The sequence below is a fragment of the Odontesthes bonariensis genome, chromosome 6, assembly GCF_027942865.1.
Source record: "Odontesthes bonariensis isolate fOdoBon6 chromosome 6, fOdoBon6.hap1, whole genome shotgun sequence".
Taxonomy (NCBI): domain Eukaryota; kingdom Metazoa; phylum Chordata; class Actinopteri; order Atheriniformes; family Atherinopsidae; genus Odontesthes; species Odontesthes bonariensis.
Window position 1 is genome coordinate 39344920 of NC_134511.1, and position 72089 is coordinate 39417008.

At 39.2% G+C, this 72089-nt stretch overlaps 1 protein-coding gene across 1 annotated transcript; it reads left to right on the forward strand.

The window, feature by feature from the left end:
- Window positions 1-6058: 6058 nt before the first annotated feature.
- LOC142382664 (uncharacterized) lies at window positions 6059-42633 on the forward strand. The gene is made up of 16 exons (XM_075468763.1): window positions 6059-6377; window positions 30416-30471; window positions 30674-30786; window positions 31585-31659; window positions 36829-36972; window positions 37201-37278; window positions 37723-37874; window positions 38041-38095; window positions 38400-38474; window positions 38632-38740; window positions 38870-39394; window positions 39778-40185; window positions 40313-40411; window positions 40519-40652; window positions 41477-41528; window positions 41641-42633. The coding sequence occupies exons 1-16, from the start codon at window positions 6286-6288 to the stop codon at window positions 41775-41777; spliced, it is 2304 nt and encodes a 767-aa protein (XP_075324878.1). The 5' UTR covers window positions 6059-6285; the 3' UTR covers window positions 41778-42633.
- Window positions 42634-72089: the final 29456 nt, after the last annotated feature.

The window sequence follows — 72089 nt, forward strand, 5'->3', positions numbered from 1 at the left end:
AAGGTGTGAATGTAGCAGTTAATCCTCCTGAGCATTTTCTGTTAGCAAGTGTGCATGCTGGTGAAAGTCCCTACGTCTTTTACCACTTATTTGTGTTTCTTTTCATTATTTGAAGATATTGTTAATATGCTCAAATACATGTGATTTTGATATCAATACCACAAACAGTCATTGAGGAATGTTGTCTTCTATTTTTAAAGTGCTGCAAAGAAAACGCAGCTATTTTTTCCAACATGTTTTTTGCATCAGTTCCAGCATCCTCTGTTCTCTACTTAAACACCCCTTCCTCAATTTTTTTACTTGTGAGAGGGCATGTCCAGTTTAATATCTCCTGCCGTGAAGTGTATGTTTCAACATCAACTACAGAAAAAATAAGGACCAAATTCTCTCCACATTCACATAAAAGTACTGATTGTGACATTCCAAATGGTCATGAATGATATTCTAAAGAAAACCTTCCGAAAAGAGGAAAAAAACAACTACATGTTGTATAGCGTGTTAAATAAAACAATCACAAAGCTCACCATAAGATTTTTTTTAAAAAAAGAAAAAGAAATAAAGTGCAAGAGGTGTAGAAACATCTGGATGCTTTGCTGCATGTCAACCCATGCAGCCAATTTTTTTTGTCTTTTCTCCGCTGGCACAATAAAGGCCATTAGTGCCAACAAACCTTAAAAAAACAAAATCTGGCAAAACAAGAAGAGATTGTATCCGTTTGTTTTGTGTCTCAATATCTTGTTCCTCTGTGGGATGAATGTGGAGGTCTATTCATGTCACTGCTGTCTCATAATTTGTCGATATCAATAAGCACTATGGAACACTGTAGAAAGTCTTGGCTTAGAAAAGTCAATATATCATATTCCTTCAGAAAAAAAGTAATCAAAAGTCCCTTGGTTCAACATTTCTTCTGCCTATTGTCTTTCTCGGCACTTCAGCCCTGAAGACTGCACGCAAACTCACACACTGAGTTTGATGAGATTCTGCCACCTAGTGGGAAAGAAACAACTGTGCAACCTCAATGTGTGGTAAAATGAGAACTGCTGTACCTTTGAATGAAATAGATTTGGACCTATTTTCTAGAATAACTAGAAAGTAATAAAGCAGTTGCATGTGTCAGACGTGCTGTTTTCAGTCTGAGTAAAATCTTCTGTGACTTTCTCTGCAGGACAGCCTCAGAAGGCACTGAAAATGACCTGTGTCTGTTGAGTTAAAAAAAAGGGAGAAAAGAATAAGGATGTGGAATCATCATGTATCGTCACATATCACACACACACACACACACACACACACACACACACCGCCTTTAAATGTTTTCTTACTTTTCCATAAGATTTTTGGATGATAGAGAGACTGAGTCAGCAACTGTTCCCAAGTGGATCCCTGAACACAAGCATCATCAGGATCAACATGCTGTGAGCTGAGATGTTTAATAAAGTCTGGTAAATGATCAAAGAAACCCACAGAAACATGGGGGCAGAGGTTGCCATGGAGATGTTTAGTGATGTGGCTGATGATCTTCAACATTAGAGGAATAACAAGGGAAGGTGGCGGTTGCATGGAATGGAATATTTGAGCCCATATGCCATCTTGGTGTGTGTGTGTTACAGTCACACTCCTCTAACTCTTCCAGGAAAACATGCTTGTCAAGTGGCCGACTAACAATCTTTTACCAGACACTGACGTACTGTTCACCAGTTTCCCTTTTATTTGCTTGTAAATGGAGGATTTGCCAGCTTTTTGTAAGCAGCGACCTCATGGCCACCATCATCAGTTTGAACACTGATTACAGACCATATGCATGCTGCATTTCAAGTTTGAGCCGTGGGCTGAGCTCAGATTTCCCACAAACCTTGCCCCTGCTCTCACACCACAGCCTCATGGAACACAGTTTTACAGTCACAGACAAAAGCTGACATCACCACATCTGGCTCTCATTTCTTAGGATTCTCATGGGAGCAGATGAGATGTGTGGAATCGAGAGTAAAAAACACTGCTGTACAGTCGAAAGCAGTGCACTTTGATTGAATTGGAGGGTTACAGGCAATAAACAGCTGAATTGGCTGTGAAGTAATGACTGAGGAGTCAGAGGAAGCTTGAAATACCAGAGAATGATGAGTCTAACTTGACTGTTGGAACAGAATCTTTCATAGGTCATGTTTGCCACCAAAAAGCACCAAGATACAGAGCAAAGATTTCAAGGCTAAGCAGTCACTCACAAATGGCCACTTCATTTTGATATTCCGTTAAAATATAATTAGAAAAATAATGAAATGTACAAAAGAGGTCAGCTGATTGAGTGACAGCACATTCCTATGTGTTTTCAGCCTTTCTTAATGTGCGTATCATTTACACTGTGTTGCTGTGGACCTCCCTGAGGGCAGCTCCATAAACAAAACCCCACACAAATCGAGGCCTCTCACAGCAAAGTTTGTGCACACTTCATCATCCTGATGGCATGCTCTAATTTGAAGGCTATTTGTTTTACAAAGTAGGCGCAGGATCTCTTTATTATTTTACAGACATTAGAGGAAATTTTAGGATTTGTTTGACCTTGACATATTTTAAAGAAAGAAAGCAATCCCAAAACAAGAAGGAAGTCAAAAGTTTATGTCTATAAAATCAAAACAGGAAGAGTTCATTTGAAAATCCTGTTTTATGTGAGTACAGAGGAGAATATATTTCAAACTGCACAGAGAGACTCACATGCATACACTTATGTACACACTGAGGCCCGAGGGAGAGATATCTCAAGGTTGTTGGGAAGCTGCATAGCTGAGTAGTGACCTCACCTGGAAGCCTGATGAGAAGACACCCAGATTCAGAGACCATGTGCAGATGTCTCCTCCTCTCGGTCTCTCTCTAACACTAAGACAGATACAAAGGCATGTTTTACTTTGCAGTCTTTTCTTTTTCTCTTTAACCAGTGTCTTTTGTTTCCAGCTTTGAAGTTTCCTTCCCTAACACGTCTGTCTGGCACCTAAACTGACCCCAATTGTCCTCCAATGGAAGATTTTTATGTAACTTGGCCCCAGCTGCTGATGGATTAGTGGGTTTCCCTGTAAAACTAATGTGTGCACATTGCTGACATTTACTTGCGACCGATGTGACTTCCTCTCTCTCTTCCGCTCATCAGCACCACTCGTGAGTCTTTCCCTCAGTCCACTTCATTATCTGTTTGCACCTCCGTATGAATCCACATAAGCTGAACATGACCGTGGCAAGAAGAGGTGAAACCGATCAAAGCATTTTGGACATATTCTGAAGGAACGACTATGAAAAAAAAGTAATATAACAGTTTCATGACGGGACATTTACAGCAGGTAATACGGCTTGTTACTTCCTGTAAATGGCTGAGCGCTGATGACATAAACTCATATATGCTGTAAATCACTGACATCTGCAGGAATAAAGTTTGCATGCTAAAACTCTCAATTCAAAATCATCCATCCAGAGAACAGAGATAAATGATTATTCAAATACAATATGTCAATATCTTATGATCCACAATCAAACATGATGTGCATTCATATTTATGATCTCTAAATTATTAGAGATGAGTATTGACCCTGACTAGTTCATGTACACGAATATGTCCAAATGTAACTGTGCACACAGAATCTACTTTTGGTTAAATATGAATAAAACTAATTATATGGGAAATCATCTTTTATCTTTTCGTGGTACAAAAATAGGACCATGCACAACGAGGTCTGACTTGTGTGGAAAACAGCTGGTATAAATAGCAACATAATGCAATAATATCTTAGCAAAAATGTTTAGCTTATCAAATGTTATTTTTGACATCTTAAAGAAACATTAGAACCATTTGATCTGTTCATATGCTCATCAATATGACAACATGCCCTTACACATGTGAAAGCAGGCAGGCACTGGCCTCTAAATATATTTGAAAGGAACATTCTCAATGAGGCGCAGTGAAGCAGAAGGGCACAGTTCAAGGTATGACCCATATACTCAAAAAACATCTTACCATTAAGTCATAGTACACATAAACCTGCCATGAATTCATTAATATCCCCCCCTTTGAAAATGAGTATATATCCAATCCAACAAAGCAGTGGTTTGTTTGGTGATCGATGCTTATTTTATCACTTCAGAAGGAGATTAGGCTTTTCGTATTAAACAATGCCACAAATTACAAACATACACAAGTACCATGAGTTAAGAGTCACTGAATTGAAGTGGATCCATGAGTGGACTGAATTTCAGGGTAAACAAAGGAGCCTCGGAGGATGTTATGTGCGACTGGGCCACTCAGCACCCTGTCATCCACACTTAAACTATTAGTTTGGGCTATGCCAGGAAGGGAGGAAACTGAACAAAAAGTGTCTCACAATTGAAAAACCAGATTCAGTAAATGGAGAGAAAATCCCCATTAACCCACACAGACTCACATTCACACAAACACACGTCCAAATCCCCACTGGACCTCCAAAACTCCCACATTTAGACCCCATCTCCAACAACAGCTGCCGCCGCACCCCAGCAGAGGAAATGCCAAAGTCCTCTGAAGTGGAGCATAACAGCACTGCAGTTCACTTCCACAGTTAAGAAAGGCAGGAGAGCCTCTAATAGCAGGAAGTTGTAAGAATAATACTGGTATGGGGATGTCAAGCTCCTTGTCCCTTTGGCATGCAAACTCCAGCCAAAACAGGACAGTATGAGTGTGCTGCATGCATTTGTCTCATAACTTCAAGTAGATATAATACGACAATAAGATAGAGTGAGGTCATATAGTTACTTGTCAGGTACATGCCAATAATTCACCAGTTAGTATATTTAAATTAGGATAATACTCCAAAAACATCTTGTATTATCATTATTTTAATGACTCATGTTTGCTGTTTACTGTTATCATGAATTCCCCCATACATGTGAAGTATCACAAAAACAAACAAACAAATAAAATACAAAAACAAAAAGTTGCAACCCTGACACAGAAAAATGCACCCAGAGAAGAAGCATACAAAGAGGAAAAGATAATTGAGATTCTTTGCCCTAAAAGGAAGTGTGTCCTTGCATAAGTGAGAGCATTGGGTGACTGTATCAGTCCTACAGTAAATTCATCAGAGGATTACCAGGCCATTATGAACTGTTTAGCAAAGGATAACATTCTGGAAATGTTAGGGAAAGTCATATTTGATATGGGCCTTAGCCTCCTACTTCAGAACATAGAAAAGAATCTTTGACTTTTATCCTCAGCATCTATCCTGGATTATCTAAGAATATCAGGTAAGTAAATTAAAGAGCTTAGGAGCATTCACATAATCCAAGATCTTAAACCCTTGTGCTAGTGACCCACTGGCAAAAAAACAGTGAATGACTTCTTACTGCGTGTACTTAAAGAAGTGTACTGCTGCACTTTGCATATCCGGAGGTAGATAGGGTGAACACATTTGGTGTCTGCATCATGTATGTGTAGTGAATGTATAAATGCATGATTTGTATGAACAAGAAAAATAACTCCATCCAATCTTAAAAATCTGAAAAAGTGGCCCTTGCTTTTTTTTTTTATGTTAAAGTGCCTCAGACTCATTTCCCATGAAATTGGCCCTTCTTAAACTTGTTGAGAGATGGCGTGCACAGTTACTGACTTCCCTGGAGTCTGCCATGGGCCAATTCAAAGACAAAGACAAAGTGAGGGAAACTGGCAGATCTGAATCCGCTAAACTGCTTGCAGCCTCTCTAAATGACACCGACCATTTATATTCCTATCAATTGTATTACAATAAAGTAAAAGCAATCTATCATTTTTTATGACTCATTTGTTGCCAGTATTTGATGGTGGGATGCCCTTACTTTACTTTGTCATGTAACCTATTGGCGTTTTGCCTTATGAACAAAAAAACAATGGCTCTAAAATTAATTATTCTTTAGAATAATGACTTCTTTTTTTATGATCTGCAAGTGTTGTCGAGTCTTTGAGTTGCACCTTTCCTTCAACTAACCCTGTTAGTGAAGTCATTATGCTTTCCACTCTCTCAACGGGAGGTGGGGCTTTTCGGTGAAAACTTAATTCTACCCAGTTGCACAAAGACCAGCGTGCAGTCACAGAGTCTCCTCTACGCTGTGAATGCGCAGCGCCTTCACAGATAGCTCCACTTTAGAACTACATTGCATGAACCTGCATAGCTTTCGTGCAGGTTTCTTGGCCGACCTTCAGTGCTGCGCTGTGGCCATTTTCAATCCGATAATCCGACCCTGAAAACTTTTGGGATCTGTGAACACAGAAGCTGCGGGAGTGGTCTGGAAACTTTTGCCATCATGAGCAGACAAACGGTCAACCTTGATACCTACAATCTGTCGCTGCTCACGGCCAAAGAGGACATCATCAACCCTCGGTCCTCCACAAACTGGTAATGCACAGTCTTGTTAAACAATCTTAAATCTGGCTGCATTAGCACAGTCCGGTTTGTATAATGAAAAAGAAACGTTATAACGGTGCATTGTGAAAATGGGACAGCTACGAATGCAAGCAACTTTGTCGAAACTTTCATAGTCTCTATCTTATCTCAGTCGAAGCTGTTCATGTACAACCAGAGTGGTAGTTGCGTAATCGGAGGCTTGATTTAAATTAATCCAGACAGTGAAGTAGAGGTTGCCAGCACAGGGACAGCACGCAACCTAGACTATATTTACAAGTGGATGTAGGTAGGTTTAGTGGCACTGACTTTCAACTGCAGTCCATGACGCACCCCAAGCTGCTGGTGTGGCTGGGAGCGCAGCACCTGGCCGGCGGCTTGGTGACCTCACCCGTGTCTTGCGCTGGTTATTCTCCCCAAGGAGTTGTGTGCTCTCATGGCATCGTGTTTCTGTAGCGCTGCTGATCACTGACAGGAATTGTCTTTCAGGGCGAAACTCCTTAAATTGACAGATAGCATGCACAAGTGCTACCCATGAGACGCACCAATGACGATAATTACAGGCAGAACTGAGATGTATGAGTTGACTTGCGAAAAATATTGAATATCATCTATTTAGGGTGCAAGACAAGCGTTCAAAATACAGCTCTAACGTTTACACACGAGAACTTTTACCTTTTAGTAATCACCAGAACATTCTCAAACATGGAAACTACAAGGAAATGACTTGGATACTTACTATAAAAAATTCCGCTGGTATGTGGAATCATAGCTCATGCTGTAACCTGAGCACCTGACACTCGGTTCATTCTGTTCTTTTGTCATAGGGTTTGTCTGGTCTGTCACTAAGGTGACATATCCATCTTTTCCAAACAATACCAGCCTACCTCTCTAATCTTCTCATATTTTCTTCCTCTCTTATACTCTGTGCATGTAGTCTGTGTGGCATAATCTTCTGAAGATACAAATATGTCATCAGTGGCTACACCTAGCAAGTACAGTAAACATGTTATGTACCATGACCCCTGTCTTGCCAAGCATCCACTCAGTTTAGTTAAAAAAATGTTGTCCAAGGCTCAAGGGCACACACTTGCTCAAGTAGAACTGATTTAATCCATTTCTGTTTCATCTCTGTTTGCCGCTTAACTTTCCCATTCAGGAAATGAGTTTCAGAGCAGTGAGCATTATCCCCCCTTGAGAAGCTGAATTCGGACATCTTCATGAATGCCATGGAAAGAAATTCCCCATGCGGCCCGAACGTGCTCAGTTTCCATTCTCTCGTAGGTGTGGAAAGTGTTCATGTTCAGAATCACTATGGTGATTTTATTCCCATAGCGACTGCTACAAACTGATACGTCACTGATCGCTCCGTTTTTGTTTCCCTAAATCTAACACATGCATATTTGCTTGTGTTTAGCCAAATTTAGAAGGGAAACAAAAGAAACTGAGAGGGACCTCCCTCAGCTTTTAATAAGTGAACTTAAATCGCTCTGCTGTGATGGAATCAAGAGATGGGAGGGGGAGACACTGATATCACACTATTGAGACAGGATCCCCACTCACTGCATGCGTGTGTATGTGTTTTGGCAGGATTTCATGTGTGTTCATGCAAATATTTTTGTTTCTGCCTGTGCATATGTATCCTGCAGCGCGGTTTGTAAAGAGTTGAAGGCATTGAGAAGTTTGCATGGAGCAGGATAGGAGTCCTGTTTTGTTGAACGATCCCACCCCCACTATGTGGCCTTGAGGGCCTTGTGTGTATTATCTAATGACCTTGTCTTCTGAATGGGAAACAGAGCTATTGTGGGTGAGACTGAAGAAAAGAGGAGCAATTTCAATGCATCCTTCATTCAGACCTCTCCACAGCTTTGGAGGTCTCTGTTCAGTCTCTCAGACCACTGAATCCCATGAAGTGTATAACTTTTTGGCTGAAAATGGGCACTGTGTGTATGTGTTTGAAGTGACAGAAAAAAAAGATACACAGTCAAAATAAAAAATAAAAAATCAATCCACACCATTTTCCTTTTAGTTTGCGTTTTGTACCAAACAAAAAGCACAAGTTAAAGGTCTAGCACTTCTGAGGCAACAGAAACAAAGAAGCACAAATAACCAGGGGTGTCTTCCTGCCCAATATCAAAAAGACTGCAGCGACAGCTTAGCCAAACATTTGAGGGTATACAAGTGTGTTACAGTTTTGTTTCAGCCTTGCACAGCACATCAGATAGGGATTTCTATTGAGTTGTGGAGCAATTCATCCGGATGGGTGTGGACTATATGTAATAATCTGTGGGCTCTGACGGAGTTGATTGGAACTTCTTCAAAGACCTCTTTCTTACAGGCCACTTTTGTACTGAGTGCCAAGTTTGTGGAAAGTGTTCTCTGTTGGATATTATTGCAGACAGGCTGTGACACATAATGTAAATATCTGCTTTCATTGTAACAAAGTGACTCAGTAAAAACAGAGTATTCACACACAAATATCTCAAGACAAGGTATGACATTTGATTTTATTAAGATTATGTCATGATGTGGCATAAGCAGCTATTCCTTGCCTGTTGTTTCAGTGTTTGTTGATCCCTCTTTCTTGCCATCTCAAAGCACGTTCGAAGCACACGACCACCTTTCCTGAGTCTGGTTCTGCTAGGAAGTTCTTCCTGTTAAAGGGGAGTTTTTTCTTCACCTCGTGCGTGCACAGGACAGGGGACTGAATCGAAGAGAAGTTTCAATGCAATGTGTTTCTTCAGCTAGACAACTTTTAACCCTAACCTTTTGAATTGACATTGTATGAAGTGGACTAATTTTGATATGAATTTATTTGATTTGATTGGATTAGGCTATGATTGTATTAAAATGAATTGTGTTATTGGCTTGAGTTGGACTGTGTGAAGTGCCTTAAAAGGGACATATGTTGTGATTGGCCGCGATATAAATAAAACTGAATTGAATTGATTTGTCGTATACAGTAATTATTTTAGTAATTATTACTTGTATATGTAAGTGTGCGCAGCAGCGGCATTTTATGAAAATATTCAGCCTATATTGTTATACAATATATCAGTCAACCTCTTGAATTTGTTTATTATATAGAAATAAAACATTTAGTCATTTAGACTTTTAGACTTTTATCCCCTTTGTTTTCCTCGATCAAGTTTACCCATTTTCATTTAAGATGTAATACACTATCCATGTTCTCCAGCTCTTTGATGTCCTGCAGGAACTCTCCAGTTGATGATAAGTGGAGGGCCTTATGTTTCAGCACAAGCCCGGGGTGTGTGTGTTGCTCCCACTTGCCAAACTTTCCACAGGTTCATGCATGATTAACTGATACCTAAAGAGTCCCTGACTCTAAAGTTACTTGCCAGGTAGAATATAACTGGGTTTGGAGAGAGGATAAGAGGGAGGGAGATAAAATGTGGGGCCTCGTGTGTGTGAGTGTGATGTTGCACATGCTTTAGTGATTCTGCTTTTGTATGATATTATAGTAACAGTATTATCACGTCACAAGTTATTGTTGGAACTTACTTGCACAGGCTCTACTTTTTGCTCAATGCTCAGTTCCTTATTTATTCAAAAATCAAACTTGTTTTAAAGGTTAAAAAAAGGCTGTTGCGTCACGTTTCAGGTTGATTAAGGTTTTCATAGTCTTCTTTGTTAAAATAAATCCAGAACTCACAGAAAATCCCACTGTAGGCAAAGTAGAGTTGGTGTTGTCTTGCTGGTTGGGATAAGGCTTCAAAGCTTGCACAAAATGTTGTTATCAGGCAAACAGAACACGTTTGATTGAAAAAAAAAAAAGCTATATATGGGAAGTCAAAGGGCATGAACATTGAACCAATGCCCAGTCTTTTTTCTGACTATCTCTCTCTTTATCTCTGCCTTCTGTGCTATACTCTGAAGTGGCTCTGTTTGGCTTTGATCACCACTGAATTCCAAAAAATCCTCTTACTTACTTTTCCTGTCAAACACTTGAAACACCAGTTTAGGTTTAATTTCTTTGTCAACCAGAGGGTTTGTTGCCTGATGCTCAAGCAGTAATTTAGTCTGATCAAAGAAGTACTTGTATTATTCAAATGCTTCTGTTGTGACAGCAGGGTGAACATTAAGCAAACGAATGTCCCTATTGGGGCGTATATGTCGGGTTTGAGAGGTTCAGATATGCACTGTGTAGGTTTTGACTTCTACTGAGCCCTCAGCTTTGCCCTGCTGCCTGTGTGATAAAGTCAGTGGGTGGCCTGTTAGAAAATGATGATAATGATAGCTATGATGGCTGTTATACTATGTTTCTCTGTTTAGATGAACTTAGAGAATGATCTTTTCAGTTATCGCATAACAACTGCTTGCTAGCCCCTTAAATATTGTTTAGATTCATTTAAGTGTCCATGATGATGTTGCAGGGTAATGGCAGGTTATAGGCATGAAGAGACATGACTACGGATGATTTTTGTGAATATGAGTTGTGTTTGCTAGTCTCTCTCTCTCTATATATATATATGGACAGCTTAGCGTTCCAACTGCTGGGTGAAAGATCACAAATTGTGACGGCCCAATAGAGGATACAAAAGGTTGGCAATTAAGTATTCATGACTTCAGGGAACTCCTGTGTAGTTGTTTTGGTGTCAAATGTCTGTTGGAAACAAAATAAAGAGTTGTTTCCCAAACAAAATATATTGTGTCCAGCAGGTCTGAGAGCTCTGTTTTTATGTGGTAAGAGTTTTATATAAAGATGTTCATGCCAGTCTTCCTTACACTTGACCTTTCTATCAAATCCTCCTTTTGTTTATCGAAGTGCCTCAGCTGATTACGACGCAGATGGCCTTTGCGCATTGTTTCCACTGGAAATCTGTCGTTTTTATGCCTACAATGGTAGACATAACAAATAGTGTATTGTTTCCCAATGCAGTTTAAGATGAAGGCTGAGTCATTCTGCTGGAACACTTTGTGTTTTTGTGGAGCCTTTAAAAAAAAAAAAAAAAAAAAAAAAAAAAAAGATTTAGATGCACTGGAAAATACAACCCCCTTTCCAATGTGTATTTACAACAGAAATCAACTATTTACAAATCTCATGTATCATTTTTATAGTCAAAATTGAGATGTTTAACTTTTTTTATGAAAATATCAGTCAACCTTGAATTTTATGGCAGCAACACATTTTAAAAAAAGTTGGGACTTGGGCAAAAAAGGCTTGAGAAATGAGTGGTACTTAAAAGAAACAGCTGCAGGGACATGTTACATTGAATTAGGTTGATTGGCAACAGATCAGTTACACAATTGGGTATAAAAAGAGCACCTTCTGGGGCAGAGTCCCTCAGAAGTAAAATAAATGAGATATTCAGTAATCTGTGTCTACAAATTTCACATCTGGAAAGACACCATTAATGCTAAAAGGTATAAACAAGTTTTAAAGCAATATATGCTCCCATCCGTCATGACGTCTTTTTCAGTCATTTGCATATTTCACTAATACAATGCTAAATCTCATACTGCATCTATTACAACAACATGGCTTCATAGTAGAGGTGGAAGAGACCGAATGCTCAACTGGCCTTGCTGCAGTCGAGACCTTCCACCAATTGAAAACATTTAGTGCATCATGAAAAGAAAAATACAACAAAGTAGACCCGGAATTGTTGAGCCGCTAGATTCCTTTATCAAACAAGAATGGGACAACATTCCTCTCCCAAAGGTCCAGCAACTGGTCTCCTCAGTTCCAAGATGTTTACTGACTGTTGTTAAAAGAAGAGGGGTTTCTAAACAGTGGTAAACATGGCCCCATTCCAACCATTTTGAGATGTTTTTCTGCTTTCACTTTCAAGATGAGGTAATGTTTTTTTTTTTTTTTTTTTCATGTAAAATGTCTCACTTTCTATCATTTGATAGTTTTCAGTGTTCTATAGTAAATAGAATATTGCTTCATGTGATTTACAAAGCAGTGCATTGTGTTACATTTTGGGCTGCTGTTTCAGTGCTCAGCTTTGCGGTGCCGTGATGCTGGAGAGACTTTATTAGGGTATAATCAGGCAACAACAGCTCAGAACACACAGACTCTAGGTAAAAAAAAAAGAAAATAAACACAAGTTTACACAGTGTCTCAATCTTTATTTTTTTTTTTAAGTAATGAGACCTGAGTGTACCACACAGTAGGGGTATTACTGAGGTTATGTCACAGTGCTGTTTTAATATAGTTGTACTGTATTTTACAGTAGTGTTTTTGCTGAACTGTTTACCAAAGAAATATCTATATAAAAAAAACTTTTTTTTGGCTAACTGTAAGTATATTAAAATTCATATTATATTGTTACAAATATCTGTGTCACATCCTCTTTCTAATTTTACTGACAAATGCTTTATTTTGTCCAGGACACCAGTTAAATTGCACAAGTTGTCCTACGAAGCCATAGAACTAGATCATTTTAAGAAAAACAGCAGAGATAATGTTTGTATGGTCATGTTTAAAAAGTGAAGTGTTCTCCTATGGATATATATTAAGCCCTTTGTTTCTTTCTATTATTTGTATTTCAAGGGTATGAGAATTCAGGGCCTTGACAATAAAGAGCCTAAATGAAGGTTGTGCAAGTAACCCAGTGCATGCTGAAACATTCTGTCTTGGTCTGTGCCAAACACAACACAAACGGCATTTGACAGCCAACAAAGGGAATGATAGTTAATAACATTTTCAATGGGATTTTGCTTTAATTGCACAATTATGAAGTCATCAGATACATGTACCAACCTGCAATATATGCACCCTAGGTCATTTCAGCACAGACACATTCCTTTCTCACTCCCATAGCTGACCTAACATTTTAAAATATCACATGTTGTGCTTTCTCAGTTTCCCTAAAAAATTGCTTCTACTTCACTGTGGTTACAAACAGCTCCCAGGTTACAACCTGACATTCTTACAGTTAACTGGCATCTTGCAAGAAAGTAGTGCTAATTGCAGGGCTTCGACTGGGAACCTCTATAGCCAATCTCCTGTCATATTTGCTCACTGGCTGGTGACGGGATTGAGCTGTGGGTACTTGTAGACAGTTTAGGGGGTCTGTTGTCCTGACAATCCTGGTGGGAAAGCCAGGTTGTTTGCCGAAAGAGACTGAATGAATTGAGGGAGATGAGTGAAAAGGGACGGGGAAGGCTGGGAACAGACAAAAAAATGAACGGACGAGGAGACTTGAAAAGAAAAATAGAGGAGTAAGAACACAAGTTGTGAAAGAGAAAGAATTACAGTCAGTTTAAGACATGTTCAGCAGCTTGGTCTAGACAAAAGAGCAGAATGTGCAAAAGGTAGAACATACAGGAGTGATGGAGTGGAGAGAATAGAGATGAGAGGACAGGTGGAGGGACGAAGAGAGAGGCTGCAGAGGATCAAAGTAAAATTAAGTGGCCATGTGGAGCTGTAGTTTGTTTAATAGATTGACTAAAGGAAATAGTTTAAGATAAAATGCCAATGTTTTTATTTGTCCCGTAATGACTGTGACACAAAGAGGGGAGGCTATCTCTGAGTGTGCGTGCGTGCGTGTGAGAGAGAGAGAGAACATGAACAGGAAATGCCAGACTGATCCCAGTGGACCATGTTTCAGAGGATTTATCATCATTCCCTCCCATACTTCTCCCATCCAATGTCATGTGCACAGCAAGGAATTTTGTTCCCATCTTCTCCCCTACAGCTCTCTGTGTTCTCCCCAGAGTCATAACAATTTACCACATTGGGATGCTCAACTACGCCCCTGTTTTCATCAAAATGCTTGCTCACCACATATTTCCTTTTACTCCTTGGAAACCTCCAATATGTTCTGACTGTGTCCCATTGTGATGCCATTGTTAATAGTTTTTCTCTTAGCCTAACCATTTATAATATACATATCCCCTGGTGCTTGTCATATTTTCCCCCTGTGTGAACTCTTGACAAGCTTTTCTATAACCTAAATATATCCTTTCCTCCCCCATGTAGCCCATCACTCTTTAGCCTTGCACCCTCATGTATACTCCATATATCCATCTAAACGTCAGTTTAAAAAAAAAAAAATCTTAAAAGGTGCTGTGTTTTCGTTACAAGTATGAACTTTTAGCAGGACTGAGGATGTTTTATATGCTAATATTAAAACCTCTGAATATGCTGAACTCTCTAATGCCAGTCCCCAGTTTAATGAAAATAAACAAAAGTTCATATAAGTATGCATATTTGTCTTTCCAGCTACAAGAATTTAATTAAAGAGCTAAAGCTGAATTTTTCTTTTGGGAGTAAAAATACATGCCTTCTGTGTGCAACAATTCCCATGAACAGTATATACAGCAGAGGTATATGTGTGTCAGGTGGATTGTAGGAGTCGTTTTGTTGGTGGGAAGTTTCTACTGAATGGACAGTCACAATTTGGTTTTGAAAAGAAAGATAACTCTCTGTAAATTTCTTTGAAAGCTCTATACTTGCCAAGGTTTCCATGATTTCCTGTTATATCCAAAAAATAATGTTTTCATGTTGTGTCCCAAGACAAAATGCACACAAACTTACAGACACAGTATGTAATTAGAACGTGTGTGGCTGTGCTTACACAATGACTGGCTAATATTATGTTTTATATGTGGATTATCTCATGGCTGAAACACTAGACTAGCTGTTGGTCACACAGTACCTCATCACATGATAACGTGGTCCTTACTGTTGTTCATCTGTGTCCACGGGCCTTTGTGTAAATGACATGTTTTCACGGCTTCTTAGAAGTTTGTTGTCTTAGGACACTTTGAACTGACATCTAGTGCACAGAAGCTTATTTTTTGTCTCTGTTGCCCACTTTGTCCATCCCCCACTCTTTTCCATCTGCCTCAGCACAGGGAGGGCTGTTTTCTCTCACTGGTCCTTGGCAGTGATTTAATTACTTATTTGTTTAGTTTGTCATATTCTAAACTTCTCTGGCTCTGTGTTCTGCTGAGAACAGAGATTTTCTTCCCTCCCCTCCTCTTTTCAGCATTTCATCCAATCCACTATGCCCCTCACTCCCTCACGTCCTGATATTTTGTGCAGTCGTTGTTTACCTTTTATACCCAAGCTTTTCCTACATTTAGTTGGGCTACACTCTCTGCTCTGTATTGTAATTCAGCTCTCCATAACTTCTGTTATTTCTTTTACTGTTTACTATTCTGTCCAGGCCAAATAGCTTCAGTGCTCTGTAATAGTCACCAGGGAAGTCTGATTTGTAATCAGACTTCCCTGGTGATCTGTCAAATATTATACTGAGCACTTAGTGTTACTCAATGGGTGTATCTGAGCAAATGCTCGTTTGGGTCAAACTGTTAACACACAAACTGTTAACACTCACTTTATGAAAACTTCAAATCTGCTTTGTTGTTGCACAAGTAGACTTGAACATGGCTTTTCATCAGTATTTTAGGTATTGCTCCACCAACACTGCAAAGCAACAACAACAACAACAAAAATATTTGATGATAGCAAAATACAGGTTACTTGATGTTGCTTACTGAATTATCATGCAGATGTGATTTTTATTTTTTTTTGTACATGTATGGATGACAAGATTATAGAGGACACAACACTTAATAAAATCATTTTATGACTTTATACTTATACTGTATCTGCAAATGTGTCAGCATGTTTGAGTATCCTGATGTCAGACTGATGGTACTTGCTAAAGTATTTGAAGCATGCAAAGCAAGCTGTGGTTTTTCCATTCCATTTTCTGCCACTTATCTAGGACTGGGTCGTAGGGGCAACAGTCTAAGCAGAGATCCCCAATCCTCCTTCTCCCCAGACACCTCCTCTACGGGAGACATTGAGTCATCCCCAAGTCTCTCCAGCAAGTAGTATAGTCACTGCCCCAAGGCCTTCTCCCAATAGGACTTATCTGAAACACCTCCCCAATTAAAGGGCGTCCTGAACAGATGCCCAAACCACCTTCACTGGAAATGTCATTCTTTCCGTCACCACCCACATCTCATGACCATTGGTGAGGGTTGCAACATAAATCGACTGGTAAATCGAGAGCTTCTCCTTTCGACTCTCTCTTCATCACGACAGACAACTCGGAGAACTCTCAACTTGGAGAGAGCAATCCACCTGTTTCTGAATGATAACCTCAGACTTGGAGGTGCTCAATCTCATCCCGGCTGCTTCACATGCAGCTGCCAATTGCCCCAGTGACTGATGGTGGTCTCAACTCAGTGAAGCCAACAGGATCACATCATCCGGAAAGATGCAATCCTAAGCCAATAAAACAGAAAACCCTGAGGCCTTTGGCTGAATCCGTTTTCCATTACTGTATTCTTAAAGGGGAACTCCGGGGCATTTGAAGCGCAATCCCATTGCTAGAGGTTGTCAAATACTGACAGTAGGACACAGACAGGTGCAAATCGGCGCTCCCTGTGCGGAGATTGCGCTGTTTGCGCAGCCTGTCATGCGAGGCTAATACGTGGTGGCTAAGGGGCAAGTGCTAAACCAAGTATTTAAAACATTACAACAATACATGCCCAGTAATATTGTTGTAATGTTTTAAATACTTGAACGCAGTTTTTCTAGAGAAGATAATTGCTTTGTATTTGGGAGTATCGTCCATTGACTCTTTTGGGCTTTCACATGCGCGAGCATACAAACAACCGGTAAGTGACATGCTGTTTATAAAGTTGTTTTGTAACGTCCCCATGCCAGTAATGTGAGAACCATGCATATGGTTTTGATGGTAAGGCTTGTGACTTTATTGTCGGATGGTTTATCGTTTCTGCAGTGTGCAAGTTGTTGTTTTACGTGGAAGGGTTAGCACTTGCCCCTTAGCCACCACGTATTAGCCTCGCATGACAGGCTGCCCAAACAGCACAATCTTCGCACAGGGAGCGCCGATTTGCACCTGTCTGTGTCCTACTGTCAGTATTTGACAACCTCTAGCAATGGGATTGCGCTTCAAATGCCCCGGAGTTCCCCTTTAAGTCTTGCAAGTGTACTTGTTTGATCATTTTATACCGTTTATGATTGCAGTTTATGACAAATTCATATATCAAAGCTTGTATGTGCCGTGATATTGAAATAACATCTGACATACATCAAATCAATAACTGGGTTTTAGATAGGATAAATGTATTTCATGTTCTCCTGATGATTTTTAGTGGCCTTTATTCAACATTTTGAGAGACATATGATATGGGCATAGAGAGGGGTTTCTAAAGGTTCATTGTTGCTTATGTTGTCAGTATCAAAATTAAGAATGAAATCAAACTCTATCGTGTTTTTTTCAAAAACTGTACAAAATATCTGTTTGGTTAGCTCAAAAGCTGTTGATTTGTACTTGGGCATGGTTCAGTTATTGGTTCAAGCTTTGTGGGTGAGGCAATACCATCACATCATAACCTAAACCTTTGCCAGAGGTTTACACAAGGCCTGCCAGGGCCAGCCTTACTTCTGGTACAGTCATACACATGGAGTTGACTAAACACCACATGCTGAGCTGAAATTTGGCAGTCTGTCTTTTACTGTATTATGAAAGTATGGTTTTCCTTCTTTTCTGTCAGTATTGGAAGAAGAATATATCTACATATATGTATATATCTACATATATATATATTATGTATAATTTATTTGAGACATTTTCCAGAACAAAAATAAATATGTCTCACATATATGGAACACATATTCGTTTAGGAGGATGAAGTTGTGTCAAAGGCAATAATATAAAAACAACCTCCCTTCCCACCCCTTCAAAAAAAGAAAGAACACGACAAAACCTAAATGTATTAATAGTAACAGAAACAGAACAAACAAAGGTTGGCAGAGGCAGTGCTGACACTATGCAGATGGTACGTATCATTGTGTATGTCTACATGCACAAAGAGAAAAGAAAATTAAAATTAATGAGAAAATGTTGTGCTGTGTGCTGCTAATATGGGGAAAGTAGAATGTGGCCAGGCGGTGCAAGCTTAACCATTAGGGACAGTATCTAGCTGTCAGAGAGAGAATCAAACACACCCTTCCAGAACAATCTAAGGGGAGGACAAGACCAGAACACATGACCAAGACTGGCTGGATTGAGGTGGCACTTGGGTCAGTGCCAGGATGGATATTGGCTAACTTGCTTTTTAGACCAGTAGACCCTGTGGACCACTGCATTGTAAAACTCCACATCAGGTGCAAATAGAAGACGAGTGAACCCACTTCTGTGCAAGATCCCAGACCGCAGATTCTATCTCTATGTTAAGATCCCAGAGCGTGTGTTGAGTCTCAGAGGCTGAGGACTGGTATGTGAGTGTTATACAGTAATGAAATGGTAACTTCAAGGTAGGGATTAGTTTAAGGAGGGTGTCAGTAAGAATGGGGGGAAGGATGGCAGGGAAACCAGAGACATGGTTGTGGACAAAATCTCTGATTTTTAAGTATCAGAAGAAATGAGTCAGCTATAAATTGACGCATGGGTCAACTGGTCAAAAAAGCAAATGTACCATTGATGTAAAGATGCCTAATGGGCACAATATCCCTATTCATCCAGGTTAAGAAAGCCTACTCTATCACAGAAGCCTGAAATAGGTATATAGTCTGTATTGTAAAATGCCGTTTGAGTTCAGATCTTGAGGTAGTATTTGATTACAGCACTATTGGAGTCAGGGGGAGGCACAAGAGGGACATCTGAGATGAAGGGCCACATGAGGCCTCTTCGGTCTGTAGCCATAGTGGAGTTTAGGTCTGATGGTCACTATAGGTCTAGGTCTGATGGTCACTCCTAGGGGTGCGCGATCTGACGATATAAAATCGTGACTGGCGAGGAAGAGTGGAGAATCGCAGGCGATCTACCAAATTAGAGAAACCGTATAGATCGCCTTTGCCAATCACCGCAATGATTATTTTTTTTTTAATGCTGGTTCCCGCCGATGCGGCAGACGTAGGGCGTCCTTAACTTAACCGACCAATCATAGCGAACTGTGCATCGTGACACTTTCTTACACGCCTCCATGTTGTGTTTGTAAAAACTTGGACAGCCATGGCTGAAAGCCAAGCCGACGAGCTGGTGAAGAAGAGGAAATCCACCTCTGTAATTTGGAATTGGTTCAGGTTTTCTTCTACCCTAACCCACTGCTGCTGGTCCACATCAGGAATGGGAACAGCAGCAGCGGCACCATCCACAGCACATCCATAGCGGCGCACGGGAGAAACTCACGGCCAGCAGCAGCACTCTCGGGTCGGATGAGGAAACCGCTAGCAGCTAGCTGTAAAAGCTAGCGGCTAGCTCACAAGCCAACTACGGTGCAAGAGAAAAGGGATGCACCGCGACCGTGACAAACATTACACAGTTGAAAAGTATTCCTTTAGGGCGCTCTGGTGATGGCAGTGCGTGACTGTGGCTGCAGTAAATGAACATGCAGCGTTGCTCATCTGTTGCTAAATGGCATCATGAGGTGGAGTCAAGTCGTCATCAGTGGTTCGTTTTTCTATTTCTGGTTGCGTGTCAGATGTCATCAATTAGATCATTATTTTTCATCTTGAATTGGGTTACAGTTGAATTACAGTTGATTGCCAAATTCTTTCTTTTACTCCTTAGCTCTTCTGTGGTTCAGCATGTCGACTTAACTCTACTGTAATTGGTCTTTTTTTTTTCTTTTGGATGGAAGATCGTGATAAAAAATCGAAATCGTGATTTTATGCAAAAAAATCGTGATACAACATTTTTTCCATATCGCCCACCCCTAGTCACTCCTCAGTAATAAGGAAAAACGTTGGGGAGAACTAGCCCACTCAGGCCCTGGTTTTTTTTGGACTGTGTTTCTTTATTCTATGGACTTTGTTTTTTCAAGTGTACATTCATTTGAATGCAATTTATCCTTCCAATGTATCCTTCCAGCAAGCGATAGCTCCTCCAGCTCCTCTCACCCCAAACCCCATTCCAGTTGCTGCAGAGGGTAGCAACACGGGCACTCGGATCAGCATATCTAACTGATCCAAGAGTTTCAATCTCATTGTTCCCACAACGATATCGTGATTGATTGTTAAGAGAAAACTGACACGTTAAAATATAACAAATAGAACCCATTTAGCCAATTGCAATATGCACACACAGTGTTTCAATTAGGCCAACATTGATCACTGGACCTGCATGCTAACATAACTGTTTTTTCTATTCAGTCAGTATAAGCATTCCAGTAGGCAAACTAGCAGTAGCGAAGTCAAGGATTTGGAGAAACAAATGATACCTTAAGGACAACACTGTTAAACAGAAACATAATATGTAAAGGCTGTAATAGGTTGGTAAACTGTTTTGTGTTGTGAGCTATTGTTTAATTAGTTTACGCGCTTACACCTACGTGAAAGTCCTTAATAAACTTTGCAGCCTCCAATGCAGATGGAAGCCAACTATTGTCTCAATTAGGCAGGGTGATGCGTTAGGCAGGATGATGCTTGGCTGATTAGAGGAGAGTTGGCTTGTATCCACGCGTATATAGAGTTCTGCCGTGGAACTTTTATATGTGGCGTGTTGCTTCACCAGGTCAGGGCTGTAGTCATTGTAGAAGCGGATTTTGTGCTCCTTGCAGGTCACCCCTTCTGTGAGCCTTGCGGATGATCAGGTCCTTAGTTTGGAAGTGATGGAACCATATGATGACAGGTCGTGGCCTCTGTCCTGGAATAGGCTTAGCTGTAAGTCTCCGATGGGCCTAGTTCAGAGAGCGAATTGAGGATCTCTGTGCCAAGACATCAACCAGGGGTTGAAAGAAGAAGGCAGATGGTCAAGGGCCTTCGATAGATACAGGTATGCCAATGATTTGGATATTTTGGCACCTGCTGCATCCCTCCAAGTCAGCTACCTTAGTTTGGTGGAGCATGTTTTCTCCAGTTCCTAGAAACGCTGGTCAATATCATTGGTTTTTTTCTTCCAGAGAACCGATTCATTGCCCATAATCGATAACCGTGTAGTGTAAACTGCCAAGTGTGGTTACATTGAATCAAAAAAATTATTTAAAGTCGTTTTCCAGTCTATGTTCTTCCAGAGGTGAGCTAATCTCTGCCATAGCAATGCTATCATGTGGCGAAGAATCGTCTTTTTCGTTTGTCCTTACACTTTGACATAGCTGAGAAAACTGTTTAGTCAGAACCACTATTTACACCTATTGCACACCAAAAAAAAGTACCAAAAAGGCAAGGTTTCAAGGGTAAATAAACAAGTGGTTGTGGGAGCGAGCTGTGAATACATGACTGCTCTGCTTACCTCATTCCAGAGGTTTGAGAAGTACATTCTTAATGTCTGTAAGTATCAAAAATAAATCGAGTGGTAGAGGTACTATCATCAATCTTGGAGATTCAAGATTTTCACTTGACAGGGATGATGTGAAAAATTGTAATCTTGAAGTATCTTATGACTAAAGCTGCCAGGAAAACTTAGTAGACTACATTATAATTTCAACATTACCAAAAATGTGAAGTATACATCTGTATTTAAGTGCAGTATTTGAGTAAATGTACTTAGTTGTATTCCACCACTCTTCTATCTCAGCACAACAGGTACTTACTAAGTGTTATCTTCAGTAGAAAATGGCAGCAGGTTCGTGTTACACTCTGCTTCATAAACCACAGTACTACAGAATGTATTTGACTTGTTTAAAGAAGTATTCACACATTAAAAGAAGAGTCAGAACAAATTTGAAAGAATTCTATGCTTGGTTCCCTTTTGACCTATACATTTTAAGCGCATTGATGTTACATTGCAGTGTGGAATTCATTTCAGTGTAAGCTACATTTCTGTACTGAATCTTGATTAAGAAACTTACAGTAATTTACTTTAATACTATGAGGTTTTGGCACTGTGGTTCAGTCCTGTATACCACTCAGCAACTCAGCAACTCCCATTAAATGGTTCATGTTAGAGTGCCCACCCTACAGGTCACCTGACTGAATCCTCAGCAGCTAGTTGTGATTAGGAGGACCTAAAACCTAAAAAATGATCTTTGATGGTTCCCCCTCTATTTCTTTGTGTTCTTCTTTTCTTACCAGCTTTTCAAGTGACATTAATGCATTTGTCTTCCCCTTTTCCTAATTCTTTAAACACTCTGAGATCTGGGCCAGCTCTTCGGGAGATATTCAGTAAGTAATGAGAAGTTGTAACATAAACACCATTTTGACATCCGTGCATCATCACTTAAAGAGGGGCCAGAGAGGAAAAAACTGAATCTCTACAGTTTTAAGTGCTGGAGATTGTGGAAGATTAGTTTGACAGTTTATAGTTTCATTGCTCAATAGCGTTTGCAGTATAGATCCTAATAAAACCTTCTCGATTGAAAACATGAATGCCTTCTAACAGCAATTTCATCTTCAACACAGAATGTGCTTTTTTAGTAAGCATGGTGCATTTTCATTCAAGATGTTGACTGTGATGCTGCAGAACATGTGAAGTTTCTACAACTTTGACAAATGTTTTCTCCTTCTCTTTTTTTGCTTTTCTGCTCTTCTGTGGCCTTAACACTCTATCAGTTTCTCATTCGTACACTTTTTTCTTACTCAAATGTCTGATCCCCTACTCATAAAACTCCACATGTCTCTGTCGTCCTGACTTTTGGAAGAATGCGTGGACCATTGGGGTTGCTGCATGTATGAGTAACACAAGCCGGAGGGGGGGATTACTTTTTCAGCAGTCAAGTCTTGCTAGACTTATTTTGCCCATGTTTGGAGAGAGGAAATGAGCGTGTTGTGCTATGGGGACGTCTCTGAGCTCCCCACACCAACACAGACAGAGAGGTAGACTAAGAGACTAGCTAAAAATAGATGTTAGAGGCCAGGTCAGCTTTGAGAGGAGAGTAAAGAATTGGGGAGCTCAGAGGGGAAGGGAAAAAACATATGATGTAAAGTTAAGAGAGAAAAAATAATTTAATGGAGATGTATATATAGAAGTATGATAATTCATAGATAATGAGTGAAAATGGTAATCTGAAATAATCTAGAGCATATATAAAACATTCAGAAGACAGGTTTGGTGGAAGCACTGGGGATATGTGTGCAGTATCAGGGAGGGGAAGAGAAAAGAGAAATAACTAATATGCCGAAGGGCTTAGCTTGAGCGGTGAATCCTGGTGATAGCCCCAAACCTCACTTCTACTTTCTCATAGCTTTTTCTTCATACCTTCATTATCATACTGCAACAGAGTGCATAGCAAAAATCTCTTATCTCTCCTGCAAGGAACAATGGAATGAATAAATGACCTATGAGTTCACACAAGCTTTTTGTCAGAGACATGGAAGAGTAGAGTCAAGGGAGAAAAGTTGACAGTGCAATATTGCTGTAGTTTGTGAAAGAGTTATACTGTGGTGAAGAATTTAAAGTGGGAAAATGGAATTACATGTAGTGTGGGGTCAGACTAATGACTTTAGAGTTGCAATCATGGAGACCTGCCAAAGGAATACATGGAGAAAGAAGAGATGGTTGAGTTAACAATGTTACTAGGTCTGGCGCCAATATTTATTCCTGTAAGATTGTTTTGCTCTTTTTATGTTAGATGGTAAAACACAAATGCATTTCCTAGAACATCACAAGAAAACTGCTTGAAGTAGAGTGAAAGAAAATCTCCCAAGGTCTCTTAAGAAATTACAATACAAGAGAAGTATTTCCTGAGCATTACCACACTGAAACAGTACAGAATGTTGCCTGGTGCAGCAGAATGCCTGCATAAGTGACGGCAAGGCCTTCTGCAGCGCAGCCAACGATCTGCTTCTGTTATGTTAATCTCTATATGGTAGAGTGTAACGTGTTTGGTGGTATTAAAAAGGGTTTGGGTAGTTCAAAACAAACTTTCCTTTTGTTACTGACTCAGGAATCCAGTACTCTGTATGTGCATGTGTCTTTGTGTGGGTGCATTTCTGTTTTTATAAACTGCACGGATGCCTTTGAATGCTTTTTTATTCATGACTGCGTCAGTTGGGCTGATTGTGGGAATGACGCAGAGATCCTATCTGTCACGTGTTTTACTTTAAAAAGATGATGTTTCAGATTATGATATAGTTGCCTTTTCTTTTTCACACCCCTCAGTACCCTAATAGTGGCCTCTTTCTTTTCTTCTATTCTCTTCTCTTCTCTTCGCTCTGAAGTCATAGCTGGCAGGGTTTGGAGGTGGGCTGGAGCAGAGACATAAGAGTCTGTTTTTCCCATCTGTTGCAGTCTGTGTAGGGAGGTCTATCTACTCTTTTAGTTAGGGGAAACTTTTACAACTTCTGAAGCTGCTTATGCAACTACAGCATGTATAGTAACAAAAGAAAGTTGTGCATTCAACAAAGTTGACTTTGGTTTATTGCACACTATAGGTCAACTAATAGGGCCAAAACTGCTGTGGTCTCAGACAGTTTTACAGGATAGGAGCAGTGTGAAACTGCAAATATCAGCCGTGGTAGAATAAATTAAAAGGAAAGAAAAGACAAAAAAAAGATCAAGGATCTTGATGGATCAAAAGTGATGCAGCTCTACATGTTGTACCAACAGCCTCTAAAGATAACAATGACTAACACACGACAATATGTGCCTGAAACTTTACTTTTTGTTTTGCAAACTGTATTTCTATTATCCCTGCATCACACTGCTGCGCATGCTACATATCCAGATAATCATTCAGTAGTTTACCACAGGTTAGGACATAAGCTTTAAAATGGCAGCTTCAGAAAAATGCAATACACACAAATGTGAGTAATTGTTTGCCTTTTTTGCAGATAATAATAATAAGACAAGGAAATTTACGATCCAAGTATTTACAACCCCATGTCACTGACCCAAGATAGAATGAACATGTTTTTAAGATTACCTGTAAACATAATGTTCTGCATTATGGCTTTATGTGGAGAAGAATTATCCGATGATTAAAAAAGTTGAAATATGGAAGAAGAAAAAGACTAAAGAGCACTTAAAAAATGTGGAAACACCATTGCAGCAAAAATAAGCAGGTATAGAATAAACCGTGGTTAAAATAAGCAGAGCTGCAGTGTCAGCCTGTATGACATCATTGACAGTGTGTTACCTGCACATCCAGTTTAAAAAGCCAGGCGCAAACTACGCATTGAACTTTGGTGAAGAAGAAAGTAGAAATGTGTGAAATGAAAACGTTTTGGCCAACTGTTAAAAAGTTTGTTATGCTGAGACGGGGTCCAGTGGAAACCTCACCAACGGCTTCATTTGTAATTATTGTGTAAAGACAAATTGCGGCCTTAAAGGGCACCTGGACCTTATTTCGGTCATAAAATACGTTCATCTACTTACCAATAACAGTTTGGTGAAAGTCGGCGTCCTTCGGAAGATTTTTAGATCACTCGAAATCGGCGTATATCCATATAACGGGAGAGAACAGTGCATTGACAATACAGCCTCTAAATAAGGCATTATCTGTCTTTATTTCACCAATACTTTAAGACCAGTGAATGCATGAATGCGTACTGTTGCACTGTTTGTTCAGAGCTGCCGTGTGGTTGTTATTGGGGGCTATCGGAGGGCTTATAGAGGGCTTTCTACACACGCGTCTACTGGGATGACGTCGTCGACACGCACCGCTGCAGCACAGCTTATTTACTCCGTGCTCTTTGACGGTCGGCTATCTCCACATGGAGTTAGCTACTGCTAGTTTTGTGCAACATGGCAGGATATTTGTCAGATTTTGACGATGTGGACGACGACTTTGAGTACGATGGACGTCCTTACCGGAGTGAATGAGCTGTGCTGCCTGTCTTAAAGTATTGATGAAATAAAGACAGACAATGCCTTATTTAGAGGCTGTATTGTCTATTGGCTGTTCTGTCCTGTTATATGGATATACGCGGATCTCGAGTAAATATCTAAATCTAAATATCGTCCGAATGACGCCGACTTTCACCAAACTGTTATCGGTGAGTATATTCATTTATTTTATGCCAGAAATAAGGTCCAGGTTTAAAAAAAACAAAAAACTCCCCTTTAAGGAGCTGAAGCTACTAATAAACAGTAATAAACAGAATTCTGACTGTCGAACTTAAATGAGAGCTAGGCACATATAATTTATTGTTTCGTATCACATGTTACAGATCAGCTTTATGATAAACATTTGTGCTTGTATTTGGGATGTAAGGTTGAAGCCAACTGAAATGACAAATTTGTCATCGCATTTCACTGGTGCTGTTTCATCATCATGCTTTCTTCGCCCTGAATGCTGAGGAGAGGCGGAGAGGGCTGAATGACACATGTGGTCAGATTTAAAGGTTGAATCTGTTGAAATAAAAGCCGTGGCAGGTGGGATGATTCAGGACTGTTTGGCTACGCTATCTTTTCCCTGATATTAAGTGGCAATAAACTGAATACTTTTCACTTCAGCCACGTGGACTAATTCAATCTGCATACATTCAACAACTAAATAAAGTCCTGATAGCCTTTCAATTATATATTCTAAAAATGGGAATTTGCATATATTTCTTTTGCATCATCAGCAAGTCATTATACACCTTGTCCTCATTATTAGTTCAAATCATGATTCATTTAACAAAACCTATTTAAGTAAATTGCTTCATCTTCCAAGCTCCCCTGATAAAGGAGTTGGGAATTCCACTGATTGCTTTACACTGAGTAAAGCAATCACAATGATTGCTGTAAACATGAAAATAATGTGGTAACACTTGCGCCTAATACTGCATGATAGATACAGTGGTGCTCACTGAGTTGTTCAACAAGTATTCAGGGACCATAAAGATTTCCAGATTTCTAAAGTAGCTCATAAGCTTTTCAATTTCTGTGTCAGGTACATTTCATTTCTTTGTCTTCCTCTCGCTGCAAAGTGCATCCAATCAGCAGCCTTTTTTGCACTGACCATTTATAGATAAATGTGGGTGTGTGGAGTGCCGGATATAAGGATGCTATACACAGAATTTCAGATGGCCTGGGGTTTTGAAAGTTAACTCTTACCTGACGATGTGCTTGAGAGCAGTTTTATAAATCTAATACATTTTTTTTAGAACTGACCATTTTCAGCTGGTGTGTGCACATGGCTTTTTAGCTGGCATTTTACTCACCATTTTTTGTAAATAAGGCCTCTGGACTACCACAGTGAATGCATAGTCCTGATAGTAAAGCACAGGGTGAGAATGTGAGGAAATGCTGCTAAGGGAGAGCAGAAAACCGGTGAGATTGGTAACAGTTATAGATGACAGCATTAATTCCTGTGACTGTATCAAAATACAGGCTGAGAAGGTCACTTCTGCTCTGCAGACACTTGATAGAGGAAGAATAATCCAGGCTAACAGTCAAAAGCACACTTCCACAATCAAACAAAAGCTTTTGAGGAAGAAATGTGAAAACTACGACCTGGCCAAGGATGACATCTGACTGAATCAAACAGAAACCCCCTAAACAAAGAGCAGCTGAGATAGTATTGTCTCTGGATGATAAAGAAACAGAAAACTGTACAGCTTTGAGGTGATATAGTTTTGAATCTTTATATATTTAGCTGATAATGAGCAGGCCTTTGCTACTTAATGTGCCAGCTATCATGTAGAGAGCACTTCAAATCTGTTCTCAAGTAGATTAGTGGACTGTTGAGATATTAACACGCTACACGTAAAGCTACTCATTTTATGAGAGATATGTCTTAATTTAGATAGCACACAAATGATTAAGTAAGCAATCTGAATTACTAGAATTATAGAAATATGGATTGATAGATATTCATTGACAAACATTCTTACTGCACTTGATTTTGCAAAACCCCTTGGCCTTGACAGAGTCCAAGGCAGAGATTAAGTAAAGTCCTGAGTAGAAAAATGTCTGAAAAAAGGATCTTTGCAAAAGTCCTCCGAGCAGAACAGAGGGTCCCACAGTACGGTGTGTCCTCATGTGCGAGCCTGTTCCCTGTGGGTGGAGAATTTGCACATGCAGTTAGGACGGTGACCTTTGCTTGTGAATTGTAGCCTTTAGGAATGTTTGAGGACCAATTGTCAAGTAGTATGGTGTCTCAACCTTGGATGTTGGTTGCAGTTGGTGAAACATAGCATAATGCATTTTCTCAAGTTTTAACTTGAAATTTGAAGTACTTCTTTGAATCTTTTCCCTCCTCCCTCCTATATCTCAGAGAAAAATATACTCTTTACGTCACTGAATTTATCTGTCAGCCTTTAAATTTTTACAAACAAAACATAATAATTTATTTCAGCTCTATAAGGTGAAGCTTAAGCAATTAGTCAATTAAAGAGTCAGTTCATAGAAAATTGGTAATTATTTTGAATATTGTTTAGCATCCTCATAAAAGTGTTTCTGACGTTATTTAGAATTTTTTAGCCTCACAAGGGACCTTTTTTTTGCACAGATATCTTTATTATTTTAAGTATATTTTTAGGATAAAATTCCCATATTTTTACAAAAGTCACATTTCCAATACATATCTTACACTTCTAATCAAATACTTTTACAGATAATGGTACTGTTACTCTAATTAGGTATTTGAAGGCCCTGGAGAGAATGTCATATTAACACAGTTACTGTGGTTAGACTATTCCAGGACTACACATGTGAATAATCTAAGTAATGCAAAACTTGCACACTTTAATGCTGGAAAGCTAAGGGAGAATGTTTCCACAAAATCTTTTTCAAAAAAAGGGTTTTTAAGATGTTTTTCTTTTTTTTTTTTTTCTTATGTCGTTTCTGGTTGCATGATAGACACCGTAAACACTTGTCAGCCTTATCAACACAATAAAAAAGTGAAAGAGTTGTGCTTGCCAGCCGCCTCACACACTGGACCAGCGTTCAGCCTGCTGAATAGTGTACACAATGTGGTTATTGTGTCCCCAGCACACTCACATACTGCCTGACTTTTTGTGTGCTTTGTTCTTTGGGGAGAAAGAACAAAGACAGGCTTGTTGTATCAGGAAAAAAATAACAGAGTAATTCAGAGATGCTTACTGAGCTAGCTAGCCTGTCGTCAGCCTGTATGCTGTTGTTTTCTATACTTTATGTATGATCAACCAAAATATTTCAAACAGAGACTTCTTCTCTCTTTACTCTTCGTACACATCCACTCCCAAACATGGATCATTCACCTTTAGCCTATTGTAATAACTGCTCATGGCCTCTTGCTACCCAGCTCCAGATGTTATTGACACAGTCCTACAGAGAAAGATTTACACCTACCCACCTTCAGACACAGACACATGCACATACTTGCACTAACACACAGACATACGACCAAAGCTGAATAAGGATTTTCACAATTCACCTCTCTGCAGGCCACCTTGTAAAGTCACTTTTTACATTTTAAGTGTTGCAGTTCAGACACACATATCAATTGGGATGAGATCAGAAGCACAGCAGTGGTGCAGATATAATTTTGAATCCTGAACCATTGATTTATACCAAATCAAGATTGTTTGCACTTTATTTTGCTCGTCTTTCTTCATCCCACTTTACTGTCACGAAAATTGTGCAACGCAAAAAAATCCAATCCAGTTGCTCTTAATTGAGCAACACAGTTGTAGCTTTGTGTTCTCATGAAAACACATCATGATTTGTTGAGTTGCCTCAGCGACAGTCGACAGACTTAAGGGTGTGGTAGGACAGGTTTTCACCTGCAAAATTTAAAAAAATCTAATAGCTGTAAGCAGCACTTGTTGCATTTGTTTCACATTCAGTAGCTATCAGTGTGTGAGGCAAACAGTGTGAAAGCTGGTTATTGTGTTGCAGTGCACCTTCCTGTTTTAGTTTAGATACAACATGAGGCACTAGAAAACAAGAGCAGGAAGGGAGATCATTGTAATGATACTTCACACTGCAGTACAGGAAGCTTGTTATGTTTTAGCCAGAGTACCAGTACATGCAGTAGAACATCTGCTTATGCTTATGTATATCAGTTCATGTTCCGGGCACACAATGAAAGGCTGAACACACGAAATATTCAGCTAAGTATGCTCAAGTTTAAATAGAAAAAATTTGGAAGTGCTTTCACTTGGGCATCCAAGTTGCTTATTCCAGAATAATCCACTCAATCAAGTCAAATCATTATTAGAAATGTGTCTGTTATGTGTCTGTCCCACATTCTCTGTCGCTAACCTATGTGTACCTGTTTGTTCACAGGGCATTATTTACATATGAGGGGGTCTCCAATAAGCTGAAACTGGCTGATTCTGGAGGTAAAGTTGACTGTCATGCTTGTCAGAAAAGAACCTTTTGAATACCCAAGTTCACAAAAATATACATTTTGTTTGCTTCCCCATCGGCTTGTCCTTTTGTGTTAAGAGAACATACTGTATTTCAATATTCTAACAGTTTGCTATAAAACAAATGCAGCCTTATTGCTTATCAGTCTTCTCCAAATTCCAACTTTTTCAACAGCGGGTGGTGTGGCAGAGCTGGCAGGGAAGTTTCACTCCTCAAAGCCTCAATATGGACTGTGTAAAGTGGCAAGTGCAGAGGCAGGAGCCCCTCGGATTGCTATGATCACCTGGGTGAGTGGCAGACAGACTCATGGAGCTCAGTATTACCTAGTGTATCATAAAACGTACTTCAGCTCAAATGAACGAAACACACATGCATACTTTGCATAGTGTAGTGTTGTGTAGGAGCACTGCAGGAACACACTAAACCACCCACTCACAGACTATCATTTCTTTCGATTCAGTTGCTTGAAAATGTGTCTTAAATCTTGTATGTGATCTGTACACAGAGTTAAAATCTCTGGAGAAAACACTAGACGTCTTGGCAAACTCTATGTTCCAGTTAAAGCAGAATTTGAAGTTGCTCCCAGTTCCTCAGAGAAGCAACCCAAAACCATAAAACGCCCATCATCATGCTTCATAGTTAGTATGAAAATGTGTAGAGCTTATCCAAAAAAAGTGTAGACATATTTGCTTTGTCAAATATTATGTGTTACGTATGTGATCACTGACAAAGTGTAGTTTTGCTCTAATGGCCTCTTTGTACAGCAAAGTATTTATCCTGGTCTAAAGGACAATAAAGTTGTGGAATCTTTCTGATTGTACAAATATGCATTTTAACATCACCAAACGCAGGAGTCCCGTCATTGGAAGATAAAGAGTTGGATATTCTTTTTAAATCTTTTGCCATGTTCATAGACAACCATAACCACACGCTCAAGAGAACAAAGGACCCTACATGTTAGCCTCACATCATTACATGACAACTTTTTGAATCCCATTGTCCCTCAGCCTGTTTCCTCTGGTCTTTTTTTAGTCCGCTCAGAGTTATGATATGAATGTAAGTGTATCCATCCTGTTTGTCTGCAGGTCGGCCAAAACGTGGATGACTACCGAAAGACAGAATGCGCTAGCCACCTTTCAGCTATCAAAAATTTCTTCAAGGTATAGTGTATCCAAATGTGATTGATAACTCATCATTTACTTCCATATTTGAAAAATGGCACATTTTATTTACTTTTCACTCTTTCTCTTTGTTTGGCTGTGATGCTGAACCTTCATGATAATGTGAGTCTTTTGCATTGTGGTGGGTCACATGCAAAAGTGAAATATTTTAAACATTGTTTTCTTGCTGCATCTTGTCTTCACAAATTCCTTCTACTTATAAATGTCCTGTCGTATTTAGTTTTCTCTGTGACTCCACACTTTGTTCTCCAAACTCTATATTTACACCCAGTAGTTTATTTAGTATTGTTTTCTGAGTTTCCTGTTTTCAGGCCCCTTTCCTCCGTCTATTGGTGCGCTGGTCCTGTCTGTGCTTGGTCTGTCTGCCTCCACCAGGCAGAGACTGATAAGTTTGGAACTAAAAGCTCAGTTTTTTGTTTGCAACCCAGAGCCACCTGACAAACTCATGTGGCGCCTTCTTTATAAAAGCTAATACGGAACTCTGTTCTTCATCTTGTTAGCTGGTAGTTTTCAATTTGCCATCTGTTCTCCTAAAACTGTGTTTATTTAGTAATTCAGTCCAAGTAGGAACCTTTAGACTGTCCCCTAGGTTTACTAGTTTCCATGTAAAAGCATCACCCCATCAACAGTAGAGGCATCTGTGGAATGTTTCTTGTTTTTTTGCCTCTACTTTTTTTTTTTTTTTACTGCAATAGTCTGGGATTTTGCAAGCCTCTGTCTGAAAACCCACTAACCTCCCTGTGAGGCAGTGCATGGGAGAACTTATGGGGCTCTTTAAATTTTCAGGTGGGATATCATGACTTTAGAGAAATGATTAGATGGTGGACCTGGAAGAGATTGGAGGAAAAACTCCCCCTCTTCTTTGAACTTTGGGAGAAATGTGACCTCTAACCTTAGCAAATACACAAGTATGTAACAGCTGGACCTGTGTCACAACAACGTCAATAAACTGTGGTCACCGCTGTAAATTATAACTTGCCTCGCCATAAAGACTATGGAACAGGGCATAGGAACAACATATTGTTGTTACTTCAGTCATTATCTGCGCTTAAACTGTAAAAATGTTTAATTTTCCGTTACTCAGCTCAGTCAAAGATGATTCAAAGCTTTTACAACAAACATCACAGCCATGCACATGGATTCCATTTGCAGAAATGTTCCGACCTAAAGACTGTGGAGCTGATGCATAGCAGAAGAATCCTGTCCTGTTTTTTTTTTTTGTTTTTTTTTCCTGCCATTTTTCGAAGCAAACATCAAGGATGCTTGCATCAAACTTGTGTTTTGCAGTTATCTGGGATGGGAACTGGGAATTTGAGTCTTTGCACCACTTTTGTTTTTTTTTTGTTTCAATTAGTCCTCAATAGCGTAATATCATAGATATGACGCAGGGTAAAGAATTTTATATGAATTCCAACTGATACCTGATATAGTATTTCAGAGATAAATATTAAATCAATCAAAATTCATCCCACACTCCATACATTGATTATGTGCCTTTAGTAGAGACATCGCTATGTTCATGTAATTAAAACTCAAATAGTAGATTAGCCTATCAGCAGAAAATACATTACCTCATTTTTGGGCTTAATAGATCATGTAAAAAAATGTATATTCTTTATGTATATTATATACTATATTAATTGAATATATATACTACATATATACAGTATATATATATATAAAATAGCAGCTCCTCATTCCAAGCAGACATTAAGCCAATGTATTTCACTGTGATTTATAAGTAAAAGAAGAGGATGCTGGATAGAGACAATAAATGTAAAAAAAAAATCAATCAATTTAGATGCTTTAAGATCTGTGTCTTTGGCAAATGATTTCTTTTTGTGTGAAGTTTGGGTTTTGTAGACCTTTTACATATACAAAAGCCAATTAGCACACTAAATTGAAGGAGAAAACCCCGGAAGCATATGCGTTCTTTAATGAACTTTTGTGGTGAGACAGAGAGAGAGAGAGAGAGAGAGAGAGAGAGAGAGAGAGAGAGAGAGAGAGAGAGAGAGAGAGAGAGAGAGAGAGAGAGAGAGAGAGAGAGAGAGAGAGAGAGAGAGAGAGAGAGAGAGAGAGAGAGAGAGACTCATTGATGTTATTATCTGGTATGTGGTTTGATTAGAATTTATTACGTTGTTTTTATCTTTGTTGCCACTTTTTGTTTGTTTCCTGCCTTCTTTCTTTTCACTTTCGGTGTTTTTATGGATAGCTATGCTGCATGTCTCAGCTGGCCGTAGCAGAGTTATCTCATGACGAGTCCACAGCGGCTGATTCGGGTGTGTTTTAAACCGAATTTTACAGTTGCATTAAGTTATGAAAACTAAATATGAATACTGAGTAGATGTTCTTGATTGTTATTCATACCCACCAAGATAAGTGGGCTCAGGGAGGCTTTGTGCTTGTGTATGTGTGTGACAGATATGCAAATCTGGATCAGAGAAAATGGGATGTAAACTTGATCTTGTTAATGCAAAGACCTAAAATCTTTTTGGACTTAGAATTTAGCTGATTATATCCTCAAACAGCCTGAGGTGGAGCAGGAGATTTGGGTTATAAATAAGACGTGAAGCAACATGTTCAGGTCAAGGCACCAAACCCCTAAGGCACTGTCGCTCATTCATCTGTCTTCATGATCTGAGACACACTTGAAAACTCATGCTTTAGTCAAATTTTGTGTCATTACTTTTATCTTACTCATGTTGTTTTTGCTGTAATGAGCTCTCAGTACAGCTCTAAATGTCATAACTGTTTAGTGTAACATGGTAACGTTTCTATCAATCTATTATTTATTATCGTTTCTATCAATCTATTATTTATTATCGTTTCTATCAATCTATTATTTATTATTGTTATTTATTTTTTTTTTAAATGAGAAGAAAACAAAGCAACAATGTAGAGGTGAATCGATATTATGCAGTTTATCATTCTAGCCGTGACATTCATCATAAGTAACCCACATGCTATCTGGGACAACTTTTAACTGGGTAAACTTGAGTTTCCCGACATCCACTTATACTGCTTCCTGCCCCGAACATCTCCTGAGTAGAAGATAGACTGTGAAGTAGTTTGGCTCCAGAGCAGAGAGACAGTTTGTGTGGAGTTGAGCCCAATTAGAGCTTAGATCTTGTCACATCACCTTGGGCTTCTCCTCCTCTCAGACAGGTTATATTCTCATACCAGGAGTTAGTTTTCATTGCCACAGGTCATCAATGCCACAAACCCTTAAAAGATTATTTCACATGCATCATCCCACTTTATCTGATTTTGAAATCCCCCCATGGAAATATCCACAGCATGCATGGCACACTCCTCTAAGTAGAGCAGTTTACAAAGAAATACCAGGACCCTAATGTAGAAAGATTTGAGGGCTGAGCTGGTAGACATTGATTTATTCTATTCACTGATTTTAATCTGAAAATCTGAGTAAAATCCAGCTTTTTTATTGTTGTGTAAGCAATCTACAACTTGAGGCCAGCAACATACTCAGAAATAGTTGGGAGCGAGGGACGTTTACCATTGCGCTTCATCACCTTTTAATTTTATTTACATGTTTTAATGTTTTGGGAGCTGAGCGAACACACTCTCTATCTATGAAATCATGCTGTTGTAAGGTGTGCAAAATGTCATCTGGAACTCCCAGGAAAAGATGTTGCCTTGATGCTAGAATTCAAATATATGCCTTCCTTGAATCTTTTCACAAGATTCTATAAAAGTTCTTTTCAATTTTGCATTTAGAAATATTTTTTGAGCTAATTTATCATTCTCTGGAGTACGGCACAAAGTATTGAGCCCGGACCCATTCTTAGTCTTTATATATATATATATATATATATATATTTTATACCAAATCTTGACACCTCACAGCTGTCACAATGTAATTGTAGAATCTTCCAGAACATTGTCACTTTCATTTTCTAGAAACTTGCCTTCTTTTCTTTTCCTCTCTCCCAATTTTTTTTTCTTCTTTAATGCTCATTTTTGCCGCATAAGACAAAAAGGGTTTGCATTTAATTGCCTTTGAAGCCATGTTGTGTTATGAAAATTGTAATTTGTGTGATATTTTCAGTGAAGAATGTGTGAACTTTTTACTCGAGCCAAGGGTTCCTCACACTGTGGACTGCTTGTCTGGTCCCCGGGCCAGCTCTCCAGTTGGCAGTGACAGCCCAATTGATATGGATTGTATACTATAAGGCACACTGAACACTTCACTCAGCGTCAGTGTCAGTGTTCTCACTCAGATAAAACTGTGGTTACCAGTTGGAAGCAGGCAGACCTGGCCCTTCATCAACAAGCCTGGAATTACTCTCCAAGGGAAATAATTTGACGTCCCGGCCTCATAGAAGTGCCTGCATACATTCACAGACACGTGTTCAGTACTTGTTAAACATCTAAATGTTCCGGCTGTGGAACAAGATGGATGGCCTTTCGGCATTGAGCTGGTCACGTTAACCCCTTAAGACGCACTAAACAGCCAAAAGCCTGGAAGCACCTTGTTGTTCCGGATGTATTGAAAAGAAAACTTGCTTCAGTAGGTGTGTGGTACCATGACAGCAAACTTTCAAAGGTAGATTTAGCTGTGTATACTTAGCCGAGTTTGGGACAGTCACAGTGTCATTTTACTATTCGAATCTCAGGGCTTCATTTTTTTCAACAATGTATCTTTTGACAAATAAGTCTCAACATACAGGGGTTAAAAGAGGCTATCTGTTTGTCTTATTTTTTCAAGACGCATGGAGGAACCCCTTTTTTTTCACACTTTCCGTAGTCCCTACTTTAGATTTTCCATGTCTCCCTCTTTGTTACCCATAACCATCCAAACCAGTACATTCCTGTTCCCATTCAAAGCCCTTGGTATTTCTTTTTCTCTTCTCTTGTTTTCTTTTCTTCTTTTCTCCTTTTCTCTCTTTTTTTTTTGTCTCACGATACTTACAACTAAAGCTGTTGCACAACTTTTTGGCAACTAGTTTTCACACTTCACAGTCAGTACAAAATAAATCCACTCAAGGGACCATGTGTATGGATTTCTTTGTGTGTGAGAGAGACAGAGAGAGAAAGAGAGGCTGCAGTAGAGTGTGTAAGGGGTAATTCACATCCATATTACCTGTTTACCATCTCTTTTTTTGTTCCCTGTCCTCCACGTTTCAGGAAGTCAATGCTTTTATTAGTGCAGAGAAGGTGGAGGATGTGACAGAGGAGAAGATAAAAGATGAGCTCAACAAGGTCCTGGCTAATGCTCCTTCACAGTGGGTGAGAAGGAGCTCCAGGTCTGCAAACAAGGAGGAGGTTGTGGTGAGTCTCCTGCAGTATCTAATTTGTCCATCAGATGGTGACAGAGACTGTCATTTAAACATTGTGACACATTTTTTTTAGGCTGAGAGTTAGGCTGGATACCTTTCAAGTGACTTGTGTTTCTGATGATTGAGGAGCAGAATTAACAACAATATTTCGCCATTATTTATATTCAATATTTGTCTTTTTTTACTTTCCATCTTGCATTTTTTTCAACTTTCACTATAGGGTACAAACTACAGAAAAACGAATGCTGCAATGGAGATGAGACTAATAAACAGAGACTCCTTCTGGGCACGTGCAGAGGTATGTCAGAGTACTCAAAATTTTCAATGACTGGACATGTAGTTAAGCTCATTACAAAGTAGCCTAAGGCTTTGTTTTAAAAGGAAAGCTTTAGTACACACGAGGGCTTTCAACTTAAAACTATTCTACAAAACCTTTATATCTCAGCCTGGAATGAAACTTATAAAAAAATTATAAAATTATAGTATTTACACCTTTAGCTTTCAATATAAATAGTTGACTTTGTACTTATATTTATCATGTTCCTTTAAATATATATATATTTTTTTAAATGTTACTCTGTATGAACGTCGTTTCAGGCTTAAAAGTTAAAAGCAGGTATATTTTCCATGAGGTCTGAGTGGATTTAAGAAGAAGGGACAATACAGACGACTATTATTTGACTTTAAACTTTAATTTCACAAATTATTTCCCTTTGTGTGTGTGTGTGTGTGTGTGTGTCAGCGTGAAGAAGAAGCCAGAAAAGAGGAGGAGAGGAGAAGAGCGACAGAGGAAAGACGACGCCTTGAAAGAGAAAGAATTCTGAAAGAGCGAAGGGATGCAGAAGAGAGGGACAGAAAAATGAATGAGAAACTACAGATGATTGAGGAGCAGAGGTACCATCGATATCTGCTTCCTAGCAATAATGCCTTTTTGTGGTTATATTTTGTTTATACTGTAAGAATAGAGCACATTCAGATGCAGTTAATGTGATGTCTTTAGGACTATGATTTTTAGATGGCAATAAGACGGCGCTGTTTTATCTATTTTTCTGTCTTGCAGAAAAAAGCAGGCGGAGCAAGAGGAAGAGCTGCGCAGAAAGGAGAAATTAAGTTGGGTGTGTGTAAATATCTTACTAAATTTCCAAATGCTTTGTATGTTGTCACACACTCTAAGCTATGTAACCCTTACAGTATACATCACTGGAAAACAACAAGCCATTAGAGACTTTTAATACTCCTCCTGGCTTGTCTGAATATGAGGAGTATCCAGATGCTATCTTGTGTACCAGATGTTATTGTAAACGACTGTGAAATGAAAGACTTACTTCACTTGACATGAGGAAAATCAGATCATCCAAAATTAAATGAAGAGATTAAATAATGTAAATATTATTACTGCTTTCTTTTCTATGCTGACAGGAGAAGCAGCAAAGGGAGCATGAGGAAGACATGAGGGCTTGTCTTAGACGGAGTGAGTCTATAGAGAAAGCAGCAGTAAGTCACTCTTATTTCTTAATACTCTATTGAATGAGTAGTTTTTAAAGGACCTTATTGTGGAGATACATCTGTCATTAGAACACATTGATTTTATTAAACTGAAATCGGTCGGTCATTTCAATATTTCTTTTATCGTGCATTTCTTGACACGCAGGAGGCAGCAGCATTAGTGTCCCAACGCTCCATGAACCCTAGAGAGTTCTTCAGGCAGCTGTCATCATCATCATCACAAAGTCCCACCAGCCCTGGATCCTCCCGCTCTGGTATGAGCTTTAACTGAGAATGATACCACTCTTTAGCCTGTGAAGGTCTAGATATGCTCATTCAGATTTGCAGATGTTCAACTTGAGTTTGTCTTAGAAGTGATAGCAAACAGTTTTGTTCCTCTCCAGGCAAACCGTTCAGACGATACCAACGGAGCTTGACAGATACAGCCTTCATCTTCTCTAAAGCAGAAGAAAGTGCATCTTCCTCTGCACGCAATTCTCCCTTGGTCTCCCCTTTTTCACGGGCTCCTCCCTCCCCCATTTACCGTGCCATGTCCCCACCTACGAGCCCTGATTTCCGCCCTATTAACTCCCCACAAAGGCCCAGAGCCCCCATGTCACCACCCACATCACCTCTTCGCCCTGCTCCTCCAGTTTCAGCCTTGCCCAGCATTCCAAAATCTAACAACCAAATTCAGGCTATTGCTCAGCCCAAATCTACATCACCCACAGAACCTTCTGCACCTCCGGCGTCCCCCAGTCTCTTGGTTTCTTTGTCACCCAGATTAATAAAAAGCATACCTGACCAGCTGCATTCAGAGGCAACCTCACCTCCAAATGTCCCAACCCAGACAGAGGACTCAACCTTGATCTTTGAACCTTCACAAGTTCCAACATCTCCTCTTTCTGAGTGTCCACAGCTTAATACAGGTACGGTTCACAAAGATTTTCATTAACCTCCAAATATACAGTGTTTTCAAAGTAATGTGTAAGTAAAAGAAAAGACACTACTGTCACACAAAGCGATGATGATGGAGTGTAAGCTTTTTTATTCATATCATATACAGGTTTATTAAAACAGTCTGGTCTAAATATCTTTGTCAACAACCTCTCCATGTTAGATTGTTCCATGTAAGACCATGTAAAGCCTCCTCAGGAGAGTTTCTTTCATTCTAAAGTAACCACATGTTCATAGTCATGTTCCGCTTGCAGAGACATACAAAGCGTTTACGGGTACTTTGACAACAAGTAAGCCCATGAGATACATAGTTGTGACTGTTTTTTTTACAGTTATGTCATTTTCCAATTAACAGATCTCAACACAGCAGATTATGTGCAGACTGAGCTGGTCTCAGACGCTGGCTACAAAGTACAGGCAGTACTGGTGGAGGAGGATGAAGAAGAGGATGGGAAGGAACACGAGGAAGATGAGACTGAAATGCAATCGGAGATGCATGTTGTTGCCACCGAACCAGCGCAGACTGAGACAGAGGAGGTAGAGGAGGAGGAAGTGAAGAAGGACGAAAAGGAGGAGCATGAGAAGGAGGAGGAGGGGGAGGTATCAGAGAAGGAAAAGGAGCCTGCATCTTTAGAGGAACCAGCAGAGACAGCACAGGATGAAGAGGAGGCAGAGGAAGATGCAGAGGAGAATAACCAGTCAAGTGACGTTCAGCTCCTTCCTGAGCCAGCTGAGTTTTCTGTGGAGAAATCAGTAATCACAGGTAGCCACTGTGTTCATGCATCCTGTTACTTGGACTTGTGTGTCATGGTGTCATAAACAGTTTTTCTAAATGCTGCAGATTTCTAAACGATTACATTTGATGAAGTATAATAAAGTCATTATTTCAGATGCCGAACCAGTTTGTCAAAACATCAAAGATGAAACAGTGGTCCTGTCATCTAATGGCATCACAAATGGAGACGTCACAGAGGAAATAAATGGCACAGGTTTGGTAACATATCAGTTTATGTAGTGTTGATATTGCCATACAATTTATCTGTTTCATTTACAGGTAGAACTGATATAAATACTTTTTTTTGCTGGTTTTCCTCAGTGAGATCTCTGAGTCCATCTGACACAGAGTGCAGCACAACTGACCTCGATGTGTGCTATAATGTTCACGCTACTGCAGAAGAGGGTGACATCATTGAAGACAGGGAGCAGAACCTCTCAGAAAATGGACAGGAGGTGCTCCTTCTACAAACATATATTGGACTTATATTGTACTTGTGAAGAACCTTAAATAAAAGCTGTTATAAGGAGACACTTTGGAAGATTCCTTAAACATCCCTTTGATTAGTAGAGGGGACGAAAATCAGTCCTTATTTTGAAAAGAAAAATCCAATCAAAAACAGTTTTAGTTGCATTAATTTATTCACGTCTGACTGGTAAGGAGTACTTTAAAGCGCATTTGTTATTCAATATTTTTTTAAATGATCAACAAAACCTACAAAATTCTAAAACCAACAAGGTCTTACATGATGACCCTATGCTTAACCCCAAACTTACTAAATAACAGCTTCTTGTTATTAATAATAAGTTATCTTTTCTCAGACAGGGGTATATAGTAGATTTCTTGGTAGAGTTTTAAACAATCTTTTTTTTGTTTCTTTTATGGCAATTCTTTACAGTAATGGACAGCGTACAGTATTTAGGATGTGAAATGAAATAATTTATGACGAATGGGGAAGAAGCATAAAAGATGTTGGTCAATAATGCAGTTTCTTGACAAGTAAGGTTTGTGGCAAAGAGGACTGTTAAATTATTTGTGTACGGACTACACTGTTACTGGTACTTGATACGACTAATACAGTCATGGTTTCAAACATTTCATGTGGCATGGTGACAAAAAAAAAACACAGGAAAAAATATGTATATAGTACACACGAGAAAGGGCTCTTGAAATCATGTGATTTTCCCTGAATTTTGTCCTGTTTTACTTTAGTTGAACAAGAAATGTAACATTTGATGATGATGACTTTTCTCTGACTCTATTTTCCTCCCCACTTTAGGATTCAGCCGAGCGACATATGTGCGTCCGTGCTCTGTATGACTACCAAGCAGGTAAGCTGCCATTTAGAGGATAATTACCACACGTGCACATGAAGTACTTTCATTTGCAATAATTACACTGTGATTATCTGGTCCTCACCATGTTTTCTTGCGGTTCCCACAGAGGACGAATCTGAGATCTCCTTTGAACCAGGTGACATCATCAGGGACGTTGAGACAGTGGACAAAGCCTGGTGGAGGGGGTGGAGCAAAGACGGCCGTCAAGGCTTATTCCCTGCCAATTATGTGGAGACCATATAGGCAGGCAGAGATACACTATACATAGGCACACACACGTACACACTCAGGGACACCTTCTCTCTTCCCGTTTCTGCGTGCTTTTACCTTAATCCTCCCACTGAAACTTTATACTCTCTATTCTGTAGGAAGAATAAAGGAAGATGTGACTGTTTTGTAGAAAGCGTAAAAAAAAAAAAGTTTGGCTCTCTATTTTGATGTTTTTGTGGGAAACATAAGTATGCAGAAATTACAGAGCCTCATTTTCATACATGAAAAAGCAAAGACCCTTTTCCTGGACCAAAATAACTTATTTCTTTTGAAATACTGTGGAAATGTTGGTGGGAGAGATGACTTCACAACAGCAATGATCACAAAACTTGCTCTTCTTCTGAGTAACACAAACATTTTTTAAGTTTATAGTCTTCTTTTTGATCCATACATAGAACACACATTCCTTTGCTCACCATTTGTATCCATGTACCAGATATCATCTTATAATCATCTTTGTGTATATCCTGCATTATTTTGTAGCACTGTATTCATTACTGACGGTCTCACAGCATGGTTTAATTACCTGAACCAGAACAGGAGCATTACAACTGATGAAAAAAGCAGAAGAAAATGATGATGTAATTGACACCTGTAAAATTCTTTAGTTTGGATGGGGTGTATTTTGTTCCTATGGTAATGTCATTCCATACATTTTGTAATTTTGTCTTAATTTTACTACTTTTTTTTAACAAATTAATACATCTTGTCAACACACAGATGATATGAACATCCTGCTTGGTGTGCTTCTCAATCTCTAGTTTTAATGATCTGTAATGTCCTAATACTCTACACTGTACATAAGATTGTATAAATGGCATCAACAATTGTCTCTTTTTCTATTATTGGTCTGTATGTTTCCATGTTCTATGCTTGTTTCACGGCATCTGTTTTTTTGTATTTACTCCTACTTGCAAATACATAGCATATACAAAGTTAAACTGCCTAAAATGTTCCTCTCCAGATTTATTCTTTTATTTTACAGTTTTCAACAACCAACAGTATTTTCTGTCATCATCTTTAGCTCTTAAAACCCACATTTGATATTGATTCATGACATTTCTAATGCTTCATCATGCTAATGAGTGCATTGCTATGGTTTGTTTGAATGTCGAGAGAGAATGAAGTCTTTCTAAACGAACAACTTTGCTTTTAAAGTGACAACAAATGTCCCCAATGACTTTTGAATGGCAATTTAGGAAATGAAAAATATTAAATAAGATGTGGTGAGAATTCAGACTATAGTTAGCACACAGTTTATTTAATCTTAGGTGATAGCAGAGCATTATTAGTTCTGACATTGTTGATGAAGTATTGCAGTCAGATATGAATAGTTACTCTTACTGTGCTTCACTTTCATACTCATCCTCACATAAACGTAAAATAGTTGTAGTATTGTATTTCTACCCATAGGTGGAGACATTGCCTTTTCCAACTTGCTGCTGACAACATTCTTGAAAGAGAGCTAACTGAACTGAACAGATTCCTCAGGACAAAAGGCAAAATATTTTGACAAGCAGAGAGAAGGCTCATTGTTGAGCATATTTTAGAAGCAGGATATCCTGACATTTTTAAAGCTAAAAATTGCTAATGCCTTTACACCTCAAACAGGATTTTCCCCTGAGGTAATAATGATTGATTGGATATGACATTAATATTTCGTAACCGTGCACCTTTAATACTTACAGGGTGGCTAGGTTACACACTTATAGTGCCAGTTCAGTGACAGTGTTTGGCAGATGCGCCTCTGTTCTGGAAAAGAGAGGTAATGTCTGACATGGGTCTCATCCTGTTTGAACTGATGTGTAGTGACAGACTAACTGAATCTTACCAGGAGACTGTTTTGTCGAAGTTACTCTAGAAGGTTAATCATCAGTGATATGTGCGAAAAGGTGACGAGCGTCTTATGAAATCTTAATTGGTTTGCAAGGAGACAACTGTGAAAACCTCAAATGAGCAAGATTGAGTGATCAAAAAAAAAAGGATAATTAAAGTTTTAAAGCGGCAGTGAAATAGAAAAGTTCTACATTGTGTAAGAGCAACAAATATGATTTTATATTTATTTGCATGAACAAACACAATGGGAGATAATATGAGAACAAAACAGCATCTTTATACAAAGGACTTGAAGGCAAATAGGTCTCGACAGTTGTGTCCCCCTTTCTCTCGCTTTGCCAGGTCCTCGTTCCCATGGTCATCCCCACAACTCAAGAGATCCCTTGTCTCTTCAGATTAAGCAGAGTGATAAGAAGACGCCAGCTAATGTGCCAGTCAACTTTCCCTTCCCCTCTCCCTGTCTTTAGGCTGTTCCTTCCTTCTGTGACCCTGATCAGTAACAAAAAAACCTTTGATTGTGGTGTTAAACCAACAGAGAGGACCACCCCCTTCGACATTCCCTTTATCTCATATTTAACTGACAGACCCTATCTGACCGGCGGAGGGCTGACAAGTGTGGGATGGCCGAGGTGAAATGGCGGTAGGGAAGTGCCATTCACTGTAGTGTTATCAGCACAATACCCATGGCAGAAACCTAATCTGACCTGGCTGCTGATGGCTTGTGGCTTATTGGCTGGGTTTCTGCTCTAAAGCAGATTCTGGCAGCCCTGAGACGCTTCCAGAGAAGGATAAGTGCAGACACACACATGTACCCATGTAAAATACACATGTGCACACAATTGCTGATGCTCACTATTCTAGTCCCCTTTTCTGACTTCCCTTTATTTGCCACTCCTCAACTCCTTCCTGTCATCGTCAAACTAATAGCTTGGCGCAACTTTTTGTGAGTAATTATTTAGGAGAGGTGACATTTTACAGGAGACAAAAATCTTACTGCACTCTGACAAACTCTGGCTTGAGCCTTACTTCTTTACTGCACTGTACTTGTTTTCTTGTTTTATTAATTTTCATTCTTTTTTTTTATTAAAACTTTTTTTAACTTCAAAGAAAAAAAAAACCTGGAAAGACAGGTTCACCTTCTCTCTCAATGCTTCAGCTTACCTTTAGGCAAGAGGCCAGTTTGAATTCTCCCAGCTCCAAAGTGCTCTGAAACTTACAATGCCCACTGTGCAATGTGTTGGTAAAGGTTTAGCAGAGCATGCAATATGATTCATAAAACATGTAAGATGCTCCTCTTATCCTCCTCCCTTGTTGAGTTAAGGATCAGTGTTCCTAAGCACAAGGCTGAGAAAATGGGTATCATTTTGTTTTTTTGTTCTCTGTTCTGTGGGGCAAACAGTCAGAGCGAGCAACACTTTATTCGGTATGATCAAACCTCACATGGAATGGAAACTAAATCCACTGCTGATGCTGTTTTCTTTTGACACAATTTCAAGGCTACAGTTAACTAGGAAGAAATTCTCTAAACTGTTATCCAATTCAAATCAGCTTTAGCTTGGAGATAATTCCATCTGGTGTAAGTCTTGATAAAACCTTTGCTTTTAAACATCTTTCTTGTTCTTGACATTGTCATTTTCCCTTTAAAGTTAATCTTCAAAACAGCTGAAGCAGATAACGCCTCAGAAGCTACGGATGGCTCCAGCCAAGATTTTACTGTCAATATAGAAACCGGCCCATTAACTTTTGAAGCCCTCTTTGGCAAAGCTCCCTATCCTCTCAGTTGCTATCAAAAAGCTATTTTCCTCGACCAGTCCCACACAACCCTAACAATGGACGGAGGATTAGAACATCTCACTGTCTTGAAGCAAGAAAAAAAAAAGGATTTTTTTTTTTAAGTCTTTTTATCAGTCATTGGCAAAGCCCAGCTGGCAGCATTTCCACCTCGGGATATTTCCTGACATCTTTCCCAAGAGATGGTTTTTGCTTTTACGATACAATTCCTGCACATGCAATCAGCCAACATGTGGCATTGTGATCCAATCAGAGACTCTCTTCTCCTTTAGTTTGTAAATGGTTAAGTCTCCTAGTCTATTGTGAAGGAATCATCAAAGTGGCTGGAAACCACAGGGGAACATTGGTTGTTGTTAATTAATGCAACAAAATCTACAAATGTTTTATTTTCCTGATTCCAAAGATAAAGAAAGAAAAGGAAAACATGCTTTGAATCTAGCAACAGGCCCATCTTAATATCTTACCTCATCTTCAGGACATTATCCATGACAAAATAGTATGTTCTCTCTAAACAACTTTTTTCTGAAAATCTTTTTTTGTTATTATTATTATTATTATTGTTATTATTATTATTATTATAAACTCTGCTGTGGTTCCAGAAGAAATCTCTTTCCCTCTGGTTTAGGTTTATTGGATTTTTGTTCATTTGGATCATTTATGTTTCCATTCAGTAAACTGACATAAAATGTGTTTTGCTAAAATGATCTTTCCCAGCCTTTATGACCATGATTGAATTTGACAGAAAGGGAGGACACGTCAAAGGCTGTGGTAAAATCTGAAAGGCCACCAAAGAAAAATTATGGCCGGATAAATGATTGTTAAAAAGATTTTTTTAAATTGCTCTCAATCCAATGAAAGTTTTTTTTTTTTTATAGATAGTGATTATACACATTTTCATATTTCTTAACACACACAAATGGTAAAGTGTACAAGATATAAAGAGAAATATTGTTCATGAAAATCTTTTAACTTAACAACATTTTTTAAAGAAGTTACCAGCCAAAATGTAAACGTGATTACGGTCCTGGAGGTCAGTAACAGGGTGAGCTTTCTCTTACCCTAAAGACTGACAGGGTTGAAAGTCCCTGTCCCCTTGGTGACAAACACACATGCACACACACACACACACACACACACACACACGCACACACACACACACACACACACACACACACACACACACAGATACCCAATCTGTGTTTGAGACACATTGCCTCCGGCACCACAATCACTGCCAGATGCTGTGACTTTCTCTCAGACAATTCATTTCACAAGTATATCTGAAGGAGTGATGCCCATGGTAGTATTTGAGGGAGACAAATGCGCATGAGTGTGTGTATGTGTATTTGAGTGATGGAGACATGCCGGTGGCACTGTGAGAAAAGGACACATATGAGATCAGATAGAGTTGAGACTAATTCCCAGCCTGGCCTAGGGACACCAAGCAGGATAATGTGAGACATCTTTTCTCACACCATTTAGGCTAAGCCCTTGGGGACAGAGTGTTTATTTATTGGCTGAACTACATGATCTAGGCTCACAATAATAGTTAAGAAAAAATATATATATACACCTGTGACAAGGGAAAAGAGGAAATATTAATTTGATGTTAAAAGGTATATCGATCTTGCCAATTCATTTTTACCCTTCATAAGACATTAATAACTTGGTGATTTGCACTGTTGTTTCAATGACTTTAGTGACTGTGATGTTAACTGTGCAGATTTATAGTGGATGAGACACCCAGTGCCAGCCCTTGGCAGCCCAGGCACTGTGCCCGCCCCAGGGGAGGTAGATGATGGAGAGCAAACAGCTAATAATTAATACCATGATTACACAGGCTGGAACAACACAGGGAGACAAACCCTCACACACTCAGGCAGGGACCTGACCAAGACTGATAGCACCAGAGCATGCAAGTACATATACAGATGCTCAAATATACAGACACAGGCATGCGTGCAGTATCTCGCGCGCACACATACAACAACCAGGAGCAACACTCGAATAATTACTATTACAATATCTAACATCTCTGAGATCACAAAAAGATTTATTAGAAAACATGAAATATGTGCTTTGGCAATGGGTTAATATAGTGCAGCAGCTAAATAAAAAGGCTCAGTCATATATTCAATTCAATTCAATTCAATTCTAGTTCAACCACTGGTGTTTGTTCTTTTAACTGCACAGAAAACAGAGCGGCAGTTCCTCTGGATCAGTTTGACTCCTGTGAGACATTTAAAGTAAATAAATCCAGCTTGCTAACCAACCATTAAACCCTACCTGCCATGTGTACAACTGATACCATAATTCTAAGGCTAAAAAGACCATAAAAATGGGTTTAGGCTGTAACAATACTGCCTGGATCCCCCCCTTTGAGAGTGTGAATGAAACCTGCCATCCTCCAGTCGTTACCTAAGCCACACAGAAGGATAACAACATAAAAGCGTCACGGTCACCCTCATTAGCAGCTGGGATGGAGTTCTTCTGATTTGTATGTGCGTGCATGAGGTTTGCGATGGCTTCCATATGGGCACCCCTTCATTTTTTAATACATCCAGCATCACGTTACTTCAGAATGAAGTGATGCCAATTTCTCCAAACCGCAGGTATTTTTCTAAATGTGCTCGACATGTCCAGGATTTCCTCCCATTTGAAGGGATGCAGGGGTGGTGTGTGTTTTCACTACAGTGTGGCTTCCCTATCTCCCTCGTATACGTGTGTCGGAATCTGGGAGGGAGAGAAATGTGGTGAGAAAAATGTGTGCAGTAATGTGTACATGAAAATGTATGTGTGTGTGGATGTGTGGGTATAAAGAGATGCCAACCATGAAGGGGCCATGGAGGCCGTGGGGCCTGCAGCCATTGGCCACCGGTTCCTAACTTACTGTGCCACATTGACTCCGTTTCCATTACCACAGTGGAAGGAACAATAAAAGGCTGATGTGGATGTGTGGTCTACTAACACAGCAGAGACCCGGACAGCCCAGGACAGACTGGACTGAGCAAGTGAGACCTGGAAAGCTTTTGCATGCTTTTTGTGTGCCTTTTTGTACACTTTTAACTCAGACTCAGACTTTAACTTGGACTCAGAGAAACACATGCAATAAACACAACTTTTTAACACCTCATTATGTGATGGAGGCTTATGAGGTGTGAAGCTTGTCCCGATGTTGTGAAATCCTGAGCTTCTCCTCCATTGATCTGGTTACCTAGGTGATGAGTGACAGCGGTGGCAGTGGTGACAACACCAGAGTTTCTCTGAAAAGGTTGTGAGTTCATTCTTCAGAAAAGAGCACATATTGAGTTCCATTTTAAGGTAATAGTGGGCAGCCCAAACCATGTATTTTTCTAAAGTTGCCACAGTTTAACAAAAAGAAGGACTTAAAGTAAAAAGTAAAAGTTAAAAAGAAATAAAGAAAAGGACAAGCCCACCCAAGTCAACACAGAATGAAAGTGAAAGTATGTAAAAACACGATATGTAATAGATTGGATTGAAACACTAAACTCTTCAGGACAATTTGTCCAAATGGGACCAAATCTTTTTCCGAATGACACTAAAAATTCTGGAGTCTTGGTTGACAGTAAGGTGTGGACTGGTTAAATATGGACTGGTTATGGCTAAGTTTAAGATTAAGGTTAGATTAAGGCTGTCCATGGTGAGTGGAAATCTTTCAGGTATCTGTGGAGGCTTGTGTGTATATTAAACAAACATGATGACAGCTTAACAGTCTCACAGGAGCAGACAGTTACTATAGTAATGCTTTCAGCTCATGCCAATTTTAACACCTCACTCCGCTCGGGTTGGATATTTCCTGAGCTTATTTCCTTAACATTGACCCACCCAATGTTTGATTTTCTTTTATTTCACCCACAGTGTATAGACAGTACAAACTTTGAACACGCCTACTTGTTAAAAATGAATGGGTTGGGGTTCCCAAATTTTGACTGGTACTGTGAATCTGAGTTCATTAAAAGCTGCAAGTTGTCATGACGCACATTGCTGCAGTTTTCACTGCACTGTACAATTAGAGATGACTTCTTTTTTTAAGTGAATCTTAAAGTCAATGTAAATGTCTGGACAAAACTAAACTAATTGAAAAACATAAAACTTTGCTTTACATCACTCAAAAAAATACTTATGCTACAAAAAAGAGTTTCTCATCTTTTTGTTTCTTAGTTTGAGGAGATGATGACATTTGATCCTGTCTCACTGCGTCATACGTCAACCTCGTCATGCCTTGTCACTCTGACAGCTCACAGCCTGCGAGGCAAAGGATCATGGGAGCTGTGTCAGACACAGCGGGGAGGTCGGTGGAAGGCAAGCTAAATGCACGTTGTGCGTTTCTGTGTCAGTGTGTGCATATGTGTCTGTGTGACTTGAGGTGTATGCGCATGTGTGTCAATCTGAAGGGATGGATGCATGCCAAAGGCGAGAGTAACACCATGTCAGAGTGCTAGCAGACGATGCCTATTTCAGATACACTAATACAAACAGTCAGCTCAGCCATGAAACCATTTCCTCCCATGATTCCTCCACTCCCTTCCCCTCTGCTCTCTGTGTGTCAGCAAGGTGCTACAAGGTGAAGCAATGTTTTAGTCTTCAGATCAAACATATACAGTAGAATCAGAATCAGGGTGAGCTGGAGAGTAAAAATCAAGCAACTATGACTGAAAATTCATTAGTTCCTTGAGACAATACACCTTTTCTTTTATGCATATGTAAATCAGTTTAAACAATCAGTTGATTTAACAAATGACAATATATTGCCAATAAACAATGACTGTCACACATTCATATTTGAAAATTGAGTCATCTTTGGTGATTTTTACATTTTTGATAGCAATTGATTTTTGCTAGCTTGGAGTTTGAGCAGGGTCTGAATGCCCCACAATTATTACACGTGTAAGAGCCTTGGCGCATAATCAATTCAGTGTCATAAAGTTGATAATGTAAATATGGAAACACTGACATTGGTAGTGTGTTATACTCCACAAAATACTTTTTTTCTAAAGGAATCTCTTCAAATAATTTTCTTTTACAAATAATTGGTGGATTTATTAACCGACTCCCTGCAGTGCAAAGATATTGTACACATGTGTGCAACATACAATGTTTCCATCTCTTGTTTTGCAGTGGCAAGTGCAGAGGGTTGCACGACTTTCAAGTATTTTTACTTTGTGGAAAAGGCTTGAACTTATCTGTATACTAAACTATATCATATCAAATTTACCGTCTCTGTTCTTAATGAAGCCTCCCGTTCTTTCCGTTTTTTCATCTGTCATTGGGCATCTACTGAAGTTTGAAATATAAATGTGTTTAATTATCATGGTGACATGGTCGAAGTGACACTGTTTTCCTAAGAATTTGAATCTTCGGATTATAGAAAAAGGAAATTGCAACATGTTTTTTCTCTGGAAACTGGGCTGAGATTAGACATCAATTTCTTCTGGTGGTTGCTTGTGTTTGTTTCGCGGAAGTATTTTGGCCTTACCTCCCAGCTGTTGATGCACATTGTACATAAAGTCTCACATTTACCAGCTCCTTTTGGAAGAGAATATGATTTTCATCTGTACAAACAAATACAGCTGTCTGTGTTTTTCAACTTAATTTGACTGTCTTTTGTGGCAACTGAAATACTAAGTGCAAGTATAAATGAGACATCATTACCATGGTTGCAATGGAATTAAATAAATAAAATAAAATGACCTATAGTGTAATAGCCCATTAGAGGCTGGAACATTGCACGCTTATGAGATCTCTTCAACAAAGACCATTCTGTAGTTTAAACCAGAGAGCAATCATATTACATACAAAGCTAGTATGGAAATTGTGATGGTCTCATACGAAGATATGAATAGTAGGCCCATAATAGTTGTGGCTTTGCCTCAATTATCCCTTTTGAATGAACAGTTGGTTATAGCATTGCCTTCAAATCGTTTTAGCTGCCCGCCACTGTCAGACAAAAAAGAATGCCATACTTTCAGTGTTTTGGTCAAGTATAATGTATTTTACAGGTGTAAGAGTCTTTGAGTAATTGGTAATGGGCAGCGGGAACTGGGGCCCCTGTGTGCCACCTGGATAATCACACTAACCCTGCCAACCACCATCCATTTTCTCCCCAACACCCACACAGTCACACAAATACATAGAGACTTGCATACACGGTAGTCAGAGAAGGATGTTCCTTGGAAGCAGAAGGAGCGAAAACTGGCTCTCAGTGTAGATGTATAAATAGTCCTCACAGTGCACAACATGTTCTGTTTTGATGTAATTACGGTGCAGGAAGATCCTGGTTAAGTGAGGAGCTCTTTTGGGCAGCCACTGTGGGGTCTTAACAACGGGGGACTATGGGGAACAAAATGACAGAGATTTAAGAAGGTGACAAAAGTCAGAAGGAGAAATGTACAACTGTAGGGATTGCCGTTGAGTGGCACTTTCACTAATACATACACACGCATACTCTCACTGATGCAGGAACACCTGGACTTGATGAAAGCCAGATGTTCTGGCCAGTTACTCTTTCTGTAAAATGAAAAACAAAGTGGACTGGAGGTTAACACAAGCTGGGGCATGAAGCAGACACTTTATCTATTATCTTGTTCAAATGGGTCATTAACCCTCCCACTACCCACCCTACCCATACTGCTCTTTGTCACTTGCCAACACGTTGAACTGATTTAATTTACAAGTCTCTCTTGACAATGGCCATCTTGTTTGCAAAACTAAGAAAGGCAAATATTTTAGTGTCATACTTTGTTTTTTAGACAACAAGTGTTGACAGTAAAATAAGGTAGTTTTCACTGAGGCAAGGAGAAAGCTGCTTTGCCAAACTTTGTATAAGTATAGTGGCAGAGTCCAGTATAGTTATGATATGATTTTGCTTCCTTGACATAGTTACACTGTTCTAGGGTGAGTCAGTATTGGAAGCAAAAGAATGTGCTGAACACAAGGGGGAGCAATTAGGCTTTCTCTGTGTTTTCCAGGCCAAATAATCTGCTGTTACTTCTGGACCAAGCAATCTTTTCCTGTCCATTGTTTTCTGCTATAAATCAGGAGGTCCTTAGTGCTTGTTTGTCCCTCTGTGTGTGAAAATATACCAAACAAGACCAGTCTAATCAACCTAAGCACCCCAACCCACACATTCGATGTAAAAATGAAACAGTTACAAAAATACCACAAAAAAACTCAAACTTTTCTGAAATTTAAGTGCTTGACCTCAGTGCTGAATAAAAATAAATAACATAAATAAAAATGTTTATTTTTAAGAAATCAAATGTAAATCAAATACTAAAAGATTAACTGTAACCTATTCAGAACATGTAAGGAGCCTTTGTAATTCCAAAACACAATGGAGCTCTTAACACTTGTACAGGCCTGTGGCATTGACTGATTTCAAATCTTACTCTGGTGAATTTCTCCCCTTTGTGAATTAATTAGTCTCTGCCAAAGCGGGCCACATTTGTCATTTGAATTCATGCTAATGAGTACCGAGGTCTTGTGGAAGAGCTGATAGGCCGGAGCAGCTGCTCTGTCCTTGCGGGGCCTAACTGTCTCCCCCTCTTTAAACTGCTCCATCTCTCGGTCTATTCCTCTGTCTGGCTCCTCATCCCATTTCTCTCTTTCAGGTTTTTGTCCCCCACCTTTCCCATCTTCTTTCCCTTCAGCTCCTTCTCCCTTTTGCACCCTCCTTCTTTCTTGTCTCTTCTCCTGTGGCCTTATCATCCCACCTCCTTCTTTTCACCAACCTCCTGCTGGTCCTGGACTCCATGACCTGTCAGTGGAGAGGAGATTGCCCGTGTCCCAGGCTGATAAGGCAGCTAATTATCCAACACTACACACAGGGCGGCAGATCGGCAGAAAGACAGCCACACATGCAGAAGTATATGGGCTGCAAAAACAGTCAAACGTGCATACACCAGTAGGATAACACAACCCAATTTATAGATAGATAGATAGATAGATAGATAGATAGATAGATAGATAGATAGATAGATAGATAGATAGATAGATAGATAATTTAGCAATAGTTGATTTAATACATCTAAATACTCAATGCAAAAAAAAGAGAATGAAAACAGACACTCTCTTATGCCGCTCCTATATAACGCTGTTATAACTAAAAGCTTCAAAAATCTATGGCATATCTTGGGAGCAATTTTTGTAGCCAAGCACTCCAATCTAGCCTCTCAGGCTCCCAATTTGATAGAGCAGAAATAAGTACTTTGGTGCTCTTTCTGCAATGTTCAAAATGCAGCATCAGTGGAGCGAGAGATCCGCGTTCTGCAGTGCTCCATTTCGAAAGTTTTCCTTCAAATAGCAGCCAAGTGGTTTAGACACTGTCAGAGGACAATCCATTAAGGCAAAATAATGCATTTTCCTTTCTTTTTTTTTTGTTCTTTTTTTCTGATTAGTTCTCTTGTCGGTTTTGGTTGGTGAGGTACATTATACAGATAAGACTTTGATAATGTCTTGATCAAGTATGATCAAATACATTAAATACAGCAGCTATAATATTTAGATTCCGTTGACGACCTACTGTCATGCTGCTGTTTCAAAGGCTTTTCTTTAGAAACTATAGTGACTAAGAGAATTATGGAAAGTTGATCAAATTTTCTTTTTTTTAAGCATACCTCCTTAATGCTTACAAAGTCAAGTCAAACTACCACATGGACCAGATTTCATTTACTGTAGAGCTTCTAATAGGCTTACTGTGGAATGCTGAGCGAGTACCATATTTATACTTTTTAGACTTAATCAAATTACATTGGGAACTTTATATGTTTATCACATCGTTCCCAACACCCTAGAGTGTCATCAGTAATTTGGCTCAGATACATCCCACCTACTCAAAGAGAAGAGTGAGGACTAATGTCATTTCGAGGGGATTATTGTGATCTTTCAACACATCTTTGGGGAGTTAAGCATGTTGTTAAAGAGAGGAAGGGAAGAGCAAGAAAAGTGATAAAACCCCACCACAGAGCTTCTGTTTTAACTTTCACATTTTCTCCCCTCTCTCTCCTCCGATCTATTCCATTTTCTCCCTCACATCACCAAAAGCCATATTATGTGCTTGTCAAGATGGATAAACCCCTCAGCCAAATGTTCAGATGAAAACAAATAAGTAGGAGACGTTCGTGTAATCGCTTCTGCCAGAGAAAGGCTTTAAGAAGAACATAAACACTTTCTGGAAATGTGCCTCGCAAATACTAATTCCCTCACGCTTTTGTCTGAGTCTCATTCAACTTCAGGACCATTTCATACTGCGCCATGACGAGGTGTCACCATTGGAGACACGGTTAAAACTACTTTGCAACATGGTTTGCAGCACTAAATAAAAATATGAGATCACATTACCTTGCTGCTTGTAAAACTGTCATGATTCTATTCTGGGGAATTATGAAAAATTCTTTAATTAACCTGGCTACAGTCATGAGAGTGGAGACAGGCAGAAAGGAAAAAAAGTGGGAAGAGATTAACATGGCACTTCCTTCAATATGATGAAACTCATAAAACTCAGATTGCCCCACTATCAGGTCATGGATGCTCTTTGTTAGAAGTGGTGTGTTTTTCTATGGAGCGGCTGGGCTCTTTTCACATGAGAAAAGTCCCCCAACTGTCACTACACTCCCACAGTCTTTCCAGCCAACCCCTCTAGAAAAGTTCCCATGGTGGTCCTTGGACAGCTCACAGAAGCCTGCGCCAAATGCCTCAGTCAGATAGGGAGTTTTCTTAGGTTGTAACACCACAATGTGACTGAAAATTTGGTTAAAGGATCATGGAGATTAAAATTAATGACCCACTCTGTGTACTACTGCATTAAAGAAAAATGCCAAAACATTTCTCTTGAATGTTAAGCAAAGATATAGCTTGTGTCCTGGGTGATTCCAAATGTTCTGTTTCTTACTAAATAAGGTACGTCTGTAAGCATGACCCACAGACGAATGTTCCTCTTTTGCACTTTTTACCCCTTGTCTTACCAAATAATATCCTCTGCAGCAAACGTAATACAGAAATAGCAGAGAGCTAGAGAGAATTTACAGTGACCACGGGATACTGAAGTTTCACAGAAAAAGCTCTTCTGTTGTCAAATATTAAAGTGAAAAGACATGCAACAACTTTCCTGAATTCCTCAAACTCACTGTGCAGTACATATAATCCATTTCTTTTCAAAATTCTTTGAAACTAAAAGTCCTGTATCTTTGCCTTTCGGTGCTCTCAATTAAAGCTTTGAAACATTGTCTGTGAAAGATAAATCTCTATATCAACAAACCTCACATGATACTAACACTTAATTTACAATGTCTGTTTATTTAGTGGAACTGAGCAGATTTGATTTCCTCCACAGCAGCCAAATGTTGAAGAAGAAAAATATATCTTTACATGATGAGGCTGTTTTTTTCTTTTTTTTTTTTGAATGTGACTGTATGTTGATACCAAACAATCGCCTATAGAAAATTAAGCTTTAAGAGGGCTGGTCTTTGGACTAGCCTAATTTCAATGTGATGTAATACACACACAGCTCACAAACAACAGCTGGATGAAGAATTGTGTCCATGACCTATGTGTCTGAGGAACTCAAGTCCATAGTAACTAAACTCCGATAAAAACTCTTCCCAGGAGTAAACGAAGCCAGAGCATCAGTCATGTAATAAAAGGAACAAGGATATGCCAGTATGCTGAACAGGAAATAATATCAGGGATGTGAAAAGGAAACAAACCAACCTGTACTGATGACCTCTTTAATATTCTCTAATCCTCATTTCATCAGTTACCAAATAAATGATGAAGGATGCCCTGCTGGAGACATGTTAGTTGAAATAAAGAACATGCAACTTGAGCGGTTCTCTGTCACGTCAGTCGGGATGATTTCATATAGCTGAAAAAAAAAAAATTCTCAGTGAATATTAATTTGGTAGTACAGCAAATTGTAACTAACATTAAAACTACATTTCACCTTTTCCTTCAGAATGGCATTATCATGGACAGAAAGTAAGCTCTCACAGTAAGAGCATTTACGATAATTAACTTAATACAGTGACAAAAGAGCTCAGCCGTGAACGGTCCTGTAAGTCTGGTTTTCTTTGGCCTGTGGTGTGTTAACTGATAAGCAGGCAGAGCATGTCAAGCCTTTGGGCCAGCTGGCAGGGCTCTGGTGTTTGTGTTGTGGTAGTTGGGATGTTAGGGCCATAGTGGGATAAAGGGGGCTGAAGAGGCTACAAGAGCACCAGGCCTCCTCCAGACTTGGCTGCTCCGGCTAAATGGACTAGATCAATCACACTGGACGGCACTGTGACAGTGAGTTAAGGTTCTGTGGCACGGCACAGCGTTTTTGGACACAACGGCCCTCGGCAAAGCTAGCTGGCTGACTGGCAAGTGCTTGCAAAGCATTCCTCTCTCAGACCATGGGCTCACCAAGCAGATGGCCGTGGCAAGGACGGAGGCGGCTGTCCTGTCGTCGATCCCAAGCCTCCATCCATCCAGAGACAAGTGATGATATAAGGGTGTGGGAGATGTGGTGAAAGATGGAGTGGATGGTATAGATGGAGGATGGACTCATGTCAGCCAGGTCTGGGCTGGATCACACATGACTGAGAAGGCTGGCCTGGTCTGAGTCTGGATCTATGAGGCATGGTGCTGGATAGTGGTTTGGGGATACAGTTGCAATGGAGGTCCCAGACAGTGGTGCAGTATGGTCACATTTCTGAGCTCTGCCTGGCATGGCATCAGTCAGAATGTGTGTGTGTGTGCGTGAGAGCTTGCACGTGTGCATGCCTCATGAGGCTCTCTGAATGGTGGCATCCAGAGATGTGGCAGGGCTCGCCTCATGCTGAAAAACTCAAGAGGCAGAGCTGGAGGAAAATATGACCTACATTGCCATAAGGGAAGGAGGATGCTTAGCTTCCACAACATACACATGAGCAATGAGTATTAATATATTCAGTATACAACTACACAACAAGTACAGTTTTATCTCCAAGGCATTCTTTATAAAAATTCCTGTATAGCTACATTTTTCAGCAAATCCTGTTCAGGCGCAAAAATTTCTGCACAGCTTTTAGAGTTATATGTTTCAGAAGTGATGTCAGCTTTCGGATACCAGTAACTGATATGTGTGGGAGAGTATGACTTAATTATCAAGTGAATGAGGCAAAGATCCACTAATCTGTAGGGTTTACACATAATATATATTATCATCAGCAGAAGAAAATAATTTGAGATGATGTCTACTGGTAAGTACCCTGAAAAAGCTTGCATTCTATACAGTTTTAGGTTGCGGGAAAAGTGCCGTGGGCATCTTATTCATAATCCAGATTTGATCTGATTTTTCATTGTGTTGCAAAAACAGTGGGGAGGGGTATTGGCTTGTCACACTGCTTTGTTTGCATACTATCAAAGATTCCTCCCACTTATTGCTGTACATGTGACAATAAATGCCTTTTCTTGAGAAGACAAATTTCAAAGCTCCCACATTGTAGATATTCAGAAGAGAATGGCTAAATGTATTGATTATAAGACTTCTGCCTGAATAGATTTCTATTTCTCAATCAGTGTGTGTGTGTGTATAAAGATAATCTAATCCAGCTGTTAAATTTCTACCATTCCTTAATTGTTTGAAATTGTTAAATGGTGTGAACTGAAACAGATTACAAAATCATTTTGTACCACAGGTTGTAATAACACTGGATCCTGATTCTGAAGCCTGTGATTTGTGTGTTAAAAACAGAAGTGGCCAGAAATGATGATCCTAAAAGTGCCGGAAATGTAAAACAGATTACAAATTGTCTTAGTTATGGTTTTTACCTCCTCCCCTGCCTGTTTATATGATTATATGGTTTCCAACTCATCTCCTCCAATACCCTCAGATAATGCACAGCACGAATCAGTGAATTATATGACAAATTAAAAATGATGTCTATCAGAATTGCCACAGTTGCTAGTCTCTCACCATGCACTGGACTCTGTAACTAATTGGAGATCATTTTTGTTATCACTCCTCTCTTGGTGGTTGAAATATAAACAGGGTGTTATGAAAGTGCCCTTATGGCTTTGGGGGAAGCAAGCGAGGCCACTCTGGCACTTACACGGCATGCCTTATAAATAAGTAATGGTACTGGACGTGTAGCGGTTAGTCATAGAGGAGGAAGGTCTGCGCATCAACCCCACCTCTGTTTGCCTTGTACATATTTCATAAGATGCTGGGGTGGAGAAAAGTTGGAAGTTGTGGAGTGTATGGGAGGGGGGATGAAATAAAAGGCAGCTCACACAGGCTCCTCTCTGTTCACTGTCATGGGTCTGTTACTATTAATAATACCAAGTGTCCTCTCTCTCTGCTGATACAAGTTCATGGTGTTTCTCTCCTCCCTGCCTTCCTGTATTTGACAACAAAATAGAGCCAGCTGCCGCTGTGCCGACTCCAAGCCCAGGAAAACATAGTGCAGGTTGCACAGTGTTAGTTTTAACAATTAAGACAAAGTTTCCTTTACAGAGTCCAGATGACCATTTTCTTAAGGGCACTGATCAAAGATGGCATGGAAAGTACACAGAAGCTTTTCTACTTCTCAGAAATAAAACAGAGTAAGTCATATAACCATAAATGTGTTCTATGATGTTGACAAAGTGTTGCTTGGTATATTCAGCCTGTATTTTCAAAAATCTTTTTCAGTCATTTACAGTTTTTTTTAAGAGAATCAGCATCATATCCTTTTTATTTGCTTTGTGAGCTTTGGTTACAGTGACATGTATTGATTAGAAACCCATAGGGTCTAGTTGATACCTCTCCATTTACTACCTGATGTAGATGAATCGTCTTGACAGTAGCTAATGATTCACCACCAATCAATGGACTTAATGTCTTCACGATAATACAGTATAATGGGGGTCATGTAATCTGAACAGATCAGGATCCTGTCTAGTGTTTATTTACTGCTCATACAACACCTTGAATTATTGATTAAAAAGCATAGAAGAAGACCTTCAGAACAATATTACCCACATGGTGCTTAACATAACATCACTAGCAAAGCGAAAAAGAGAACCACATTAATTAAATGGTCTCTCTGTGAAAAAAATACCGCCAATTAAAAAAGCTGAACATCTTTAGATCCAATTAGTCACCTCTATTTGATATGAGATACATCCACAAAAATAATATCATACAAAATATAAAAGTTTGCAAGAAATGGAAAAAAAAAGCTGTATCTTTTATTTTTACCTCTTTCCCATCTTATGTTTGAGACTGCATAAAGGAGGCCATGTATTAGCTTTCAAGTCTTAGTTGCAAGAATGATAAATGGCCATGCTGTTAATCAATTCCAGACAAAAGCTTGCTCTCATAAAATTGTTTATTTTGAAGAATGATAAAGATACTATTCCACCAGTAAAGAAGAACAGAAGGTACATGAACCTGCAACCTGTGAAAAGACACCTTTTCAAACTCGAAGGCCGCTTCTGTAAAAGTGAGACAACACTCCACCTTTCTTCTGAGTTTCCTTTCTTTTGAGCTGATATTTTTTTCAGGTTTGTAACCCTTCTGTAATGTCCCGCTCTACCATATGGTAGTGAATATCGTGAATATACAAAATGAATATACTGTGGCTCATTCAAAAGTTTGTTGAATAAACCCGCTTGACCCTTCTCTACCACTTTGAATGCAATGCTAGAAGTGTATTTTCAAATCTACCATTAACATCTCAACGATGTGTAACAACAAAAAGAAAAGAAAGCATTCTCAATAATATTGACAGATGGAAATAAATGAAAAAGGAAAAATTTAAAACTTTAACCTCTAGTTTCCCATCAATTTTCTACTTAAAAAGCAGATTTACATTTTTTTGCCAGAGGGATTGAATGTGCATAAGTGACCTTCTCAACAAGCATGATGCAGTTTGCAAAGTATATATGTATAAATATATATGTAGCCTATGAACATATAAATATATGTTTGTATAAACATATATACATACATAATTTGCGCACCGCATCATGCTTGTTGAGATATATTCATATGCATTTATGTATATACACACACACACACACACACACACACATATATATACATCAGTATTCTTCTCTTTTCTTCATAAAAGCACACAGTAAGTGAGAGTACCTAACCTGTTGCCAGGTTACTGCTCGCCTGCAAGCACTGCCACTCAAGGTGGAACAAAGACAGAGCAGATAGGCAGCTGAGCCTCAATAGCAAAACGTCTAAATACAAAGTCTTGAGGTCTCCTTTGTTTGTCACCCCCTCCTCTTTGAGGAAAGTTAATGGAAAGTGATTGTCATGTGGTGCCATGAGCAAAATAGTCTCAAGCCACCATACAGCCCTGTGTGCGTGCACATGTGTGTGTTTGTATGTGTGCTTGTAGACATGTATAATTGACCAGTATATGAACATGGTGTGCTTCAAATCTGCTTTGAGAACAAAGACACAGGCTAACATTAAGCAAGCTGCAAGCTATTTTGCAAATTACCTCAGATGCTGTATAGACAAGGCGAATACTGCTGCTTTTTAATGTCCTCTTAGGTCAATGGGTTATATGAGAACACCTTTTTCACACAAGTCATTCAGTTACTGTCACTGTAATCCAAAATCATTCAGTTTGTACAATATCAAACTAGAATATAAGTGTATCCAAACTGTTTGTGTGGACATTATGTCACCAGAAGTGCTAGTTAAAGAGTAAAGTTCTATGAAACTCAAAGTACGCTGTTACAGTGTACTACCCAGTGTTCATTTTTATGGGTCAGACATTGTGCTCTTCGGGGCCAATTCCATGCTGCAGCTGAGGGATTTGGCTGAGTCAGCACCTCCAGCTCACTCTCTGGGACAAGGATGCAGCACTGTGTTCCGCTGTGACTAGGCAACCAGCCTTAATGTTATGTGCACACATGCGACTGCTATACCTCTCTCTAATTTAAGTCTGGCTGTGTCCCACTTTTTCCTCATGCTGTCTGCACAACACTGCTATATATCATTATGTTGTATGGGGTAACTTATGTTAAAAAACAAGAGTATGTCCAGCTTCACTCTTTTCAGTTGCTTCATTGCAATATGAAGACATTGTATTTTTCTTTTTCACCATTAATCCTCATATTCAAGGCTGTTGGATATATGAGAAAGTTGTGCATGTATAATCATGCAATTTAGATTTCATTCATAGGTGAGTAAATGTGGACAAAACATTCAAAGGTCTGATGTCAAAAGGCTCCAAAAAGGAGCTATGGATATTTAACAGTAAAGAAGATACCACAGCTAAAAAAAAAGCATTTTCATGATAACACAGATTATTATAAATGTTTGATTCCTCTGTCTTAGTCTTCAGAAATGACATTTTGTTCACACACTTTTTTTTTTTTACTTTAGTTACAGCCATAGTTTACACATGTTTAGTTATAGTACACAGGTATAATTAAAGCAATACTATGTAACATTTCTACCTTAAAATAACAGCTTGAAAAAAATTGTGCGGCTAGAATGAGTTTTAATATTACAATTGGCCTGTCTCCTATGCCCTTCGGGGGTCTGAGTTGGAAAAACTGCGCCATGTAACTTTGCTGGAGCGGCCCGGGAGCTGAGCGGAAGTACTTCGACTTGCTTTCTGGCACACCTACCGCAAAAACAAATAGACCCCTCTCACGCTCCCAGGTACATTTGATTACTCTTACCTTCTCGGTCGACATAGCTTGCACCTTCTGACTCCTCGCCGGTTCGTCAACAAACGTGAAACGTGAAAGCGAAAGGGTGTTGTATTTACGACAGTGTAACCGTACATTACCTCCAAGCCTGTAGGGGGAGCTCCAGAGTGGGATTTTTGAGAAGTTACATTGTATTGCTTTAAGTTTAGTTTTTTTCCAATTTAATTTATTTTTTATTAACTTTTACATTTATACTTTAGTCTCGATGGAGAGAATATTTAGGTGATATGTTTGACAATATTACTAAGAGCTTGAATAAGGGCAAATAGACTGCTTTTTGAAAGAAGAAAAAGAAGTCCATTAGCCCTTGTTCAAGCTCTTACCATGACCTTGATGACTGAGAATCTACTTTCACATTTTGGAAAATATATTAGTTTCTAATAAAATTCCATAGACACTGAAATATACTCTAACTATCTCTAAAAATTTTACTTTGACTTTTGAAATTTGGTAACTTACAAAGGCACACACTCATTGCTAATTACATGTTTATATCAAAAGTGCACTTAAGCCCTGTGACAAAAAGTAATTTGTTTATTAATGCAATGTACCTTTTTTTCAAATGATCAAAATCTGAAAATAATTAGATAATAATAATTAGAAGCGTAAGTTGCTTCAAAATCCTGTTTCTACAGTTCAAAGAAAATGAAGTCAATTATACAGCTGACGTCCATAGGAAAAAAAAATAGCCATCTTTGTTTCTGCAAATCAAGTGAAAAGCTTTGTCTTGTGAGTGCAGAGATTTCAAAAGTGAACAGGACTGATACGTCGAGCTCAATTCTTTATGATGGAGATGACAAAGAACTCAGTTGTTTGGGCGATACAAATGGATATATTGTGTTCACTAGTTTGCCCTGTCAACCATGTGATGAATAATAAAGTTTTATTCATCCTCTCCATCTCTGGCTCCATGGGATGAATTCTAGGACTGACTTTCCTTCATTTCTTCTTTATGACAGTGCACTTGCAGGTGTCAAGGAAGTTCAACTCTGTTCATCGCGGTCATGTTTGCTATTCACTATCAGCAATAGAGATTGGAGGAGAAGTTGCAGAGGGATTTTAGTATTTGTGATAAACTTACATAAAGCAGGATTATTGGGCCCCATGATTTATATGAAACTATATTAAAATGTACTGAATAGATATCAGGTGCCTTGGAAACTATGCCTTGTATAGAAAATCTATCCATCCATCTTCAGTATACGTTACCGTGTGGACAAGAGTCTTGGTGAGAAGAGGGTTACACTCTGGGCAGGTTGGTAGTTGATTAAAGGGCTAACACAGACAGACAACGACGCCCATATCTATCATTAATTTATATCAATCAACCTAACATGAATGTCTTGGATATGGAAGCAATTACAGAAAATCACACATACACAGGGAAAACATACAAACTCCTGACAGAAAGACATCAGCTGAAGTTCAAAGTAGGAACCTTCTTGATATGTTGTGATAGTGGCACACTTCTATACTATGTCTGCATTAAAATGACTTAAAATGACAACTTATTACGAGCAAAGACACGAAATAGAAGATTTGGCAAAAAAGAAAGAAAAAAAAAGCTAAAAGATAATGAAGCTGATAAAAAAAAGTCTGTCTCTGTGCTGGGTACTGCTCAGGAGTACATGGAGCTGATTATATTAAGAAGAATGTTGCAAAAGCTGCCTGCCCGACCCAAAGGACAACGCTGCCCACCATCTTTACAACACAGTGATCAGCTAAATGTGTTCAGTCCAAGACACCTTCAGTTATGCTGCAACAAAAAACAGTAATTACTTGTAATACTAATGACTTACAACTACTATTGATACTTTATGCTGCCCCCCCCCCCCCCTCTTATTTTAAATAAAGGTTAATTCGGTTCAATTTAAAAAAAAACTGACAATATACGGACATTATTTTCCTTTCAAAAGGTTGCTGTGGATATAAGGCTATTACTTAATCGCTCAGCTTGTGGCATTTGGAGACACTGTTGGATATCCTATAATTACTCAATTCCAACACCTCCAACCCTTGCTCTTGTTCAGCTGTGATTTGAGTTATTGTACAGTGAACAATTTCTGAGCCAAGTGGCGTCCATTGGATTCTGTTATGGGGCATAGTGATTAAGAGGTATTAAGTCATTGTGGAAGCTTTTGAGCCAATTGAGGTTAAAAGCATTGGCTGTCATTGTTCACCTCTCTGTCTTGCTAAATCAAAACATAGAATGTGATGAACGTGAGGCAATCTATGGTTATATACAGCAGTATGTTTAATCACTGGCATTTATTTAGATTGAGCAAATTAGGGCACTGGTTTTCTCTCTGATATGGGCACTGACGCCTTCTCTTATGAAATGAATTAATCATTGTGGTTTCAGCATGCTAAACCACATGTATACACTTTTTCAACTCATCCAAAACCAGTTATCTAGATCAGGTGCAAACTCAGTTGATGTCTTTCAAACACAAACTCTGTGGGAAGGAAAGAATGTCACACTAAAAAAGATTTTTCACTGGGAAAGTGTACCTCAAATTACAAAGAGATGAAGTGAATGAAAACAGCAAACAGCAGCGTTTCATTACATTGTATTTACAACCACTGCTCCATCAGCATGCTTTTATGGCCCCCAGAACTCCCTTTATTGTGGCTTCACTATTGCATAGGTTTTTTTGTATGTGTATGTGTCAACAGCTAGCATTTCACAGGCTGACTGCTCTCTGAGTAACCCCTGATGACAATGCCTTTGTGCACAAATTACAAATGCGTATTTTTCCAGCCCTTCCCACAGGAATAACAATTTGTCTCGCCAAACATAAACACAATACCATAATAAGGGCTCATTGTAACATGACCAGATTCATTTAGTCTGGAACAGAATATGCTTCAGAGGTTTACCATGAAAGCTCCTTAACAAGTGAATTTTTATTCTTGGTATGATCTGTACGAGAAGTATTTTACTTAATTAGTGAATTGAAAAAGAATAATGTATGTACATATAAAAGACATAAAGAATTTGATTCAGTTACTATCAATACATATATGCTTTAACTGGGTGTGATGGACCAAGTATTTTCTTGAAGAGATGTTTGCAACATAACTCATGGGTGGGTGAATTATGATACTAATGTGGCAAAACAGAATCCAAGTAATCCATATATAGTGAGTGTTAAATGCTCTCAAAAGAGTCTTTGGTCGATGGACATCAAAGACACTCGCAGTTTCCTCATGCATCCCCTCTGTGCCTTTATCTTCTTCTGAGACCTTGGTAGTCATCCCACAGACAGGAGCAAAGGGCCACTTGCTGTTAATGCTCTTCAGTTGAGAATTTATTTTAGCTGGGATTCAGTGCATCATGCCAAACGGAAGACTTTCTGACCCACAATCCGCTTAAGCTCCAACCAAGGGCACAGTGAGTTACAGCTCCCCGCAGCGTGGTGTCAGAGAGAAAAGCATGGGGAAGCAGAGGTCTGGGGAACAGCGAGGCACGTGGCAATCGATTTCTCCATGGGGGAATCCAAGACAGACACAGTCGTCACCTTACTGATTTCTCTCTTCCATTTCTCTGTGCCCTCTATCTCTCTCTGTTTCTTCTCACTGTCAATCTATTTAGGTATACACCATTTCCTTTCTCTTTCTGTTTCTTCCTCACCTGGCTAAGACCCATGTGCCAGCCTCAAATCTGGAGAGGTTACCCCACACTATCCGCTTCCTTGAATCCAACAGACTGAGCTTTGTGACTCTGGCCTGACCCAGCCCTAATTAAACACAATTACATAAATCCCATGGACTGCAGACTAATCCTCTGGACTGCAGCAGGGGCAAAAGGGAGCACACGCAGAAAAGATAGTTGAGGGAAAAGGAGGATACTTGGCAAGAAGGGACAGCACATCCCTGCTGAACAAAGCCAAGCAGAGCGTCTAATATATCAAACACATGGATTAGTGGCTAGCTGGGAGAGCTGGGGCTCATTGAGATCCTGCGGTTTCCAGCTTTCTTGGAGGTTTGACTTGGCCTAGTGAGAAACATGGGGCCCTGGTTAGTCTTGTGGGAGGCCAAACTCCACTTAACAACTGTATGAAGATAAGTAAATATGTCATAATTTTGTCTGGAAGGATTTTTTAATTATCTTTTTTTCTATAAAAAAAAAGTGCAATGATGATTAGGATTCATGATGGTACATGGACAAAAGCAGAGACTTAAAAATAAGACTAATAATATGATATGGATATGATATCGGGCTGAACAAAGGTTTTCTTCTAAGTTCAGTCGAATTGAGAAAAAAACTTCTTTTTGATATGTGGGTTACTCTTGACGTAGCTTTTAGGATGAATTGATTGAATGCTAAATGTTCCAACAAGCAAACCTTTGAACAAGCATTGCAGAAAAATTGCAGGTATTCTGAACGATGTTTCAAAATTTCCTCCTAAAATGGTAACATTGAGCTGGCTTCTTGCAATCATCTTCTCACCTCTCCTATTGTTTTACGAAGGCTGCAATATTTTCATAACTGTGGAAAGATAATCTCTCACTTGACTCCCAGTATCGAGTCATTTCAACAGACCCACTTTTAGCCATGTATTATTCACGGGTATTCAAGCCCCACTCTGGCCCAGAGAGGAAGTGCTCTCTCCCAGTCTCCGTCACAGGATATCAGCCTCTAATTCATTATTTAACAAGCTGGAGCAGGGCCACTCAGTCTAACTCACCGACATGCTGCCTGGACATGAGAAGAGTGTGTGGGGCTACAGAGGCTGGTCTGAGGCCTCCTGTGATTTATCCCTCTATTCCTGAAACACCCCTTTGCCTTTTCCTCTCCAGATAGGTGAATAATACTGATAATACTGATGCAGGTGTGGCTGATTCTTCTTGAACTGGCAATTGTATTTATGATTATGCTAAAGACAGCAATGTGAACTACTTAAATAATTTACAATAATGTATACTCACCAATGTTTTGTTTTATCTATATTTCATGTATATTTTATATCCCCTTTTTGGGCTGGAATCAAGCAAAATTGGTTTGCTTTTTTATGGTTGCAGGTTGTACTAATATGCCAATATGTGTGATATGATCCTTTGTAAAAAAAAAAAAGAGCTGTGTTGGTGAACCAACTCATAAAATGGATAAAGAAAGATCCATAAAGACTTGTTGAAGAAAAAAAAGAACACATTCTCATAATGTACATAACTAAAGTTTGTCTCCCATGTGACATATGAGTGGAGTTAGGACAACAAACAGGGATTTATCAAAAATAAAAGCATCGTGAGGTTTTCTATACAGCAGGGCTGCTGTGCAAATTCCACAAAGTAAATATACATTCCTCTTTGAAACAAGTTATTTTGCCTTCTGAAATTGTTTAACCATGTTAAGCAGTGATGCTGCCCAAGCATGCAAAGCCTTTTCTAAACTTTACAGCTTTTCTTGAACTGTCTGACTGTTTCGATACTTGAACTGCTTTTTTCCTCTCCTTTCTTCCTTGCTGTTTCCTTTTTACTCTCATACAAAAATCCCCAAACAAACCCTAAAGCAACTGTAAATGATCGTAAGAAAGATTTATTTCCAAGATAGACATGTAGCCTACTTTGGTACATTAATACATTTATGTAAATAAGTAAAAAAAAAAAGTCTTACGGATCAATGAATCGTTAAAAAGAAAGTTTCAAATCCAGAATTACAGTTATGTGGTTGTGAAAAGTAGTTGACAGGTCACATTTGAGGGCTTGGAAGATGATCAATCAGTGCAAATTAGGTCAGAGCAATGTGGGTCTCGAGAGGTAGAGGAAAGGGAGACTCTCTGGTTTTGGGTCATCTGTGCCCCAGACAGAGCTTAGCTGTAGACAAGTGGAAATAACTGACCATCCTCCTCTTCCATGCTCCCTTCCTGAAATTTTACTCACTTGTGTTTTTTATGGAGCTTTTCTCATGAAATGCCATCACCCTTGATTCATCCTCAGTGCTGCTACTTCCTTTTCTCATTTTTGCCCCATTAAACCCCCCTTTTGCACCCATTTTAATCACTGTCCATTAAAGCCAATAAATCTTCTTTGTTGAAAAAATCCACTTTATTCCCTTTTAGGCATACGTCTTTCTGAGGTTGCAAGGGAAGACATTTGTATTCGTAAATTAAACAGCATAATTCAAGGATAATGTGAATTAAAAACAAATAGTAAATAGCAAATAGTACAACCAAGGTGAGTCCCCTTTTTGCAGTGCTGATTATCAGCATTTCTCAACCCCATAGGCATATGAGCTGCATTGGCCAAATGGACACTTGAACAACTAATATTACAATGATCTGGTAACACTACTGTATGTTTTTGGATGTCATGTGATTTCTGTGTTATCATTCTACTGTTAAACTGAGTCTATACCTGTTTACTTATTGCATATAGAAACTTTAGCCTTTTATAAAAAAAAGATAATTTTCCATCTGGATGGAATCACAGCTTAAAGAAAAGTCATGGACTGTTATATTAACCTCTTATTTAAAGGAGTGTTAGCTGTGTGATAAGAGCTTGTCATATAGTAATTGTGCCTATAAGCAAAAAAAAAAAAAAAAAACCCAAGAAAAATAAAACAATATTGGTCCATTGCTCAGATAACCAGCGGGTTAATAACTTGTTTTGTTTTTTTAGAAGGGGGATGGACATGTGTCAGTGTACCAGGATCTCATCTAAACACAGCATTGGTCATTTGGTAAAAAAGCATTGTATAACAAACACTACCAAATCAGTGGATCTTCACACAATATCCTTTTTACCTTTGCAAGTTCACTGCAGAAGACAGCAAAGCTTGGAAAACCATACATATTCCTTAAGTAAAAAACAGCCTCCCTGACTATAAATCTATTCATTTTCTGTACTTGCTTCATCATATTAACACTCGAGTTGAGGATGGAGCCTATCCCAGTTCCCATTGGTTGATGGGCAGGGTACACCCTGAGCACGTCGTCAGACTATCAATCACAGGGCCAACACAGAAATAAGTGAGACAAACAACCAGGCATGTGTACACTTACTTTCAGTTTGGAATCACTAGTTGATATAACATGCACGTTTTTGGATGGTGGCAGGAAGCCGCTACCCAGAGAGAACCATGCATAAGCGTTCTCTCCCAAAGAAAGGCACCAGCCAAGATTTGAGGCAGGAACCTCCTTGTCGTTAAATAACAATGCTAACCACAAATCGCATTTGCATATTCCTTTTAGAGCAGTGGTCTCAAACTGACCCGTGAAAGGGCCGGTGTGGCTGCAGGTTTTTGTTCCAATCCTGCAGCAGCACAGCTGACTTGTTTCATTCAATCAACTGAACCATCTGCACTGAAGGTCTTAACCAGTTTAGTTTGAGAGCACTGTTTTAGAGCTTCCAACCACTAAATGAAAGAACCAAAAAATTTTTATCCAGATCATTGTGGATAGTGCTTCCTTCCATTTTTTAACGAACACATTTTTAGCTAGAAGGGGCTTTGCTGTCTCATGCATTGAATGTGGGACTCATGTAATTCACACTGTTCGCACACTCTCATTATATAAATTCATTTTCACAAGATTTAGCACACATAGATTTAGCCCCTTTTCAAATCTGCTCAGCTGCGTTTTTCAAAACAGCATCTGTCAACACATTTAGGAAATTTTAGGAGAAATTTTCAAAATATTAACACGCCAAATGAACACGCCCATTTTGCATCTACTGTACTCCGTAAAAGGTAGAAGTGCCAATGAGGTGCATACATATGTGCGGTGTTGTCCTAGTGGTGCGTTAGTGTGGACAGTGAGAGAAACAGTCAAGATACTCTGTCCCAGCGCAAAAGAGTCAAAATAGTCAAAAAGTCCAAATCCAGAAAGAAGAAAAATAATAGGGAAACTGGACACATTGGAAACACTGGGAATACAAAGTAACTTAGAATAGAAAGTAAGCGTAACAAGATGCAAAGACAATTTGGAGTTGGGAATGGCAGACATTTCAGCAGAGTTTAATACCTGGACCGGGGAAATGTCTACTGATCCACGAACAATCTGGGTAACTCAAGCCAGTGTGAGACTGCAACACAGCGGTTTTATAATCCAACTCCACTCAAATCCAATTTGACTGGTTTGGGTTGGGAGTCAGGGCTAGAGGTTAGTGGGCATACCTCTAAATTTGCATGATAAACAACTTGGATGTGAGGGGAGGTGGAGTCCACAACCTTCATTACATAGATGTCGTCAATATTAGATTTGCACAGAAACAAAATGTCAACAGTTTCCTTATTTTTAAAAGTTAAAGTGAGGATGAAGTGAATAGCAAATAAAATATATCACATCTACAAAATTGCTAATTTATACATTTTGGAAAAATGTAAAATGTAAAACAGCATTCCTTGATGGCAGACAAAGTATTGAAGTAAAGTGGGAGGGAGCCAGAACAATTTCAACAGCACATAAAACAGTCTAGTGGTACTGAGCGTGCAATTAAAAGATACACTGTTGCAACCAGACTGGAAAAACATCAGTCTTTATCAAACACTATTTAGCGCAACATTAGTGTGGTAGAAATTCTTCAGCACCTTAAAAATAAAAGCCTGTTACTTGCTGCTTTAGATATCACACATGGCTTCCCATCCCTGGCTAAAAGTGTGCAGCTCAAGATGGCCATTTTATGGGAGAAAAAGTGTGAGTGATCGCTCTGTACAGGGGCTCAAATAAAGTTTGGGATAAAAATGTCCTCATACTTGTGCACACAGGTTTGGTGGTAGGGGGCTGTTTTTTTTTTTTTGTAGATACAAGTGGGATGGGGGGTTTCCAGGAAAAAAATGTTGGGATCCACTGGTGTAGAACATACAATGGGGGATGGGAGCATTTGAAAGTCTTTCTTTTCCATATATTTAAGCTTGTTGAACAGGTGAGCTGATTAAAGAACTTTTAATGGCTACTTTTTCATGGAAGTTTTACTGCACTTGCTGTCCGCTGTGTGTGTCTGACCTTAGCTCTCAGAATAAGAGGATAAGTTGACACGTGACCCATAATAAGATTGGAAACATATAGCTGATTTTTTTCCCCTGGTTAATTTGCCTCTGGCACTGTGAGAAAAATTCATAAACCTACAGTACAAATTAAAAAAATGAATAAATAAAAATGATCTATAAATAATACAAAACATACTATAGGTAATAGGAAATGTGGGAAACTTTGGACAACACATTGCTTCATTCATTTAATGACCAGATCTGTAGGATTCCTTTGAAAAGCAGATCATATGCTAAAATAAATCACACCTACATGTGAATCTATCAGCTAACTTGACTGCATGCATTTCAGACTCGTGGCATCTTGAAATTGGTAATGAAATTCTACTAGGTTAGGTCTATTAAGACTGCTGTTGCACCAAAAGAGCACCAGGGTGCTTGTTAAAACATGATGTCATAATTTTCAATTTCCATTAGAAGCGCATTAGAAGGGGTGCATATCTAAAAGACGCTTATTGGGCATTGTTGCTTAAACACAGATTCTTGCTTGTTTAACTATTGCCTTGCAAAACCAGCATGTGAACACAATGCACTATCCGGCACTGTCTTTCCCCTCAGTGTTTGTGTTTTGGGTGCTGTCTATATAAGGGGAAATAATTCTGCAATAATGTCATCTCATCACAAAGAAGTTCAGAAAGCAACAGATGTAAACTTTGTTAATCTTACTGAGTACTCATTAACTAATCAATGCAATGGCATTCTTACAAGCAGCATGTTCCATTAAGTGCAAATAGACTGTGAAATCATATTTGTTTTTTTTCATACACATGATAATTAAATACATCAGACATACATTAATAAATTGTTTACTTGCCTTAGCAGGTTCCTTATTGCGCTAATAGGGCATGACAGATTTTGCTTGTTAATAATTCTGCCTGTTGCCTGCTAGAAATGATGGATGGGGTGCAAACAGCTGTGGTATCAACATGCATTTCATGTAAAACAGGGACATGAAGATGTGTGGTGTG

What these genes read in the sequence shown, in the direction of transcription:
- LOC142382664 (XM_075468763.1), top strand. Translation starts at nt 6,286, where the DNA reads ATGAGCAGACAAACGGTCAACCTTGATACCTACAATCTGTCGCTGCTC. An exon ending in CAGATGATTGAGGAGCAGAG is followed by an intron (nt 37,875 to 38,040) that starts GTACCATCGATA and finishes TCTGTCTTGCAG; the next exon opens with AAAAAAGCAGGCGGAGCAAG. An exon ending in GTGTCCACAGCTTAATACAG is followed by an intron (nt 39,395 to 39,777) that starts GTACGGTTCACA and finishes TCCAATTAACAG; the next exon opens with ATCTCAACACAGCAGATTAT.